The sequence below is a fragment of the Neomonachus schauinslandi genome, chromosome 8 (genome assembly GCF_002201575.2).
Source record: "Neomonachus schauinslandi chromosome 8, ASM220157v2, whole genome shotgun sequence".
Lineage (NCBI taxonomy): Eukaryota > Metazoa > Chordata > Mammalia > Carnivora > Phocidae > Neomonachus > Neomonachus schauinslandi.
Window position 1 is genome coordinate 98,228,653 of NC_058410.1, and position 72,089 is coordinate 98,300,741.

A 72,089-nucleotide genomic window follows, 5' to 3' on the forward strand; every position below is an offset into this window, starting at 1 on the left:
GGACAGGCATGGAACAGATTCTCCCTCACAGCCCTCAGGAGGAACCACCCTTGTTGACACCTTGATTTCAGACTTCTGGCCTCCAGAACTGTGAGAGAAATCAGTTTCTGTTGTGTGAGCCGCCCAGTTTGTGGTCATTCGTTGAAATGGCCACAGGAAACGAATACGGCTACTTCGTGGTAAACAAGAAGGAAAACACATAGCAACACAGATGAGTCTCAAAATAATGATGCTGAGTGGAAGAAACCAGACAAAACAGAGCACTTATTGTATGCTTCTATTTATATGAAATTCTAGAAAAAGCAAACTAATTTTGCATGACAAGCAGCAGACCGGGGTGGTATGGAGAGGGCCAGGCAGAGGGGATCACGAGGGGGCTTTGGACATACTGCGTTCACTCTACTGATTGTGGTGATGCTTTCACAGGGGAAAACATATGTCAAAACTTATCCAGTTGTACACTTAAATTATGTGTACTTTATTACAGATCAGTTTTGCCCCCAGATAATGGTAATAATACTAATGGAGGCAAATAAAGCCCCACAAATCTGTCCTGTAGAGAGTCATTCTGGCCAATTTGTCCGCTCGCCAAGCTGCCTCGCCTGCCTTCCTCGCCTCTGGAACGTTGCCCTCTGATTACAAACTGACTGAGGTCTCTCCTGTCCTAACCTCCTTAGCCACCTACATCTGTAACCCTAAGGAAAAAAGAATTCCAACAAACACTGCAGAACAAATCAAAACAGTCCTTCTTTACCCCTGGCTGGTTTTCCCGTTGGCTATTTTCTTCCCTCTTTCCTGTCACTTCCAAAGCTTCAGGGGTCTACATTCTGGCTACACTTCCTCTCACCAAAGGCTAAAGTCTTGAACTTTTGTTTCATAACTAGTGAAGTAACCACCATGTTAGACCTATTGATTCGAAATTCTCTTTGCAGTTCCATCTTCTTTGACCTCTTTACTGTAAACCCAAGCCCACCCTCCCTTTCTATCAGCAACTTTCTGCCAGAGCCACCCTGCCCTCCACTAAACTCTAGTGCTCACATAATCCTGGGGCTCACTTTGCTGAGTTGAGTGATCTATATGCCTTTCTTGCCAACATGCTGTCACACTCATTGCACCCAATCCTGCTTCATTTCCAAAGGACAGAATGTTCACAAAATGATTAACAAGTTATCAGTGACAGCTTTCCTTCCTCCAGAGCTCAGGCTTGTGAAGGATGCTACAAAAACATTCCAGAGTCTGACATTGGGCATTGATGGCAGCACTTGACAGGGCAAGTTGGACAAGCCTCACGAATGACATGACTACTGTCCCACACTCTCTAAGCTCCTTTCCTTCTTATCTTGGGATGTTCTCTCCACCGCCGCTGTCTGCCAGTCTATCAGCGCCTTTTCCATTATGACACGTTCACTGATGAACTCTACAAATACTGGGCATTCCCACAAGCGCTCCTGGATATGAATGTTTCTTTCCATTCTGTTCCCATGTCCTCAGGTTATAGTTGCCTCACCCTAGCACTGCTGAAGGTGTGCAAGGGGGTGGTAGTCAGTAGTGGAAAAACATCTCCTATTCAGTAGGAAGGTGGCTATTAGGCATTGTCGGTAAGGGCTGGGCCCCATGCATGGAGATGGGGAAGCATGGAAGCTGATTAAAATTCTGTCATTATACCTCCTGACCCTGTTGTTCTACTTCAAGACCTACCCATACTTTTTCTGAGGTTGCCCTCAATAATAGTTGTTCCAGTGTTATTGTGAAAAAACGAGGAAGGAAGAATCAAGTATCAAAACTTGGCAGCCATCTTACCCTCAAGACATCTAATCTCCCTACTTTAGATGAACAATGGCAGGCGTCCAGGGAGGACCCCTGGGGCTTGTCTAGGGTCACAGGGCTGGTCAATGGTAGGATCAGCCTAGAGGCCAGATCTCCTGACACAGGCCAAAGCCTCTCCCAGTTATTCATTGACTCAGGAAATATCTTTTGAATCCTAATATGAGATGTTGCAAGGGTGCAGAGACATGGGGATGAGCAAGATGGACAAAGGCCTCTGACCTCAAGGAATTTACATTTTAGTGAGAGAAGATAGACCACAAACAAACAAACAAATAAATATCACAATTATAGCCTGTGATAGGGATATGAAGAGAATTAAACAGGAACTACAACAGAGAGTAGCTGGGGGGCAGGTAAGGGGATAGCTATACTTTATATTTTTCCAGCATTATGGAGGTATAATTGACAAATAAAATTATAAGATATTTAAAGTATACAATGTGATGTTTGATATTCATAAACATTGGGAGAGGATTTCCCCCTTCGAGTTAATTGACGTATCCATCACCTCACATATTTACCTTTATTTGTTTGTTTGTTTGTTTTTTGTGAAAACATTTAAGTTCTACTTTCTTAGCAAGTTTCAACCATGCAATAATGTTATCAACTATGGTCACCATGTTATACATTGGAGCCTCATACCTTTACACTTATACGTAAAACTTGTACCCCTTTACCAACAAGGGCTCTACTTCAGATGGATGGTAAGGGAAGTCCCCTCTGGGGAAATGACCTTTAAGATGAGACATATAAAGTGAGAGGAAACCAGGCAGCAAGGAGATGGGCAAGAGGGTTGCAGACCAAGGGGCTCCTGATGGCTCAGCTGGTTAAGTATCTGACTCTTCATTACAGCTTAGGTCATGATCTCAGGGTCATGGGATCGAGCCCCAGGGTCTCTCCCTCTCTGCCTCCACCTCCCCACTTGCCCTCTCACTCTCTCTCTTTAAAAAAATTAAGGGTTCCAGGGGCGCCTGGGTGGCTCAGTTGGTTAAGCGACTGCCTTCGGCTCAGGTCATGATCCTGGAGTCCCTGGATCGAGTCCCGCATCGGGCTCCCTGCTCTGCAGGGAGTCTGCTTCTCCCTCTGACCCTCCCCCCTCTTGTGCTCTCTCTCATTCTCTCTCTCTCAAATAAATAAATAAATCTTTAAAAAAAAAATTAAGGGTTCCAGATTAAGGAACCAGCATCCTCAAAGCCTTCAAGTGGGAAAGTGCACAGTGTCTTGTGTACCCCAAGCCAGAGGAGGCTGAGCTCGAAAGTGGGGGATGGCAGTGTGGCCTGAGATGGGGTGGCAGATGGCAGATGACACACTCCTTCCAGTCCTGTCAAGGAATTTGGATTTTATCCTAGATGAAATGGGAATCCAATGTCTGGCTTTTTTCCATAAGATTTTCCCCAGACGATATAGTATTTGGGGAGGAATAACTTCACATTATAGATATTTGAAAACATGAACTATAGAAGAAAATCTCATCTGCTTTTGCACCCAAAAAAAGGATGACAAGAAAACTGAAAACCAGCCACAGTGTGTGGATTTGTCAAACTAAATCAAATCCGGAGTTTAGGGGATAAGTCTGTTCATATGATTTGTAAAACTTGTAAAAAATGCATTATGATGCAGTGACGTAAAAAGGACGGGGCCAGCCAATAACTTTCAATGAGACTACTGTTTGCTGGGTGTAACTCACTGAGGAGGGAAGAGTGAATCAAAACATTTTAACAGAATCATTTAAATATATCAGAGAGCTTCCTGCTTAAACCTACTAAATCATTTCAAAACCAAAAGGAGCCCTGTAAGAGTGGAAACATTTGCTTCTGATACTGTCTTATAAATTAGTATTTTTATGCTGAGTTTTCTCGAAACGAAGCTTCTGGTGCACGATTGTGTTTGTGTTTGCACACTCACACATACACTCCGCGCGCATACACATATGTGAAGAAAACACATATCGAATGCTGTTGGGCTGAATTGTCCCTAATTGCGAAGTTCCATGTTTTAAGGTTGTTGGACAATTTAAAAACATGAGATGAATATACGATAGGTATTGGGATTTCTTGAAGAAATCATTGATTTTGCTTAAATGGTTTCCAATACAGTTTAAACAAATTAACTTGTTTGCTTATCTGGCTATCATCTGATTAGTTTACAAAGCCCCCTTTTCCACCATTCCTAACAGTTTAGTTCCTACACAAGCAATCCTCTGGCCATGACGCTGAAACACAGACTTTTCCAGAGCAGACCAATGTGTGCCAGGACAGTGTCTTTATGAGAGCAAAAGAAACTTCACTTTGTGTCATCAGCAGGACAGAAAGATTTTCCAGAGACCAGAAAACATGCATTCAATACCCAAGGACACATGAAAATGTATTGTGCACTAGGCTTCTAGCTTGACTTTTATAGGGGAACATCCCTACTCTTTCTCTTAGATTATCCAGGAATCAGTGTTAGTGATAATCTGGTTTCCGTAGACAAAACAGAAGGGGGCATGATGCCAAGATAATTGAGATATAATTCCAGAATGCCAGGCTGAGGATCAGGGAAAAAGATGTGTAGTTACTGGTCTGTTTAATTCCTTTTATTCTTATACCCTTTAAAGAATGGATTATTACCTTTGATTTTTTTTTTTTTAAATCTCAGATGCCCACTTGAAAGTTGTGAAATTATCTACTTAGCAGGTGTACCTGCTTAATGGAGTTCTTTGAGCTAGAATGAAATAAATGCACAATAATTGCTTCTAATCCCTTTTTATTTTCTGCAAATAGGTGGGGGAGCATTGTGATCAGTGCTCTTAGAGTCTATTATTGAGCCTTCTTATGATTTCCCTTGCCCTCCATAAAAAGCAGATTTGGAAGTCTGAAAAAAGTTGGTGGAAGATGATATTTTGCTTAGAAATCTCTTTGGGGTCATTTGTAGGAGTAGGTTCAGTACTTTCTCTTAAGCAAACAAATTCAGTTGTTAAAACCCAGCAATTATGCTACAGTGTGTTCACTATATGTAGAAGTCACATCTGGCTCAGTTGGTTAAGCGACTGCCTTCAGCTCAGGTCATGATCCTGGAGTCCCTGGATCGAGTCCTGCATCGGGCTCCCTGCTCGGCAGGGAGCCTGCTTCTCCCTCTGACCCTCCCCCCTCTCATGTGCTCTCTGGCTCTCTCATTCTCTCTGTCTCAAATAAATAAATAAAATCTTTAAAAAAAAAAAAAAGAAGTCACAGATACTTACAATATATCCAATTTTTTTCTGTTTATAATAAAGTTATAGCTTTAATGAAAGCCCAAATTACAATTCGAATGGTTTAAAATGGATGAACCAGGTGATTTAGTTACATTTGCCAAATACTCTTGTTATTCTCTCACCTCAAATTAATATGTACATTTGGAACGAGTGGACTGGGGACTTACCATTATATGTTACATATCCGGGGGCTCTCGCAGCTGTCACCCTGGCCCTTCTCTGCTTTCTCTTTTTCTCTAAGGTATGGTTTTCTTTATTAAGGCTCAGATAAGCTGTCCCCAGGTCAAGTACTCATGAATGTCACAGTCCCCAACCGGGGGACAGGCAGGCAGGTGAGTTGGGGCAGAGGCCTTCCACATCCCCCAAAAGTGGGGTAGAGGAGGGAGCAGGATAATAGGGGAGCCCTGTGCTGGTCTAGTCAACTGCTGGGGAGTGGGGGTGACCCAAGAAACCCCAGGTCCAGAATGCTGGGGATGTCCCCACTTGAGGGAAACCAAGGCTCTGTCTGCCCAAGTAGGGTCCAGGCAGAGCAGAGGGATCAAGAGCTTGTGCCCCAGGCTGGTGGGTCTCCTGGGAACCACCCCCAAGAATGAATGCTTATGGTGGGGAGGGTCTGGACAGGGCCCCCATGGCAGTCTTGCTGGGAGTCGGGCACAGGCCCTGTGGATGACAAGTGAAGTTCTGGGTGGCTCAGGTCCTCCCCAGCTCCAGGCCCCACCTGTGCTTGTCAGAGCCTCCCTAGCACCTGACCCAAGGCCGCTCACTGGTCTCCACTCTGCGGGAACCAGCCCAAAGCTGATGGAACCAGAGACCAGCGACTACAATATCTAGCCCCAGGTCCTCACGGGGGCCTCCCCATGCTCCATGAACTCAGCCCCTCTCAGCCAGCTCCCCAAGACAGCATGAGAATCAGAAGCCCATTGTCCTGTGGGAGGCACCTGCTTTCTTCCACATCTGCCCCACATCTGCTATGGGCGAGACCAGATGGGAAGGTGGGTCAGCTCACAAGCACCCTGGGCCTCAGACTTTTCAGAGGGAACTTTTCAGAGTGGATACTATGGGGTGCGGATCCATGTGAGCCAGTTCACAAATTCAAGAGTACAAAATTTTTTTTTGTATTTCTGTAACAGTTCTATTTTGAACCCCATTCCACCAGGGGTGCAAACTAAATCTAGGCTGAGCATTCATCCCACACATTCATCCCTGAAGCTGGAATGAACACTGTTCCAAATCTCCTTGTGATTCAGAAGCCACCCCAGGGCCTTAAAAGCTTCAGTCCATTATGAATAACATCAGCTTTTGCTGAGCAATTAAAAATGTTTTTATGATGGGAAATTTCATACATTTATGAAAATGGACAAATAGTATAAGCAACCCATATACCCATCACCCAGTTGCAGCAGTTAGCAACAAAATGTCTCTTGTGTTAGACTGAGACTCCCACCCATTCCCCCTCACAACTGGATTAATTGGAAGCAAATCCCAATATCATACTATTTTATCCATAACTCCTTTGATATGAATCTCTGAAAGATAAGGATTTTTTTTTTTCCTGAGAATAACATCCATTTATTATTTCCTAGTTTCTGTAGGTCAGGAATCCGGCTTTAAGTTAATTGGACCCTCTGCTCAGGGTCTCTCAAGATAAGGATTCCTTCTGAAAAACATTCCATAATATCACCAAAATACCTAAAAAATTAACAATAATTCTCTTACATTAAATGGTCTTGGTTCAAAGTTTCTAATCGTATCATCTATTTTTAAAATAATTGCTCTGTTAAGATGAGAATCCAAAAAAAGTTTCTGTACGTTGCATTTGTTTAAAGAATCTCTTAAATCTCTCGAGCCTATAGATTTCCCCTGCCTCTCTGATTTGCATGCAATTTTTTTTAAAACTTCTTATCACCACAGTATAAGAGTAGAGAGTTCTTTGGGAATGTGTTAGTCACTTGGCCTGCAGAACAGTGCCTCTCAAATTTGAATGTGGTGGATGTAAATCCCTGGGGATCTTAAAATGTAGATTCTAGAGGGTCTGGGTAGAGCCTGAGAGGCCTGCATTTCGAACAACTTCCCAGGTGATCTATATGTTGCTAGCCTGGGGACCACTCTCTGAATGGCAAGACTGTTGATTTCCACATTATAGATTTTGCCGATTTTGCTAATTGCATCCCTGAAGTGTTCATCTGTTTCCTGCATTTCCCATAAATTGGGATCTTGAGGCTTGATTGAATTCCTGGTCAGTTGTTTTGGCAAGAATCCTTCAAGGCAGTGCTGTACACTTCTCCTGCATCACATTGGGAGGATTGTCATGTCTGGTTGTCCCACTTTTAGTGATGTTAGGTGTGTGGAGTGGTCAGCCTGACCTTTCCATTCTAGGGATCTCTATTAGTAGTTTTAGCAGCTATTGATATAACCATCGTCCAGATCAGTGGTTCTTAATGCTGACTGCATGTTGGAATCACCTAGAGAGATTCTAAAAAACACTCATGCCAGAGTCCTTTCCCAAATCAATGTGGGACCCAGGCAGGGGTCGGGAGAAGAGAGAGAGAGAGAGAGAGAGAGAACGTGCATGCGCACTTGTGCACCTGTGTGTGTTTTAAGCCCCTAATAGGGTGATTCTAATAGGTACCACATAGGGGGCTGAAAAACCATAGGTCTAGGTCACTTTTTTTTTTCATCCTGGTTTTCAAAATGATAATATCCTCAATCTAACCTTTTTTCTTCACTTATTCTCCTGAGCTCTTAATGTGTAGAATTGCTGTTTTAAAAAGTGAGCCAGGTGATATGCTGCAAAATAAATTAGGTCCCATTCATAGCATGAGGCCACTCCCACCTCTCCACATAGCGTCCCCTGCTTCCAGGGACCCACCTCTCCAGGGACCTCAAGCTACTTTTGAATGTCCAGAGCCTGTCACCCCACCAAGCCACCCCCTCATGCCCCATAAGCCTCAGAGGTTATCTTGGGGTGGTGTGGATGGGGTTTTAATTTCTCCACTACTTTAACTTCTTCAAGGTGAACAAGGGTTATGCTTCTAAAAAAGATGTTTTCATTTTCAGAGGAAAAAGAAAGCGTGAAAAGACCCACTGTGCCTAACTCCGCACTTTTGCTTTAAATCCTAATGAGTCATTGAAAATCTTCTTGAATCCTGTCTGCAGGCTTCAGAGGACACCTGAATTAAAGTACCGAGATTAATTTGGAAAGTGAAAAGCATCAGCCTCCCCTAATCTCACCCAGTTTTGCCAGTCTGGGCTGTGCTGGCAGGAGAGGGGAGGAGGATCTGTATAGATAGAAAGGAAAGAGATTGGAATGCTAGAAGCTCATCACCTGCTACAGGAGGAAAAGCTGGTCAGTGTCTTATTTTTTAATTCCTTCCATCTGTCTGGCTTCCTCACTTGTCCTCTATCTATTTTTAAAAATGTATCAGTTATTCAATTCAGTGTTGGGAACACCAATTTGTGATGATAAACTCCACTTGTGAGACAGAACACAGAACACAGAACCCAGGCAGCCTTGGGGCTGAAGAACAGCTTTGATTCTGGGCACAAGTCCAGAGCTTTCTGGTTAACTTTGCACTGCTCTGTACATTTGTATTTCTCTCCCTCTTGTTCTCTGTGCAGAAGAGTCTTCATCAGTCTCTTTCTGTTGATTTGCAGGAATCCTTAGGAATGGCGAGGAAGCCCAAGCTTCACTACTTCAATGGACGAGGCCGAATGGAGTCCATTCGGTGGTTCCTGGCCGCAGCAGGAGTAGAGGTAAGATGCTGGATTTATTTGTATTATTTTCATCATGGGGTCGTTGAGCACTTACTTAGGGAGCAGATGTGGGAAACTCCTATGATTCCTGAACAAAAAGCCGATTTTGCCACCTGCTCTTTAGATACTGGGATGTGAGTGAATTAGTTAGTTCTTTTAAATAAGCACTCAAGTATCATGGAAACTGGTTGTTGGTACTGAGCTGACCCAAGGTGAAGCAAATAATGACTAATGAAGAAAGGAAGGGAGGGAGGAAGGAGGCAAGGAAGGAAGGAAGGGACTCATTTTACCAAATAGCTTCTTTTCATTTCATCCTTGTCAGACAAGTGTTGGATTTGTTTAACTACATTTGTCTCATGAATATCGAGAAACAGGTAGTTTTCTTTAAATACACAGAAGGGTCTCAGATACTGATGTAAGAACATATTATTCATTACCAAAAATATAACTATCCTATACTTTAATGAATTAAAAAAATTCTATTCTCAACATACTTAAAAGCTGCTATTGAAGTTTATACTGACCTTTCAAAGATAAATATTTGTATCTGTATACAATTCACTGTGAATATAAAGCAATTCGCCTCTTCTGTAAGCCACACAGAATTTTTTTTTTCTAGTCACTCCTAAGTGGTCTCTTGGATCCAAAGATGAAAGAGCAGGGAGTTCTCTTCACATTTACATGGTTTAACATGCAAATAGCAAGTAACTCCATTCACTTGATACTTGTTAGGATGCTCTACATTCTGTTTGGGCCCTGTCAGAAGACTAACATTCATTTGTTCACTAGGAATGCAGATACCTTATATGAATGCAGCTTAGAACACGGTTTATTATTCAAATATTTTGTGAAACATACCATTTTATGGTATCTGGTGGTAGAGAGGCTTGAAGACATTTTAGGGGAAGAGAACAGATGTTTTAGACTAGAATCTGAAGAAACCTATGAAGCTGCTTCCCAGGAAAAAGCATATAATTATAGGGGATCCAAGAAGCCGCGAAGTACACAATTGTATCCTAGGACCCCAGGTTAAGAATTTCTGCTATAATAAAGCAACAAATCCTTGTGAAAAGTTCATCATCACTTTTTTTCAAAAATTCTTTTGTTATGAATTTTTTAAATTTTAAATTAAAATTTTGAAAATACGTAAAGTATAAAGAATGTAATAATAAACGAACATGATGCCACTATGGAATGAGCAATTATTATTATTTTGTCATATTTGCCTTCAGTCTTAAAAAAATATTTTTTTAAGTAATATATTAATATAATCGTCTTTTAAAAATAAAACCTTAACAGATACGGCTAAAATTTAGTTGGACCATCATCCCCATGTCCACTTAACTAACCCCTATCCAGTTAGTCCAGCCTTTATATTTTTGCATTTATGTGTGTGCTCACCAACCATTGACTTGTGCACCTTTTGAAATAATTTATATAAGTGGTTCCCTTTGTGAATCATTCTATATTTTCCTCCTTACACTCAATATTATGTCTTTGAGATCCATCCATATTGAGATGGATAAATGACAGATGAAGAAATGAAGGGGGTGGGGAATCAGGGTCATTCCTTTATAATTATTTTTTAAATCTCAATTTTTATGTATTGTTGCATTAGCATTAGATCTAGATAAAATATGGTAAAATACACAGGAGACAATGTGAACCCAAAGCCCACCTATCAAAAACATTCCAATTCCTTTGGATGGGGCACTATTTTTTAGTATGTGATTAAAAAAAAAATTTGAACTTGTTATTTCTTCTTCCAATGATCTAATTTTTTCAAAACAATAAATGGCCAATTCTACCCTCTGAGCCACATGAAACTCCTTCCCGGGTCTTCTGACTCATCACAGTTTTTATATTCAGGGTTGGTATCATTGTAGCTTGTCAGAGTTAGAAGAAAATTCTATAGCAATATTGACCTTCTGTGCCTGACTTTTCCTTTTGATGTGAGTCATAGCAAATTTTCAAAAGTTAAGTCCTCATGCTCTAGCATACATGACTTTGCTAAAATGGCCGTGCTTCGTGTATCCTTAGAGCCCAGGGCCCCTCGCACAGTAAGCCTTCAAGCAAAAGGTATCATTGAAGAAAACACACCATTAAAAACAAAAATGTTCAGGTGGAGACCCTTGCTGTGTGATCTGGTCAAACTCAGTCTAAACTTACCAGAAAATTCCTCAGACATTATGTAGTCTGAGGAATTTTGCTGTATCCCGTGCTGGTCTATGGCCACACCCAGACTATGAGCTCCTGCATGCTGCCCTCTGCCCAAGCTGCTCTCAGGGATTGACCTGGTAACACCCTGGTTGGAACTGGAGTTTGAGCTCCACACTCTGAGCTCTTAGAGCCCGGCCAAAGCAGATAGTAAAAGTTACCCTGGAGTACCTGACCTGAGAAATTTGAGAAGAAATTGAAATCATAAATATATACTTTTTTTTACCCCATCACACTACATGAATGTCATAAGTAATCTTCAAATTTAGGAAAAATGCTTTTTGGGAAGCGTTGTTTTATACCTTGGTTATCCCTATCTATATTCTCATATTTGATGTCAACTTTGGAATGACTTCTTCCTATAAAGATTATTGAAATACAAATTACATATTTAGCAAAATGATAGTATCTAAAATGTAGTGGATTTGGAGAAAAGGGATTCTAGCCCTGGTTCTTCCACCTTTTAGCTGAGGGACTTTAGGCAAGTCACTTAACCTCTCTGGGCTTCATAAGCATCACAGGAAGGCTTGGAGAAGAAGAGCACCAATAATTGTAGTTAATGCTGGTCTTCAAGGTTTAGGAATGAGGGTGATCTGACATCTCGGTTTAACATTAAATATTCAGGAACACCACCAGGGAACCATGTTATCAGTGTCTTTTCTTAATATTTTTTATCATTCCTAATTGTAAATGTAAAATTTAAAAATTATTTTTGTGACAATGGGATAGAATAGAATCTTTGGGGAAAATACTGTTTTCCAATTACATGTTGGGGTTTTCCATCTCTAATAATGATGGAAATAATACAGAAAACTCATTGTGTTTAAATTTTATATTAAAATTGTACTGTACAAAATGCACAAATACAAAATGTTCAAACTGTGGATGTATTTTAGAGACAAAGTATCCAGAAGCTAACTGGTAACAATCTAACAATAAAACAGAAATCTAAGACAAGCAAAAAAATTTTGAAAACCCCAAGAAATAAACTACACCTCGATTCATGTTTCCTTAATGCCCCAAATGTCTTTTGAGTTCATTCAGTGGTATTGTTCGATTGCTACCACGTAGTTCCTTAGATTTGCTGCGATTTAATTTTCCTGTGTCTAAGCCTCTTGGGTTTAAAAAGAGAATATATAATAGAATGATCAAACTAACATTTGCTTGTTGTTGAACACTGGAAATGAGGGACAGCCAACACCACCCGAGGGAAAGTTCTGAGGAAAACAGTAACAACGGGCAATATTGAGCCAAACATGAGAGTTAGTCTTCCTTTGATGGGATCTCTTTTAGCCATCATGACAACATCGTGAGTAGCTTTAGCTTCATTTTCATACATTAGGAAACTGAAATGAAAAGAGAGTAACTTGTCTGAGCCAATGAAGGGGAGTACTAGATTTCAGATTGTCATCTGGAAAGTCTACCTGGAAGGCTCCATCCACACAACAGGAGGTATCCATGTTACTCGGTCAACTGAATTCAGTTTTGGTTTTATATAAAAACGTCCCTAGGGGCGCCTGGGTGGCTCAGTCGTTAAGCGTCTGCCTTCAGCTCAGGTCATAGTCCCAGGGTCATGGGATCGAGCCCCTCATGGGGCTCCCTGCTCGGCGGGAAGCCTGCTTCTCCCTCTCCCACTCCCCCCTGCTTGTGTTCCCTCTCTCGCTGTCTCTCTCTCTCTGTCAAACAAATAAAATCTTTAAAAACAAACAAACAAAAAAAGAGTCCTTAGGTTCATTGAACCCAGAAAAGGCCAGCATGCGTTCAATAACTAGTTGAAATATTGGTTTCCTTGGTGGTTAGAACTTTTATTTCCATTTCACTCTTTTCCCACGATATCAAAAGAAATAACAACAGTAAAAATGATAACAACATATTCTTGTATTGTTTCATTCTTTAGTTTGAAGAAGAACTTTTTGAAACACGTGAGGAATTTGAGAAATTGATCCAAGGTGAGAAAAAAAGCCTTGCATCATGCTGCATTAGACCAAGGATGAGATAGATGGTCTCTCCATCTCTGAGAGCCACGCATGCGTGTGCACGCGTGCACACACAGACACACACATTCTAAGAGCCAAGAAGATTAGGTAGGCAGTATCTATCGAAATCTCTATGTCAGGAAGGCAGTACTTGGATCTTGCAACAAGCATATGAGTGTTCAAAGTGGGAGGAGCCCCCCCAGCTTCTAAATTGTAATAATTTCAGCACCATCTCCTTGTTTCCTCAGCCCTAGGGATGATACTTTCTGCATTTGTCACCTTCATGATACTGTACTGTCTTTTTGTTGCCTCTCAGTGCTCCAGGACCTAGTTATCTTCTTTGTAACTTGGTATGGTTAAAGAAACCAGTATGGTTCTGTCTCCCAGCTGGATCCTGAGAGATGCAATTAGGGAGCAGAAAATGTCCTGACAGTTAAACCTGGTGGCAAGTGCAGAAAAACCAGGATGTTCTTGCCATGGAATCAGTCCAGAGAACTGGCTTAACTTAAGGAAAAGTGGGAAAAGTGCCATCCTTACTGTTGCCCTTCTGAGGAAGAGTCAGACTGACTGATGGGGGGAGGGAGAGAAGGAGGGAAGATGAGGCAGAGAGAGTAGAATTCTTTTAAATTAAACCATTGCCCTCTCAAGTCTCTGTTGTGTAATGCAAAGACTTCCTGGAAGACTGAAAAAGTAAGCCCAAAACAAAGAGCTGTCTCTCTGATGGGAGGCCACTGGGACTCTGGTTCACATAGGAGAGTGGTGTGGAATAACGTCCCGAAAGTACATGGAGGCAAATGTCAAGGAGTGCTTCGAATTCCAGGTTGAGGTTAAATATTATTGTCTTGTAAGCAAAGAGGAGTAATGGAAAGGTTTAAGCCCAGTGACTGACTCCGGGAAAACAACCAGGCAGTGCATGTGGAGTAGATAAGAAGGGCCCGTCTGCTCAGCATCACTCGTCATCAGGGAAATGCAAATCAAAACCACGATGAGATACCACCTCACACCTGTCAGAATGGCTAAAATAAAAAACACAAGAAACAACAGGTGTTGGTGAGGATGTGGAGAAAAAGGAACCCTCGTGCACTGTGGGTGGGAATGCAAACTGGTGCAGCCACTGTGGAAAACAGTATGAAGTTTCCTCAGAAAGTTGAAAATAGAGCTACCCTATGATCCAGTAATCCCACTATTTGGGTAGTGGCCCAAAGATTATGAAAACGGTAATTTGAAGAGATATATGCACCCTGTGTTTATCGCAGCATTATTTACAATAGCCAAATGATGGAAGCAGCCCAGGTTTCCATCAATAAATGAATGGATAAAGAAGATGTGGTATATACATATCATGGAATATCACCCAGCCAAAAAAAGAAGAAAATCTTGTCATTTGCAATGACATGGACCGGCCTAGAGGGTATAATGCTAAGCAAAATAAGCCAGTCAGAGAAAGACAAATATCATATGATTTCACTCATATGTGGAATTCAAGAAACAAAACAAATGAACAAAGAAAACAAGACACAAGCCAAAAAGCAGACTCTTAACTCTATAGAGAACAAACTGGGAGGTGGGGGTGGGGGGGAGGTGGAAATGGCTGAAATAGGTGAAGGGGATTAAGATCACACTTAACAGTGATGAGCGCTGCGTAAGATACATAGAATTGTTGAATCACTATATTGTATGCCTGGAACTAATAGAACACTGTACGTTAACTGTCCTGGAATTAAAATTAAAAAGCTTAATTAAAAAAAAAAAGGAGGGCCCATCTGAGGGCTGAGTTAACAGCTAGGTCATTATCACGATGGTTCAGAGGGAAAGAGAGTCTAGCCAGCGGGGTGGCCACAGGAATGGAGAATAAGTGATGAGAAAGGGACATTCTTGGCCAGAAAGAAAGCTTCTGTGTCTGCACTTTGTCGTATCTCCCAGAGGACTCAGCCTCAAGTCTTGCACTCTGCACATCTTTCTGCGAATAAATGCATACATATTCCTGCTTTGGGATTAGTCTCTAAAATATTTTAATCATATTTAATTACGTAGTCCCATTTTATAGCACCTTAAGAGTTAAAGAAGACTCAGTTACTACCATCAGGGACAGTACAGAACCCAACTTTCCTTTGTATATTTAAAGGTGGAACCTGATGTATGAACAAGTGCCCATGGTTGAAATCAATGGGATGAATTTGGTAGAAACCAGAGCTATCCTAAGATACCTAGCTGCAAAATACGACTTGTATGGAAGGAACCTGCAGGAACAAGCCTGGTAACAGCAATTATTTCTTACTTAAACAAAATCTAACCTTTAGTCATGTTAGCAATCGTATGTAGTTCTTGATAGATTCACTGAAAATTCTTTTCTTGTTTTTTAACTTCTTATGGAAAAATCTAATGCACATCAAAGGAGAGAGAATGGTAAAATAAGCCCGGTGTACACATTTACTTTCAACAATTACCAATTCATGGCCAATTACAGTTTATTTCATTTTCTGCCTCTTTCTTGTGAAATCTGTGTTTCCCTCCACTAGGTGGGAGTAAAGCACAGGGTAAATCACAAGAACAAATTTGGGAGCATGACCCTGTGAAATTGATTCAGGAAGTAGCCTTTGGAAACCACCTCCTTAGGCTCTGGCACACCAGATAGTCCCCCGCCCCAGGGTCCCAGACATTCTTAATTCTCACATACACACTTGTCCTTTTGCAATGGGCAGACCTGTCTACAAACCAGCAAAACATTGTCTTGTCTTAGAATGTTAAAACAGCAACCCTCAATGGCAAATTATTGCACAGAGTTAGAAAACCCTTAGTCAGTAACCAACAAATAGTCCATTTTTACCAAAGGAGGTGTGTTTTAAATAAATTTCTCATTGTTTTAAAGAATACATTTATTTTCAGAAACTGAACTTTAAAATTTTTAATGCAGTAAAATTTTTGAAATAGATCTTGTATTTTTAAATCTTAACATAAGCTTTGTCTTGCTTTCTAACAGACTCTAATTGCCAAATTTCTGCTGATTGCATCCCTGCAGTGTAGCTTAACACATTCCTCTGTCTCTATTTCCTGTCAATTGGTTGTTAGATACAGAGGTTTTAACAGACTCAAATTCTAGTGGTTTTTGCAAGACTATCTCATAGATATTGGCGCATTCCAAAATCAGGAAGCAAAAAATGTCTGCTTGTCTATTCTTTATGATATTAACAGCCATTGGTGCTATCATTCCTTCTGCGTTTATTTTTTTATTATTATTATTTTTTTAAAGATTTTATTTATTTGAGACAGAATGAGAGAGAGAGAGAGCACATGAGAGGGGGGAGGGTCAGAGGGAGAAGCAGGCTCCCTGCCGAGCAGGGAGCCCGATGCGGGACTCTATCCAGGGACTCCAGGATCATGACCTGAGCCGAAGGCAGTCGCTCAACCGACTGAGCCACCCAGGCGCCCTATTCTTTTGTTTTTGTTTTTGTTTTATTTATTTTTTATTTTTATTTTTATTTTTATTTTTTTTAAGATTTATTTATTTATTTATTTGAGAGAGAGAATGAGAGAGAGCAAGCACATGAGAGGGGGGAGGGGCAGAGGGAGAAGCAGACTCCCCGCCGAGCAGGGAGCCCGATGCGGGACTCGATCCCGGGACTCCAGGATCATGACCCGAGCCGAAGGCAGTCGCCCAACCAACTGAGCCACCCAGGTGCCCCACCCCACCATGTTTTTTTGTTTTTTTGTTTTTAGAGAGAGAGAATGAGAGACAGAGAGCACGAGAGGGAAGAGGGTCAGAGGGAGAAGCAGACTCCCTGCTGAGCAGGGAGCCCGATGTGGGACTCGATCCAGGGACTCCAGGATCATGACCTGAGCCGAAGGCAGTCGCTTAACCAACTGAGCCACCGAGGCACCCCCAAAAAGAGGATTCTAGGAAGGAAAAATCCCACACTAATTAGAGAGGTAGAGTGAGGGGAAAGGATGGATATTACTTCTAAAATACACTGGATAGTACCAGGGCTCAGGGTACTTTATAAGGCTTATCAGAATTCTATACAATATTCAAAATGTTAAGAAAACAATTGTTCCAAAAATAGTACTATTTTTCATCTGTCTCTGCATTTTTAACAGCTGAAAATAATGTCTGAGAAACTTGAGCTTTAAGCAAATACTTAGTGCCAGCCCTAACACAGGGTTGGATGACTTCTTTGGTTATCAGTGCTCTTGACCTCAAGGTCAAGATGTGTTCATTATATCAGTCAATATATGAAAGGATCATGAAAAATGTTAAGGGTTTGGTAAAAATGAGATATCAGTTTTCCAAACCCACCAGCAATGCTGGTTTAATCCATCCTTTCTAGGTTGAGTAACAATGGTTCTAATTGAATGATTTAGTACATACATTTGAATATATTTATCATATCAACAATTTTATAGCCTAATCATATGGATTGATATTTATGTACTTATTTTTTATTTTTAAAAGATTCTATTTATTTATTTGACAGAGGGAGAGAGTGAGAGAGCACAAGCAGGGGGAGTGGGAGAGGGAGAAGCAGGCTTCCCACAGAGCAGGGAGCCCGATGTGGGGCTCAATCCCAGGACCCTGGGATCATGACCTGAGCCGAAGGCAGACGCTTAACGACTGAGCCACCCAGGCGCCCCTTATATTTATGTATTTAATGTAGGTTATAGATTCTCTAACTTCCTAGGTTATACTTTTCCACTAATTACATTTAGTGAGGTATCAGTCCCCTTGGTCCAAGATGGAAGGTGAATCAAAATATGAATATTCTATACCTCAGGCTTTCTTGGTATCATTCCTTCGAAATTAAAAGATAATCTATTCCATTATAATTAGCATATAATTTAAGCAATTTTTTTCTTATAGTTTTATTAATATAGACAATGGAATGAATGTTTAACATCACTATAAGTCACCCAGTGACTTAAGTTTTTGTTGTGAGATACTATGAAGAAGACTTTTCTTGTGGCTAAAAATAGTATCAACATCATCATCACCACCAAAACAGAGCTAATCATCTGATGGTTCATTTCTGCTAAGTGCTTACTATGTGCTAAGCACTGCCATGCATTTTGCATGCATGATCCCACATCATCTTCATAACTCCATGAAAGGTGTGCCATTGTTATCCCCATTTTGCAGACGAAGCAACCAGAGCTTAAAGAAGCAAGGTAACTTGCCTGATGTCATACAACTAATCACACTAGGGCCTACACTCTGGTCTAACTCCTGATCCCGTGTCCAAGCATCACAAAATCAGAGAGTTTGAGCGCTAGACAATACCGTAGTGACCTTCTTCTCCAACCTTTTATTTTCAGTTGATTTTGACTCAAAGTGACCTATAAGTCAGAGCCCTATTAGAAGAAAATCTGCTTGTAGAAGGTGTGGGTCCCTGTGAGAACGATGTTCTCCCACATAGAGCAGCATCCTAATAAGGATCCTGACCTGAGACGGTGTGAGGAGAGCATTATCATCCCAGCCCAGGAGGACCACCAATCCAGGCTATGGGGGTAAAATTATTCTATAAACGTTCATAGAATAGGTGCAGGGGATGTAATGAAAAGAAGACAAAGGTGTGTGAGATCAGGCTGTTTCCAGCGTTCAGGATACTCAGGAGGATCCAGGCTATCCCACCTCTTTTGATGAACAAACTGAAGCCCTCAGAGATGGGATTTATATGTGCTCACACAGCTGGCCAACGCCCAAGATTAGGAGCCAGGTCTCTAAACTTCTAGAAGACTTTCTGCTAAATCACCCTGACTTTATCTGCTGGGTATGCCCCTGAATCCTCTACCTTCTTCTCAACTGTCATGCAGGCTCTAAGAGACCACGGGCAAGATTTCCTTGTGGGCGATCAGCTGAGCTGGGCCGATATACAGCTCCTTGAAGTCATCTTAATGGCTGAAGAGTGCAAACCCAGTGTCCTCGCAGGTTTCCCTCTGCTACAGGTAATGCTATCCATATTAACTCCCAGGAACTGCAGAAGGACGAATTTGTATCATTCACTTATTCTTTCAACCAGTCATTCATTATTATTGAAGACCCTCCTAGCTTCTTTATGCCAAGACCTGTGCTAAAGATACAAAGATGCCCTCAAGGAACATACCTAGTGGGCGAGATAAGCACATCGACAGATAACCTCAATATAAGGTAGTAAATTTAAAAATAAGGGGGCATAGGAAAGCAGACGAGGCTTCATCTGGACCAGCATGGGGATCCGAGGCTGACTTCTGGCAGGCCTTCAGTCTCAAAGGTTTTGCCCTGAATGTAGCAGAACCTCAGTAAAATGACGGGAAAAGATTTAAGGTATCACCCTCACAGAGCCATTATTTAACAATAACCATAGCCATCAACTATACTCCTATTAGGTGCCAAGCATTGTACCAAGCACTGAAGGCACATTACTGCATTGATGTTATTCCATCCTCAAAGTGAAAAGGTAAAGACTCCAAGAGGTTAAATGACTTTCCCTCAAGTCACACGTCGGCAGGTGATGGGACCGGGACGAAATCCTCGGCCTGACTGATTCTGTGGCCTGAGTTCTAAAACACTTTGCTATGTTGGTGGATTCCTTGCTAACCTTTTATTTTTTTAAAATTTTTTTTAAGATTTTATTTATTTATTTGTCAGAGAGAGGGGGAGAGAGAGAGAACAAGCAGGGGGAGAAGCAGGCTCCCTGCTGAGCAGGGAGCCCGATGTGGGGCTCGATCCCAGGACCCTGGCATCATGATCTGAGCCGAAGGCAGACGCTTAACCGACTGAGCCACCCAGGCGCCCCCCTTCCTAACCTTTTAAAAATATGCTTATGTTATAAGCATATTTAGGTATTTTTATGTAGTCCGCCTCATTTGGATACAACAGTCTTCTATTTTTGAAAATTTTCATGATTATATAATATTCCATGGGCTGTGCTCAGAATAACCTTATTTTAAATGCTGAAAATCATAAACAACTTAAATATTCAATACCTGAGAAGGGTCTACATAAATGAAGGCACATCCATTGGGTAGAATTTTATGCAGCCACCTAAAGGTGTACTTTCCAAGATTATATAACGACATGGAAAAATCCTTATGACATAAGGACTTCTATTTATTAGTTATATATCAGAATACTCTGGAATTTTTGCTTTTATGAATAATGTTGCAACAGCATCTTTATGGGTATACATTTTTCCACATTTAAGATCGTATCATTAGGATGCAATCTGAAAAATGGGGTCACTTGGTTACAGCCTATGAACATTTTTGTGGTTCTTGAGAAATATTGCTAACTTGCTTTGTACAAGGGTAGCATCGCTACATGTAGCAATGCCACATGATGTATGAAAATTCCACTTTATCCCCCGTTTCTACCAACCACAAGGAATATAATCTTTACACACTTTGTCACATGCAAAAATATGCATCATTTATATTTTATCTATTTTGCCATATTCTCTTCCCATGGATAGTATACTTCTGCATTTTAGGAATTCAAGGCCAGAATCAGCTACATTCCCACAATTCACAAATTTCTGCAGCCTGGAAGCCAAAGGAAGCCTCCACTAGATGAAGGCTCCATTGAGACTGTGAAGAACATATTCCAATTTGAACGTGGCATGTTTCTCAAAAACATGGGCACTATAGTGGCCAAGTATTAACAAGTGAAGAGTTCTCAAATGTTTCACCTTGCATTCATAGCAGTGCCCAGAAAGATATCATAAGGCCACTTTAATAAGGTAATAACAAACAAAAGGAAATAAACTACCAAATACTTTGTAAATCGGACAACCCTTTTCCATAAATCAATAAAACACCAATGAATCAGAATCATCCAAATATTCTTCTGCATTCTACTTATTGCAAAAGAGTAAAATCATAAGCAAGTCAATGGATATCAAGGACTTCTTTAAAAAACAAAACACTCCACATATACAAATACGGATTGTCACCCACTCCACACCCGTTTGAGAAAAGTCCTGGACATGGCATAGCTTCAAGCTAGTTTCTTAAACTTTCTTTTTTTTTTAGATTTTATTATTATTTTTTGAAGATTTTATTTATTTGCAAGAGAGAGAGAAAACATGAGTGGGGGGAGGGGCAGAGGCAGAGGGAGAAGCAGACTCCCCGCTGAGCAGGGAGCCCCACGTGGGACTCGATCCCAGGACCCTGAGATCATGACCTGAGCCAAAGGCAGATGCTTAGCCCGACTGAGCCACCCTGGTGCCCCTAGTTTCTTAAACTTTCAATCACTAGAGTATTTTACAGATATGGCATATATTTTTATGATCAACTTCACATTTAGTTTCTACTTTTTTATCATAATCATATGAGTATAAATTGTCAATCCAAATCCGAAGGGTCTTCTCAATCATCTCTGATAGTAAGTACACACAGCACCCCAATGACAACCACTTTTTCCAACTTTGCTTGTGCTAACAACCTCTTTAGCACCATTAGGATAAGTGGGATTTTTTAAAGTAAAATGTTTTTAAAGTGTATCAAAGGATTTTGTCTGGGTTTTCTATTTTGTTAAACTGGTAGGTTTTCTTTCTTTCTTTCTTTGTCTCTCTCTTTCCTTTCCTTCCTTCCTTCCTTTTGGTTAAACTGGTAGGTTTTCTTTCTTTTTTCCTTTCCTTTTCTCTTTCCCTTCCTTTCCTTCCTTCCCTTAATTGAATTACTTATCACTGGAAGTCTAATAACTTCCTTGAAAGTCAGCTAGGAAAGAGAAGTGAACACAACAGTTATCAATTCTGCTCTTACCAATTGGGGCTCTACCCACCATTTCATATAAAGAATGGGTTTATAATCTGACACCATGGAGTAGAGGCAACAGGATCAAAATTGCAGATTTTTAGAGCTTTAAGGGATCTCATCGACCATTTAGTCCAAATTCCTCCTTATGGATGAGAAACTGAGACCCAGAGAGAGGAAATGACCTTCCAAAGAACCTATAACCAGTCAGTGGGAGAACCAGGCTAGAACTCAGGTCTCTTGATGTTTAGTCTGGGGCCTAAAAGTAAGTGCTATGGACATTGTCATAATTCTGCCTAAAAATGAAGTGATTTGGGACAAAATGGACAAAATCATTTTTGTTTCAGAATTATTACAATATTATCTCCATTGTTCCAGCAAGGGAGAACATCTGCTCCTGAGGAAGAGTTCCCAATCTCTTTCATTAATAATTGAACATTTAAATGTTGAAAATGATTTGAGTATAGAGAGAGGACACTAAAATGAGAGAAACAGGTTTAAAACACAATGCATTTTATTTGAATACCGAATACACTCTGTTAGTACACAGAGAGTGCTGAGAATAGAGTTTTTTTAAAGGGAAAAATAACACTGGCAGCAATAAAATTAAAATGGAAGAACTATAATTTCTAATATCACACAAATGACAAGCAGCTACATCAGCATTTTGTAAAGTTCACTTCTGGCATTCCATTATCTGGGATCTTATAGTTTAATTTAAACATCAGACATGAGTATTTGCAATTGTCAAAAAAAACCCAACTTCACATATATAAAAGTAGACACAGTAAAAGAAAGCGTGTATAATGATTTATTAAGTATCTTTAACAAAATCATTATTTGACAAGTAGAAAACAGTCGAGTTTTTGGTTTAAAAAAAAAATCCCTCAAACTAGTGTTTATTTTGGAGCATTTCTGTTGTTTCTAACATAAAATAAGACACTTAACATTCCACGTTGAAGCTTATCTTTTAAATACAAAGTGTATGCTCTGCCCGTAGAATCACATGACTTTAGTCTTCAGTTCCTTTGGATTCTCAGAGCAACAATAAGACAAGTCTCAGAATCATCATGAGGCTGGATTAAAATAAAAGAAAGGCAAAGAGCAGGTCACATTTATGTGGCATAAAACAGAGGTTCGTATATATTCACCTAACCTGTACTGTTACTAAACTTTGGCTTCCAAAATGCTCTCTTCTCCTCGGAACAGGGATGATCTCCATAATTATCTCTGTATTGGAACTTCCCAGACATAGCTGAATTAGCCACTTAAAAATGCTGATTGACTGAACGAGCAAAATCAGAGCTCACGATTCTGAAAATCTGGGGCGAACCTTTGTAAGAGAAAGGTCTGGAAAGGAACACAAACCTTTCATAAGCTAGTAAAGGCAAGTGGCTTGAAAAAAGAAGCAGGGAATAATTCTGGGGTGTTATTATTACAATCTCAGCTACTTTCCACTGACTGCGGTCTTGTTCTTCTTGACCCATAAACCCTACTGCCGATTTCTTCTATTACCAAGGATCATTTTTAGAACACAGCCATACTGGAAAACAGTCCTTTGTAATCACATTCCTCCCTGACACCACCGCCCACCCACCAAGTCATAAACATGATACACAGCCACATGAGAAAATTCTAAAGAAAAGTAGGAAGGAGAAACTTACTCATTGCATTATCACCCAGTGATAAACACTATTAAAGTTTGAAGCATATCTTTCCTATCTTGGTTTTTTATACACAAACTTTTGAGATCATACTATATTTGATTATTTATTCTGCTTTTATCTCCCACAGCATCATTAAGATGTTCTAATGCCACTAAATCGTTTTTGAAAATATGTCATTAATTGCTGCTCAATATTTCATTAAGCAGACAAAACACTTATTGAAACATTTCCTTACTGGTGAGTTTTTAGGTTGTTTCTAATTCTTCAGTTCGTCATGTGTCCCATTAGAAATAAAGGTGCAATAAACATCAGTCTTTGTATACATTTCATTATTTCTTTATTCCAAAAAGTAAAAATGTGTAACAAAGGAAGTAAACACGTTTAAGGCTTTCAACATACAAAAAAAAGGCTGCCTCCAGGACGAATTAAAAATGTTACCTATAAATTTGTATGTGGTAATACGCTTAATCTCATGGATAGAATTACTGGGATCAAATTATACTCCACAAAAATGTTCATGGGTACATCAATACCAAAGACTGATTGCAGACCTGATATTTTAAGGGTTTACAGTCATGCTTACTATAACAAAAATTACTTTGACCTTTTCAAGTTAAAACTGACTCTTGCCAAAAAGTCGACACTAAATGATGGTAGAAGAAAGTACAGAAAAATAGTTTTTCTTACCTTAAGCCTGCAACCAGCCCAGCTGGCATGATTTTCTTTGATCTCTTATACCTCACACCCATTATGGTGGCCAGGAAGAAAGCTGTAACTAAAAACCAAAGCAATGCATGAACCAGGGTTTCAAACACATTATCAATGCCTGCCTGTGCAAAAAAAAAAAGGACATTGTTTCAGCTTTTTAATATAACGACTATTATGTATAAGTATTAAGTTGCCATCTTCTTGAAAAGATAAAGTGCTCTCTTAAAAGACTTTATAAACTAGCTTATTGAAAAGGTCTCTGAGTAAACAAACACGTTAAAAATCCATTCCTGAAATATCTTCAAAAGTCTTTGTCTAACTTAAATTTCTGGTGGTAGAACCTCCTAGAAGGCTAGGACTGTGTCTCATTCAACTTTCCTCAGGAACACTAGGCAGTATGTCTGGATCCACAGGAGACACCCAATAAATGCTCTTTTAAGTGAAAGTAAAGAAAATAATCAGGATCTTTTAAGTAAGACCTGATGAATAAAGAAATACTAGGAAAAAAGGCTGTTTTTAATGTGCAGCACTGCATTTTGGGAAATGGATGTCTGGAGGCTAAATAATAACAGTCTGGGCAATAACATTAAACTCAGAAGCGTCACACCAGCCTTTTAGGAGCTGAATCAATATGGAGAGAGAGAGACCATTTTATGTAAGAGATGAGGGTGCTGACGTCACAATTTCAGAATAGCTTTCAAGGAAAAATCACTTGCTGATATAAAGAACAAAATGACTGACAATAAATATATGTGAACTACTTAACTGCATGTGAATAAAAAGCCCAAAATAGTCACATCTTGCTAATACGTTTCTTCTTTTGACACAGTTTCATTATTAAAAATTATCCCTAGGGGCGCCTGGGTGGCTCAGTTGGTTAAGTGACTGCCTTCGGCTCAGGTCATGATCCTGGGGTCCCAGAATCGAGTCCCGCATCGGGCTCCCTGCTCAGCAGGGAGTCTGCTTCTTCCTCTGACCCTCCCCCCTCTCATGCTCTCTCTCTCTCTCTCATTCTCTCTCTCTCAAATAAATAAATCTAAAAAAAAAAAAAAAAAAACCAATTATCCCTAGCTTCTATTTCAAACAAGTCAAGGAAAAAAAAACAAAGAAAACAAAAAGAACAACACTAAGACTCCTTCCCTCCCTCAAAGACCGAACTGATAAAATGTGTCTTCATTTGTAGTTTCTTCCATACCCACCAGGGCACTTTGAATAATAATCAAATTAAATAGAAACAATTTCCAAACCTTCACTGGCTCTCAAGCTAGACTAAAGAGAGCCAAGCATCCAGGGCCTATAAACACATACAGGTTTCCATTTTTACTGTGGACATTCCCCTACCAAGCCTGACACGGGAAGAAGCTAAAAAAAGGTCAGCTTTGGCTTTCTAGAGTAAGTCTTAAGGCAAACAGGATCTAAAAGCTGCTTGTGAATTAAATAATGGGAGGCCGTCTCTTGTTAGGTATTTTATTTATTTTTTAAAAGATTTTATTTAATTATTTGACAGAGAGAGACACAGCGAGAGAGGGAACACAAGCAGGGGGAGTGGGAGAGGGAGAAGCAGGCTTCCCGCCGAGCAGGGAGCCCGATGCGGGGCTCGATCCCAGGACCCTGGGATCCTGACCTGAGCCGAAGGCAGACGCTTAACGGCTGAGCCACCCAGGCGCCCCTCTTGTTAGGTATTTTAATAGCAACACAAAAACTAGGCTAATAGGCCTTAGGGGCATTAGCAGAAAGTCTGGGCATAATTCCTTGATTTTTCTAATTTTATTTTATTTTTCTAGTAATAAGTTTCCTAGAAATGTTCTTCTGTGTTTGAAGGCCTGAGAGCAACACCCTTGTGTGCGATTTTGCGTTCAGTCTCGACACATGCATACCCACTTGCCACGTGGCTGCACGTTTTCCAGTATGCCTAGTGTAGGGTATCAAAAAAGCCACTCCCAAGGTTCGGCCCTTCTCCATAACTGGACAAAATGTCTTACTTACACAGTGACAGTTTGACATCTCGCTTGTCATTGGAGACACGGTAGGCTCCATAGCCAGCCAAAAATCCAATAAAAAGACCAGCGATCAAAGATGGAACACTGCCTGGAAAAAAAAAAAAAATGCACTCAGAAACAGAATCCCCAAATGAAAGGAATTCCTTCCATTCCCTCAAGTATGATACATGCACCTTCAAATGTACATCTACATGGGCACTGTAACTAGATAAAGCCAAATCACATACCAGCCTCTTCATGGACAGTTTCTAAGATATGACTGATCCCTGCTGAACCCGAAATGCCAGGCAGAGGAACCCTGAATACACAGCAATGCCAGGGTTAGATATGGCTTGAGTGAGTAAGAAAGCCTGTCTGGTGGTAGTGGTTTGGACCTTGATTGCATGACCTTGGACAACCAGTTGACTTCTTTACACCTCTCTCTCTCTCTCTCTTTTTTTTTCCTTCTCCTTGCCTCCGTCTTTTTACTCTGAGGTTGTGATAATAAAAATAGGATGCACTGGTATTTAAGCTCACAGAGGTAGAAAGAGAAGTCCTGTGCAAAGCAAGTGATGGCTCTGTCCTGAGTAATTAACAAAGCTTCCAGCTTCCAGATAACAGGACTCAGGGATGAATGGTGACTGTACTGAGAAATGGGAAGAGCCAGGGCACTGATGCAGCCAGCCAGCCAGCCAGCCAGCGCACTCCCGGCCCCCAGCCCATTCATTCACTGCCCCAGGGCACGGTGACGAACACCAAGCACTTCTTGTGCACCGGCAGTGGGCTGCATGCCAGGGACACGGTGCAAAAGACACACACACACAGTCAGTGCTTCGTGGAGCTCACTCTATTTAGAATCTATCAGCTTGGAATCCCTTGGCTAGGGTCAAGGCATCTCTGTTTTAAATATCTATAGGAAATTCAGATTGTAGCCAGGGTTAAAAACCATTGCAGCAACTCGTGCACACGCACAGATAGACACACACACACACACACACACACAGCAGCAGCAGCAGCATCCTGAATGAGAGGCCACACGCAGTGGATTCTAGTCCATTCTTCCATTTGTTGCCTGCAGGACTTTGGCTAGGGCACTTAGTCTCTCTGAGTTTTGTCGTTTGCAAAACAGAGTTAGTAATACCATCCATGTCGAATATATAAAGGCTGAGAATGTTACAATTGGAGATAATGTTAAATTCTTCATTGTTCCTCCCTCCCCCCAAATCTATTCTGCAAACATGGCAACATGGTCTTTTTAAAAGCATACATCTAGACAGGTCACTCCTCTAATTAAAAACCTTCAGTGCTTCCTACTGCACTTAGGGAAAAACCCAAGTCTGCTCGATTATTGGAACCTTGGCCTTCTTTCAGTTCCGTGAATACGTCAAACTCTTTATTATTCATGGTTTCTAGACATGCTGTTCCCGGCTTGGACTGATCTTCCCTGCACTGTTCACCTGGCCAACTGCAGCTCACCTCCAGATCTCTCTGTAAGGGTCAGCTCCTCAGAGATGTCTTCTCTGACCCACCATTCTGAAACAGGGCCCCCATCAGAGCCTCCCACGATTCGCCATCATATATTTGTACACCTGTCTGTATATTTACGGTCAGCCCCCTGACTTGCTTTTGAGCACCGTCTCTTTTTGCTCACTGCTGTTTTCCAGGACCTGCCAGGGTGCTGGGTACTTGGCAGCACTCGATAAACATTGACAAAATGCATGCCCGGGCACTCCCTGTTATGGATCATGTTTAAGCAGAAGACAGCAGATTAAGAAAATAGTTAAGGGGATTTAAGCATTTTCTGGAATGCATGACTTAATTAAGGTGTCTTCTCACTTAGAGATCTCTGACTCTTTTCTGTACACCCTGATGATTTCTGCACTGCTAGGATCCTCCCCACCTTAAGTATATGGAGGGAGGGACAGCATCTGCACCTGAGTCTTGGCGAGATCAGACAGCAAACAGTGGGGACGGGCAGGCACACCAGCAGCCCACATGAATGAGAGGTGGGAAGGCTCCCTGGGAGAGCCCATCCTGCGTGAGGAAGGACCTGGGACCGTGGGCTCTACCTTGTAAGAAAGCCATGGCTAGTGGAAGGGAGCCAGATCCTGCAAACAAGCTCAGTCTATGGTGGGGCTACAAAAAAAAAAAAGAAGCTCCAAGCTCTGACCCCCCCCCCCTTCCTCCAAGTGCCAACGTGGCTGGGGCAGTCTCAAGGAGTTTTCAAAGGAGTTGAAAGGTGCACATGGGGGTGCACCCCTTCCTCAGAGCATGACACCTGCCTGACAAACTCTCCTGCTCCCCTCCTCTCCCGAGGGGCTGCTATGCCCTGACCTTGAACTGGAGTAGGAAGGTACGAGGTCAGGTTCAGCCCCAGTGCAGGAGAAGGCCAAGTGAGCTTTCTGCCCATCTTTGGCTTTGGGCACTGGCTACCTGGCTCAGAAAAAGCCTCAAAATCATAGTGTCTTCTTGGTTATGCACTTTTCTGGGGACCTATGTGGGAGAGGGGTGACCTCAGAATTTGGTGCTCAGCACCCTGCCGCTGTGCTGTCACTCTCCTCTTTCTCTGCCCCTCACTCTGACCCAACCCAAGCCCAGCGCCTGGTCTAGTGTAGGATTCCAATATACTTGTCCTCTTACGAAACACCATTCTGACGTCACATCTTTAACCTACCCAGCACTGTTCTCAGTAACTCTCCCGTGGAAGGGTCTCCTGGCCGAACTATACGGGATTCATGTCTAGGGAAGCTTTAAGTAAAAACAGAAAGAGTTGATTCACTTTACACAACAGCTCTAAGATGCTGGGGCCACAAGCAGCTTAAAACATAATACAGAATACAAAACTAGAAAAAAAGTATTTTGCCCCACTGGCCCACACACTCTCCCACTGGCAGGGAGTAGCAGTAGAAACAAGAATATTAAACCCTTCTTCTGGCCAGGCACTATGTGAAATGTGTTACGTGCACTATTCTTATTTAATCCTAACTGATAAATATACAAATGAGGACGTGAAGCCCAGAAGTTAAACAACTCACATGAGTATCCGAGCTAGTAAGGAGAGTGTCATGAGCAGAATTTAGGAAAGCCTGATTCTGTGGCCTGTGCTCTTACCTACATTATACAAGAGGGGGCTTTTTTGGGAACACATGCCCCAGGGGCTTCCAGGATCACTTAGTTGAGGGCTCCTGTTGGAGGCCAAGGAACCATATTGCGCAGCTGAGCCACATGCACCTGATATCAGGGACCTTACAGAGAATGTGATTGCATTTGTTCCTGAAGAGATCTGGGTTAGAATTGTAAAGTAATCCTTGCCTCTCCTCCCCTCCCCCACCCCCAGCCGCCCCAACACACACACACACACGCACACACGCACGCCCGCACGCACGCACCCATGAGCACGCTTCCTTCTTCCCACCCCTCTAACACGCAGGCAAAAAGGTCCAGAGGTGCTTTTTCTGTTCTGTCACAAAAGTTATTTAGACACATCTTTGACAATGAAAAAGTGTTTCAATAACAATCCTATCAGAATTTTAAACTAAGCCCTCTTCAAAGTAGGTTATAAAACATCAGTAGTGGTTTATAGGTCTTTGGTGCCATCATTTTTCCACTGAATACATATCGAGGATGCTACACACATTGAGAGAGAACATACGAGCAACAAACAAAAGTCTAAGTAAATTAGAGGTTCCCAGGAATCTTAGAAAATACTCTATTTTTTTTTTAAGATTTTATTCATTTGACAGAGAGATATAGCGAGAGAGGGAACACATGCAGGGGGAGTGGGAGAGGGAGAAGCAGGCTTCCCACTGAGCAGGGAGCCCGATGTGGGGCTAGATCCTGGGACGCTGGGATCATGACCTGAGCTGAAGGCAGACGCTTAACGACGGAGCCACCCAAGTGCCCCAGAAAATACTCTATTTTAACCTGCCACCCCTCAATCCCTACACAGACCTGTGCTTCTGGCCTTGGACTTCTTAGCAACTGTTTAATAATAACTCTAATAACTATGTAGACCTGGCTTTTTCACTCAAGGTGAAGCCCACCAATGTCACAAATAGAACCTCTCATTTTTTTCCATGAAAACTTATCAGCTGGGTTTTTTTTTTTTTCTTTCCTCTTTTGGATACAGATGAAGAGACAACCTCAGATAGGATATCTAAGTATTTAACAAATTTTCCTTTGCAAAACACAGTATCAACATAATTCAACTTTTGATACTAAGAGTATGTAAACAAACAAAATCCTCACTTGATAATAAGCGAGTAGCCCTGAGGAGGTTAAGTCAATTAATTATGCAATTGATAATGACCCGTGAAGAGAGACCCAGACAGCTAGGTTGGAATGCTCTGCCACACCCAGCCCCCCTGCCCTCTTCGACTCCCTTCCACGCACGACATGCTGGTCCTCAGCCACCTCTAGGACATCTTCAACTCCTTGTCTTATTTACAAACCCTCAGATAATCTTAGCACAACCAATCCCCCACCAAGTCCCTTGGATGAAAAATACGGTTAAGGCTTACCTCTCCGCTTATATCCCAAGATGCTTCCAAACGTCACAAGGGCCGCATAACTGAAACCAATCAGGTCCATTGGCAAGGTTGCAATTCTACTGCTGGGGGAAGGGACAAGTTTTACAAAATTAAAAAAACTGGGGGGAGCATAGGTAATATAAAAATGATACGCATTCCGGGACGCCTGGGTGGCTCAGTCATTAAGCGTCTGCCTTTGGCTCAGGTCATGATCCCAGGGTCCTGGGATCGAGCCCCACATCGGGCTCCCTGCTCTGCGGGAAGCCTGCTTCTCCCTCTCCCACTCCCCCTGCTTGTGTTCCCTCTCTCGCTGTGTCTCTCTCTGTCAAATAAATAAATAAAATCTTAAAAAAAAAAATTATACGCATTCCACAGAATTACAGAGATTAATTTCTCTAGTCTACAAAAAAAAAGGAAAGCTCAGCCAGAGATATCCATGCTTCATCAATGGTAAATCACTGAAGAATATAATGAAGCCCCTTGCACAAAACTATGTGAGTGATGAGAGCATCCTACGGTGCCTCATAGCAGCAGTTGAGACATAGACCTAGGGCTGAGAAGTTTCATTATCATCTTACCCGGGAATCTAGAAGATGTAGGAGAAAGTGTGCTGGCTACAAGCTGGAGACATGGGCACAGGTCACTAGTAGCAGCAGTTGAGACATAGACCTAGGGCTGAGAAGTTTCATTATAATCTTACCCGGGAATCTAGAAGATGTAGGAGAAAGTGTGCTGGCTACAAGCTGGAGACATGGGCACAGGTCACTAGCTGGCTGTTGGGCTTTGGACCACGCCCCATCCCTGCCGTTGATGCCCCCCAAAATGAGGAGAGTAGATGAAATGAGCCCTTAGGTTCCTTGCAGCTTTTTAATTCTTTTAATTTCTGATTCCCAGTGGCGCTTTTATATCTTACCTCTTTTACTCTATTTCCTCCATGGGGAAAATATCTTTGTATATACAAGGAATAGTATATAAGGTTTTGTTGTTGTTGTTGTTTTTATAGATTGCATTTATTTATTTGAGAGAGAGCACAAGCAGGGGGAGAGGCAGAGGCAGAGGGAGAAGCAGGCTCCCCACTGAGCAGGGAGCCCGACGAGGGACTCGATCCCAGGACTCTGGGATCAGGACCTGAGCCGAAGGCAGACGCTGAACCGAGTGAGCCACCCAGGCGCACCTCACATGAGGTTTCTTTGTAGTTTTACAGTGTTCTCGCTGCTCATCTTTTAGGTTAACCTAGTCTTTGATCCTCTGCACAAACTGGTAACAACCTGACCCAGAAGAACAGAAAAGGAGTGTTGAGCTGATCTCAGAGAGGAAGCCAAAAGTTACTGTGGGGGGGGTGGAGGGGGGGCGGGGGGAGGGAATCCGAGGCCCAAGAGATGACAGCACTGCTTGGGAGGCACTAGTGAAAAATCCTCAACCTCCAAGGGAAGAAGAATTAAAAGAGGAGAACTCGTCAGTGTCCACAGAGCGGTGCTGCAGGACGGAACCCACAGGAAGGACGTGTGCTCAAAAACCACTGCGGACTGCCAGGTGGATAAACACACAATAATAACGGGGATGAGGATGTCTGCGAGCAATTACCATGTGCTAGGCACTCTTCTAAAGCCTTACATTGGCTCGTTTAATTATTACCACAACCTTCTGAGGTAAGCCCTATCGTTATTACCCCCCTCTTTCCAGATGAAACGACTGAGGCACAGAAAGGGCCAGCAATACCCCCGAGGCCATGCAACAGGACCAAGTTTCAGACTGAGAGAAGTCTCATTCCTAACCACTAGCAATCATACCTCTGATAACTGAGTCAGCGGTCCGAAAAAAATGAATATGCAGATAAAACTAACGCCCTTCAGATTTGTAAAGTTCTGGCTCAGTCCCTTCTGTTGGTCTCACAGCTTCAAGTTGTGACCACGCTGCATCTGGTGACTTTCCATCTTCAGCCCTGTCAGCTTCTCGTGGTCCGTCCTACCTACTGCCTTTCCCTAAGAGTTAATCGAATTCCACAATGTAGGCTTGGCTCCAAACCTGATACCACTACTTACTAGCTATGTGACATTGCGCATGTTCCTTAATCTCTCTGCAACCCCGTCTCTCCATCTGTATATGTGCTGCCGAAGCGAGCACCCCGTCTCTCCATCTGTAAAATACGGATAACAGGGGCGCCTGGGTGGCTCAGTTAGTTGAGCGATGGCCTTCGGCTCAGGTCATGATCCTGGAGTCCCGGGATCGAGTCCCGCATCGGGCTCCCTGCTCAGCAGGGAGTCTGCTTCTCCCTCTGACCCTCCTCCCTCTCATGCTCTCTGTCTCTCATTCTCTCTCTCACAAATAAATAAAATCTTTAAAAAAAAAATACAGATAACAAAATTACCTCGCAGAGCTGTGATGATTAAATGAGGTAATACTGAGAAGTGCTTACAACAGTGCCTGCACATACTGAGCACCCGACAAATACTAGCTGCTTTAATAATGGCTGTTCTTCTCTTGCACCCTTACACCCATTTTTAAGCTTGACATGTGTGAGGCCATAACTATACCAGCTCACTGAGAAAACAATGGAGATGGGGTGACTTTATGACTCAGGCATTTGATGAATCAAACCATAATGTTACAGCTTATGCTCAACTCCACTTAACAACTATTTATTGAACGTCTTCTTTGTGCAAGGCAGTAGGAAGCCACGGAAAGCCCTTGGACTTGGCTCTGGCCTTCCAGCACAGCAGAGCACAGCAGAGGAGGCAGATGTGTGGTGAGCCCTACGAGGAGATGCATGGGTCCCATATCAAGAGGAGGTGCCTCAGGGGACTTGGGAGCCTAAGGAAGGATTCCTACAGCAAACGGAGTCCCGGCTGGGATCTTGGGGAGAGGAGGAGTAAGCCGAGTGAAGAGGGTGGCAAGGAAGGATGTGCTCTAGGCAGCAGAGAGAATGTGTGCAAAAGCCTAGTGGCATGAGAAAGCATGGCATGTTTTCAAAATGAACAGGAGTGCAGGGGGGCTGGGAAGAGAGGGGGCTGGGGAAAAAGACAGGGCCAGGACGCTTGTGAGTGCTGTAGAGGGAGGCTGGGTTCTGTCTCAAGGGCAGTAGGGATGAACGAAGGGAGTCTCACAACCAGATTTAATTCTAGCAAGTGCTTCCTCGAAGCGGTAGTGGGACATGGGACGAAGTGAAGAGGAGGCTGAGCTAAGCAAGAGATGGTGGTGGCCTGGCCTGGAGCAATGGCAAGGAGGGTGGGTCAGCTCTCAGAGAGGTTTGTGAAGTAGAATCAATAGCCTGGATGTGGGGAGTGCGGGGGAGGGATGAGTCGGAGATGACTCACCTCTAGGTCTCTGGCTTGGACCACTAGGAAGGAGAGGTGGGAGGAAGGGAGGCCTTGATGCTAGTCCCCGAGACAGGGAGCACTGCACCAGCAGTAGGCATGCGGTGGCAGGAGGAGGGAGGAATCCAGGAATGGTGGGATCTATCTGAGACATAGTCTAAGATGCTGACACAGTGAGGAAGACACCTTTACACACACATCTGAAGCTTATGAGAGATCACTCATCATCAGGTAATAATTTGGGAATCTAATTTTCTCCTCATGCCGACCACCTGATGTAAAAGGCCGATTCTTTTCCCTCCTCTGAGCTCCCAGTCTTCTTCTGACCCTCTCTTGGGGCTGCACCTCCTTCTACCTGGTATAGAGTTACTTAGGTTGAGCTCCCCTCCCTATTTCCCCTCCCAGCCAAGCTCCTCCAGGGCTAAGCTCAAGTTCAGTTCATCTTTATCCTCCCCACATCACCAAGCTCACGGCCACGCACAAGGCAGAGTGTGTAGAAAATACTTGCTGAATGAACCAAAGGAACAACTTCTGCCCAAGGAAGACATTTTGTAACTGACCAACCCGAGTCTAGCTCTATTGCCAGGAAACAGCCTGTTCCCTTAATCTCCTTACTGAACGGAGTATTCTAAGAAGGCAAAACACATCTATTCCCAATCCTTGCAAGAAGTTTCTGAGCTCACAGAAAAAATGCAGACAAAAAGCAATCACCCCTCTTGCTCCATTTCCATGGCAGGACCATATGACCAGAACCACAAAGGAAAGCGATGGAAGTGGGAGCCGATGCGCGCCTTGCATCACATGCTCTCATAGCAAACACTACCTCAGTACTTGGGAGAGGCCAGAAAGCATCTTGGGTGCAATGCAGCAAAATGATTTACTGCACCGCGTACGAAACCAGGTGACAGGGCCCTGCCTTGCCCCTAGCCCTCCAAAATTTGGGGAACCCACTAAGAGATCTTCCGTAAGCTACTACATAAAAAGCTACCTACCTTTGCACCCCTTGGGTCTCGAAAGACCATTTTCGAGCGAAGTCTGGGTGGTACTAGGAAGGTTAAAACTGCCAAGCGTTTTTGCCATGGTCCGAGAACCCCATCCCTTTCCCGCCTCTCCCTAGCTCCAGGAAGGTAGGAAGGAGAACAGGTGGGAGATTCAGGGCCGCGGAAGGAGGACATTCGGGGAATTCCCAGGAGGTGGAGAGAAGCGACGCTTGGGAGAAGCAGCCCCCATCCCCTGCAAAATCCTCCCCAGGTCCTCAGCATCTTTGCTCGTATCTGTGCCTTCACAAGAAAATTCAGGAGAGGAAATTCTCGACTGCGAGGTGTACAGCTCACCTGCAGCCCCGAGCCCTCCCCGCGGCTCAAAGGAGACAAATCGGGAGCCAGCCTCGGGCCAACTTCCTACCTGGTATCGGGAAGCGGTCCCGGCGGCCAGCGCCTCCCGATTCTGCGCGGTACCTCGCGGCGCTGGGCAGGGCCTGCCGGTTCCGGGCGGTGCCTTCCCCGCGGCGCGTATGCGCCACGGCCCGCCCTCCCGCCTCTGCTGGGCGTGTCCGGCACAGGCTCCAGACCCGGAGGCTCCAAACCGCTGGCTCCTTCTGCCGGGCTTTCGGCGCCGGCTCTGCACCCGGACTGCGGTACGCTGCCTCCTGCCGGTCGGGCCGGGACTGAGAAGCATCCGCCGAGAGTGGGTCTGGATGTAGCCGGGATCCCAGAAGGCGGAGTTTTAACCGTGAGGTTGGTTCATTCTTCACTCAAGGGACATTTGTGCGACCTCAACAGCAACCCGGGCCTTTTAGATTCTCGCCAGCAGATTACCCCCATTTTCAGTGGGGGGAGCTAAGGTTCAGACAGGTGAACTGATTTACTCGTCCACGGTCTCAGCTCCTAAGTGGGGTACAAAGGATAGAGCCCAAGTTTGTCTGGTTTCAAAGTCGGAGCTCCCTTCATTATATCACACTGGCTAGCAGGTCCTGGAGATGTGGAGGGGAGATCAGGATCCCGGTTTTATACTTCACGCTCAGGATTTGCTGGGCTTAAGTATGTGAGGGGAAAGGTATAGACTGACAGACTTGAAACGCACTTTAAGTCATGTCTAGTCCCGGGATAATCCGATCCCAGGAATGAACCTTAAGTGGATTTGGAATTGTGCCTCCTGGCAACAACTTATCTCAGGCCAGTTTTGCCTTCTAAACCGCATACTGTTAGCGCCAACCAGACCCTCTTCCTTCTAGGACAAGTCCTTCAGAGATTTGAAGAAGGCGGTCATGTAGGAGTCATCAAGCAGCTCTAGGAGTGTTGCTGGGCTATGAATAATAGCAGAGTTTCTTAATATTAAAGAAAAAAACCCTAAGAATATACAGTAAATCTTGTGAAGATTTGTTTGCTGAACCTATTCCTTGTGCATGAAAGTGCTTCAGGGAAGTAACGTGACTATCTCACTTATGTGAAGTCTAAGTTGGTCCCAGGGAGTTGATAGGATTGCTGAAGGTTCCCAGGAGAGTTGATGGCAGGCACTGGAATGTGGAGTGGGGGAAGTTTGGCTCCAAGCCCCAGCTCTCCTTTCATTTCTTTTTTTCCTAAATTTAAATTCAATTTAATTACCATATAGTGTATTACTAGTTTCAGAGGTAGAATTTAGTGATTCATCAGTTGCATATAACACCTAGGGCTCATTCCATCAAGTGCCCTCCTTAATGCCCATCACCCTGTTACCCCATCCCCCCATCAACCTCCCCTCCAGCAACCCTCAGTTTGTTTCCTAGAGTTAAGAGTTCTCTTATGGTTTGCCTCCTTCTCTGTTTTCGTCTTATTTTATTTTTCCTTCCCTTCCCCTATGTTCATCTGTTTTGTTTCTTAAATTCTACGTAGGAGTGAAATCATATGATATTTGTCTTTCTCTGACTGATTTTGCTTAGCATAATACCATCTGGTTTCATCCACGTGGTTGCAAATGGCAAGATTTTGTTCTTTTTGATGACTAATATTCCACTGTGTGTGTGTGTATACACACAATTGTATATACAATATATACAATATTGTATATAATGTATATAACATATATATACATACACTTATATATGTCTCACATCTTCTTTATCCATTCATCTGTCAATGGACACCTAGGCTCTGTCCATATTTTGGCTATTGTGGACATTGCTGCTATAAACATTGGGGGTGCATGTGCCCCTTTGAGTCAGTATGTTTGTATCCTTATACAATAATAGGCAGCTCTCCTTTCCATCCCCTTCTATGCCCATCCTTACCCTATCCTCCCCCCACCCTCTCTCTCCAGACTCCCAGGACTTTCCCTATCCGGAATAAAACTAAAAACCCTCTTGGAATGCCTCGTATCTTTACCTGGTATGACCTCCAGTAAATAACTTGCCCCTGACCTCAGACTTCAGTGCCCGGATTTATAAGGTGCTGCTCAGACTAGGTGCTCTGAGAGATCCCTTCCACCCTGTCATTGAGGTATTAGAAGCTGGAAACAGTCCCAAGATATTCCTACTTGAGGCATTTTCACCTAAACCTAAAAGAACAACTCTCTATGATGGGAAATTCCATATTCTTGGACATGTGGGTTCACAAAGGTTCTTAGGCAAAGGGGCCACTGTCCTCTCAACTCATATGTCAGCTAATGATAAAGTTAGAGCACAAGGCGAGGGTGCCACAAAGCATATTCATCTCTACCTATTTGTCAAGCTGTCTATTCATGATCCACGGCAGAGACAGATGGCCCTCTGATGTGCCATCAATCCCCTTTGGCAGTCTGGAAAAACACGCAATAAAAAATATAGGATTGTCAAGGAAGCCAATTTTACTGAAATACAGTTATCAAATTATTAAAAATTTAAATCTGTGGTCTAATAGATGTGCTTCCTTATTACATTACAAGATCTCAGAGTGGGAATAATAATGACCATAATTCCCAAGTAGTGCTGCACCTAAACAGTATTTTGAGGTATCTGGAACATGCAAGCATCTGTGACTCCTAGTGATGACAGTCACAGGTACTAATACTGCGGTGGTTTGTTGCCTATGAAAGAAATGCTAGACTATAGTTAGAGGTTCATGAAGATAGAAATTTCTTTTCTCCATCCATGTTCTCAGATTTCCTGATTTCCATCCTCAAGCCCCTTTGGATTTGCAGAACTCCCAATGTATAGTAATACAGGCTTTCGTAAGTTGTGTATGGGTGGACCTGGAGAAGAGGAGAGCACAGTTGAGAGGCTGACTGGCTGCTCAGGCAGGACCTCACAGGATGTTTACCCCTCAGTGAGTGCTCTGTGGATCCTGAGCCTAATCCTCGTTTTCAAACAATGTTCTAAAACTCAGTCCGTATCAGCTCTTCCACTGGCATGGAAGTCAATTTCAAATCCCATTTTTCAAGTCAAAGGACCTAAGAACTAGAGGAAACTTTATTTTTTTTAAGATTTATTTATTTATTTATTTGACAGAGAGAGACACAGCGAGAGAGGGAACACAAGCAGGGGGAGTGGGAGAGGGAGAAGCAGGCTTCCTGCCGAGCAGAGAGCCCGATGCGGGGCTCAATCCCAGGACCCTGGGATCATGACCTGAGCCGAAGGCAGACGCTTAACGACTGAGCCACCCAGGCACCCCAAGAGGAAACATTTTTTTGTTGCCATGGTTCAGTGCATAGATTGTAGAAAGCATGATGGTTGGTGAGAAAGGACAAAATCAGCTCTACACTGTAAGGGGCCAACACCTCTGCTATCAATGTTTCTCCTTTGCTCGCCCACAGGATATTTTAGTTGCAACCCCTAAGTCAGGAAAAGTAACTTACTCAGTTTCATAGAGCAATCAAGGGAGCCATAGGATGATGCATGTTGGTTTGTGTAGTATCCCCAAGCTAATTCAACAGCTGCTATTTTTGACTGAACTGATATCTTCTTGGGGAATAAAAACACTTTTGATGGGTTTAGAGTCACTTGCCTGTCTCATTCTGGACTGGTGAGATTCAGTCTCCGTATGTGTTTGCACATGCCCTTCTCCACCATGCCCGATCCCAAATTCTTTTCTGCACATTGTGCAGTATGCTCTGTTTTGGTTATTTACCTCCCTGATCCAGTTCCAGGTCTCCTTCCATTTGTCACTAAAATAATATGGTCCACTTAGTCTTTTTTTGGTGACGGGATCATGCTTGTGTTGGTATTATAATTGTTCTCATTTTCATTAACTTCTTAGAAAACAATATTCACAAGTTTAAAAATTTAAACTAGCCTATCCTTATACACATCACAACAGTTCATCCTCAGGGAAAGTCAAGGACAGACTGATTACGACACACCGAAATCACTCTCCGTCATGCAACCGTGGATGGGTCAACCATTAGTGTCAACTGCAAACTGTGGTTGACAACATCAGTGGTTGGGGGGAAAGTGGGCAACAGCAACTACAGAAGGTGCATCATCTCTGCCATATCCATTTGACACTTAAGATAGTGTTGCTCTCAGCCCCTCTTTCTGGGTCACTGTATGGGCTTTGGATTTTTCTTCCAGTCTTCCACACTCATTGCCCAAACCAGGACCTTTCATACTCCAGGAAAGGTTTCCCAGAACATGATACTTTCAATGTTAAATCGGGATGATTGGTTACCTTACTGGGTTCTCAGTAATCCAAAGGCTAGCTCTCCAGAGGCAGGAAGGCAGGCACATGGAGCCAGAGACTCCTCACCTTGCTTCCACTGATGGTGTAGAACTTCTCTAGAATATTTCTCACAGGTTTCTCTTCTTTAAAGGTGATGAAAACAGAACGTTGTCTTTTGTTAGTCTGGATCCAATGAAAACTGATGGCCTAGGGGCGCTTGGATGGCTCAGTTGGTTAAGCATCCAACTCTTAGTTTCGGCTCAGGTTGTGATCTTGTGGGTCCTTAGATGGAATCCCGCATTGGGCCCTGTGCTCTGTGGGGAGTCTGCTTGAGGATTCTCTCCCTTTGCCTGCCCCTCCTCTCTAAATAAATAAGTATATTTTTAAAAATCCCTAAAAAAAACAACCACACACACACAAAACTCATTGGCCTTGATCTGGAAACACAGGCAAAGCTCAGGGCTGGTACCTCCTCTGACTCAGGACCGAAAGGGAACTCACAGGAGAGAAGACACCCAAATGCCAGGGGAGGAGAAAAAAGCCCTGCTGAGGAGAACTCCAGCCAGCCAAGGAAGGAAAGAAGGAAGGAAGGAAAAAAGCAGCCACAGGTGGTTGGTGGGGAGCATAAACCACATTTTGGGGAGATACTCATTTCCTGAAACTCATCAAAGTACTCCCTATCCTCTTCCCTGTAGCTTCAGGGTTCAGACTCCCCACAAAGATTTTCTTCATAAGATCCTTCTTCACAACCATGGCACTTTTGGAGTTCATGCGATGGCCATCCATTCATTGTCTGGGTCTGGGACCTATTCCCACACAGGAGTCGGTTGACCAACCGTCCACGTTTGCCCAGGACTAAGGGATTGGGGGACTTTCAGTGCTAAAACCAGAAGTGAGAGATTTCCCAGGTTGAGGGACTTACTAAGACTGGAGACTCTGGGGTTTCCTGGGATGTGGGACTTTCAGTGCTAAAACTGGGACAATGCCTTCTGAGAAGGGGATCAGACGGACCCTGGTTCTAATTCTCACTGGCATTTCCTAGCAGTATTACCCTGGGCTAGTTCCTTTTCTCTGAGCCATAAGACTCCAAACACACCACACACTACTTGAGCCTAACTTCCCAGTTTTCTCTAAACCTGAAATCCAGCTGGTTTACCGAAACCCACGTAAATCTGACCTCAGTCCAGTGGAGTCTCTGTCCATGCTGCATGCCCTCTTCAGGTCCCAATCTAAGACTTGTTTCCTCCAGAGGTAAAACAGCACAAGCTGTAGCTGGGCCGCTGGGTACAGAATCCTCACTGTGCCAACCCCCTATTCACTGTGCAATCTCTTAGTTACCAAATCTTCTGTGGGCCTTAATCTCGTCCTTTGTGAAGTGGCACTGAAATCATGCCTGTTTTATAGCACACGTGGATGCTTTTCTATACATGAGAGGTATTTAGCACAGTGTCCCAAACAGGAAGTTAAACAGATAATAAATGTCCACTAGCCTCTTCCTGGACCACTTCCACCCATATACCTCTTATTCCCCCTGAAACCTGTACAGAAACAAGTCCCTAAATTCTGCTTCCCTCAGAGCCTTGGCTATAGATAGCTCAGACACACTGATCATGATCCAGGAATGCTATTCTCTCAGAAATCAAATCCTGTGCACAAGGGCCCTTGAAGGACTACATAGCTTACTTTCCCCACGCTGACTGCATCTTTAAAGAGGATCAGCCCAACCCTCTTGATCTTTCAATGCTGGGGTCCTTTATAGTATGGATAACAACCTCTCCACATTTGGCAAAGAGTCCTTTGAGTACTTTTTGCTGGTGTCCCAGTTCAGGCCATTAACGAACAATGTTCTGAAATGGTAGGGCAAGACACATGGCAACAAGAAGTCTTACAAGGAAGACATGAGCTCGAATGTCTTCAAGAAATCCATGAGTTGGGGCGCCTGGGTGGCTCAGTCGGCTAAGTGACTGCCTTCGGCTCAGGTCATGATCCCGGGGTCCTGGGATGGAGCCCCACATAGGGCTCCCTGCTCAGCGGGAAGCCTGCTCCCTCTCCCTCTGCCTGTCTGCCGCTCCCCCTGCTTATGCTCTCTCTCTCACGATCTCTGTCTCTGTGTCAAATAAAAATAAATAAAATCTTAAAAAAAAGAAAAGAAAAAAGAAATCCATGAGTTAAGGAAGAACTGGACCTCCCAAAGCTTTCATTGGAAGGATTACAAATAAATCCACTACCCACAGCAAAGTTCTCACCTACCCATCCTGTCTGTAAAGATTCTACCTTTAACAGATGTTAACAAATCTACACTACCTCGTTACTGAGATCTCAACTCCACACTGACACCAATGAAACTTAAGACCACGGCACCCCGGGACTGGGAGGGGGAAAGAAAGGGCAACCTGGCCAGGGTGTAGGCCCTGGGAACTCAACACAGCTGTAAGTTAGTTTGGTTTTTAAAAACCCTCTTAACAAAGTGCAGTCATCTATCTCTGTCTTCCCTCTGTGCCTAGATGGGGCTCTCAAGGAACGTGGCCTTCCTGGGAAAGAGACTTCGGTCGTACAGCGACTCCATTCCCACCTGGAGGGGAGGATGGAGACAGGAAGGACGGAGGCCCTGGCCTGGCACGTGGAGGGATGCCACGGCACCTAACCTCGCATCCTCCTGGTTCTTGCCCCAGCTCATCCCGGGACCATCATCTGGTCGGGCTTGGCGCGGGCCCGGCTCCCCGTGGAGGCCCCCGGGTCCGGGCTGGAGACGCACTTCCCGGGGTGGCCTCTTGTCGGTCCTCCGCCCGGCCGGTGGTTCCCCTGGGCTGCGCGCCCTCACTTGCTTCCGACATCCTAGACAGAGCCCTCGCTGCCGTGGACGCAGCGCAGCCCGCTCGCTTGCCCTCGCTTCAGCCACAACCAAGGCGGCTTGGCGGGAGCCTCCACCTGACTTTATAATCTCAAATCGGGGGGCCGGGGGCGGGGCGGGGGGGGCGGGCCCACGTCTGTTACGGCGCATGCTCATTGGCTGAACCCGCCTGACCCTCAGCCGTGCGCCGGCGTCCCATTGGCCTCAACCGCGCGCGCTCCGAATCCGAGGGAAATTGTGGTCTCAGAAGGCCGCTGAGCCAGGGCCGGGCAGAGGACTGGAATCCGAGGGTGGGAATTCAAGAAAAGATAAAACGTGAGTCTAATTTCAAACTTAGGATATTTGTACCGATTTCTGTTTAGACCTCCATAAGCAAAATTCACGGTCAACGAATCAAGCTTTTCTTATTTAATTGCCTTTCCTATGAAGAGGCAGCAGGGGGCACTAGATGCCCTAGTTTCATTCGGGTAGGCAGGAAATTGTGGCCTTGTCAGAGTTACTCTCAAACATCAAATAGTTTGCTCTTAGAAAACAGGGATAGTTATAAAACTGAACGGTAAATGGGGAGAACAGGGCGATGAGCTACGTGGAAAGACGTACGAAAAAGGTACGCGACTTCTGCGTTACAGCCTGTTGGCTAAGGAGTGCAGTTTCCTTATGGGGAGGGGAGGTCAATTACAGGACCGGGGGAGGTTTAGGTGGGCTCTGAAAGAGAGGCAGGCAGTGGAGAGTGACCACAGGGCACCGGCCAACTTCCTGTCCTAAGGCTGACATTTGGACCCATTTTGAACCTTTGCCAAGGACACGGGACTTCCCGTGCAAAAAACGGGACTGAGGGCTTTCCCGAGACTGGGGACTTTCCTATAAACAATAATAATAACAACTAACATTTAATGAGTACCTGCTGGGTGCCAGCCACCTTCCACTTTACGATATCAACTTCCTTTAATCTTCACAACGACCCTCTGAGGTAATGCTATGTCATTCCCATTTTACAGAGGAGGAAACTGAGGCAACTTGCCAAAGTTCATGTAAACAGCTGAGCAGTGTCAGATCCAGGTTTCAGAAAAGAAGGTGCATGCAGGCTCTGCGGTCTTTCTGCAGGGGTTTGAATCACGACTCCCACTGTGTATATTATTAATACACGAAAGCACATAATATTATGACTAGCACCTAGGAAATACTCAAGTGTTTGCTATTATTATTAAAAGAGTGGTCCTTGCTTTCCAAGAGCTTAAAATACACTTTAAGAGGTTGGTAAGAGTCATAAAGCAGAAGCACCTATTGAATGGATGAACGGGACAGATAATAGATGCACATTAAGCGTTCAGAGGACGGAAGAGTTGTGAAACAGCAGTCAGGTCTGGGTCACAGGTTGCTGGGGATTGTACCTGCTTAAAGTTCCATCCAAGCAACCGGCATTAGCCTCTGATCCTTAACCGCTTGAGCTAATCATTACATTCTTTGTGTTTGATTATCATATGGGGGTGTGTGTGTATGTTTAAAAATATTATCAGTTTTTACTAGTCACTAAAATTCTCTTAAGGAATGCTGTCATATCTACTTTTTCAGCTGGAGGAAGCGTTTATTAATTTTGCAAAACATCTGTTAGATGTCAAGCTGTGGAGTAGGACTCAAAAATAAACAGGTGCTGAGTCAGAGACTGACTCTGGAATGAGGAAGGGATGAGAAAGGATATTATTTTAATTGAAACATGAAGTCTGACGGGGAGCCAGTGGTCAAGGAGTCAGGAGAACCACCCTGGGGGCAGCAGGAATGGTCTGAGCAAAGACCCTGGGGGTGGGAGGGAAGGGCTCTGTGCCTTGTGAGAACCAAGGGAGGGGAGGGTACTTGGTTGGGGCTGGAGAATTGTGAATTAGAAGCAGAGTGAATGGATGCCAACAAGCCCTGTTCACAAAGAGCCAGGGCTGAGTATGGTTTCCTGCCTCTGAGGCTTCCAGTTAAATCATCTGGACTGTGCAGCCTGCAGATGTTTCTGGGTGGAGACTTCATGGGGTGAGAGAGGTCATCTTTGTGCGCAGCTTGTTTTTCATTGGTTGTCCTTAATTGAGTTTAATGCTCTGTGTCTGTGTACACTTAAATCCGGAATTTGTCTTGAATGAAATGACTCCTCACTCTTGTGCTTTGCTGAACTGTAAAAGAATTATGTTTGTGTCTATGGTAAAATGGATTTACATACATTCACTAGCATACATGCTTAACTCGATCTTACCCAAAAGAGATTTCTTGGAAATAAAACAAGGTAAAAATTAAAGATAGCTCCATTTTTCTTTTTTTTAAAGATTTTATTTATTTATTTGACACAGAGAGAGAGAGCACAGGCAGGGGGAGTGGCAGGCAGAGGGAGAGGGAGAAGCAGGCTCCCGGCAGAGCAGGGGGAGCCTGATGTGGCACTCGATCTCAGGACACCGACACCATGACCCAAGCCGAAGGCAGTTGCTTAACCTACTGAGCCACCCAGGCGCCCAAGATAGCTCCATTTTTCCTATTCTGTGAGCTCCCACGGAGCTACTTGTGATACTTGGAGTGGAAAAATCAAAGAGAAAATTGGGTTCTTGAGGAAGAGGACTTGATGTACAGGGTTAATCCATTTGCTTCTGATCTTTTTGAGCAAACAGTGCTTAATGCAATAAAAAATGGCATATTTGAGGAAAAGCAGTTTATCTTGTTTGATAAGGTTGCTTTTTCTCATTACATTAATGTTGCTTTGATAACACATTTTAAACAGTGTTTTTAATTTAAAAGGAAAAGTCCCAAGAGAAGGTGTAGGCTGAAAAATAGGGTATGATAATATTTGAAAACCTACAATTGAAGAACATTCTAAGAGTCCTCTCAGCAGGGCAGTGTGGCTGACTGTAAAGGTGAAATTGGGTCCAAATTTAATGAGAGGAAAGATTCTGTCCCTTTCTCTCTCCTTACAGTTGGGTCTAAGAGGTTAATTGCTATAGTAAGTTTAGGTGGTATCTCCAACAAATTTCTTGGAAAGAAGGACAACGACTATTAAAAGAGCTGAAATTCAAATCAGGTGTGGATAGAGTGTTAATTTTAAAACAACAACACCCCTGTAATACCGTGGGCAGGCTCTGGAACACTTAGTAGCATTTGTATATCTCACCTGCTCAGGTGAGATTTAATGAAGAGTATCGGGATGAAGGTGGAAAGGAAGAAATTCCTTTGTTTATGAAATGACTTTTTAAAAATTTTGGTAAATTATTCCAATTAGCAAAGTGGTTAATAATGTTGGCTTTTAGTCTTAAGTTCAGTTAGTGAAGTTTCAAGGTCAGGAGCCTGCTAGATGAGTAAGAAATGGCCAAGGCCTCTCCCACACATTGACTGGGCCGATGGCCAAAATGTTATAGGGTGTTTCTGTGTCCGTTCCCTTTTGCAAAGATGTATCTACAGACAGAACTTTAAGAAAACTCACCCCGCCCCTTTCCCTTAAATATCTCCTTGGAGGCTTCTGAGATGTTTAATTTAGTGGTTCCCAAACCTGCTGCCCACCTGGGCATCTTTAAAAACTACCAATGCCTGGCTCCCACCTCCAGCTATTGTGATTTACCTGGGATGAGCTGCGACCCAGAAATGGGGAATGTTTTTAAAAATCTTTTTTAAAATCTAATCTTTTTATAACTGTAGATTTATATGCATTTGTAAAGAAATAATACAGAGAGATTCCTTTTATTCTTTACCCAGTTTCCCCTTATGGTACCATCTTCCAGAACTGTAATAGAATATCACAACCAGGTCTTGACATTGATATAGTCAAGATGCAGAACATGTTCATCACCACAAGGATCCCTCCCTCCTGCTGGCCTTTATAATCACACCCATTCCCTGCCCACTCCAACCCCTTGTAACTTCTGGCAACCACTGATCTGTATGCCATTTCCATAATTTTGTCATTTCAAGAATATTATATAAATGGAATCATACGGTGTGTAACCTTTGGGGATTAGTATTTTTCACTCAGTATAATTATCTGGAGATTGCTCCTGGTTGTTGCATGTATCAATAGTTAGTTCCTTTTTATTCCTGAAGTAATAGTACCTGGTATGGATGTGCCAAAGTTTTTTTTTAACCATCTGGATGGCTTTCAGGTTTTGGCTATTAGGAATAAGCTAATCTAAGAATTCATGTACATATTATTGTGTGAGCATATATTGCCATTTCTCTGGGATAAACATCCAGGAATAGAATAGTTGGGGTGTATGGTAGGTGCATGTTTAGCTTTTAAAAAAACGATTTTTTGGAGTGGCTGTACCATTTCACATTCCTACCATCAGCATATGAGCGATCCAGTTTCTCTGCATCCTTGTTAGCATTTGGCAGTTTCTCTTTTATATTTTAGCCCTTCTGAGAGATGTGCAGTGATACCACATTGTGGTTTTAATTTGCATTGCCCTACAGGCGAATGATGTTAGACATCTTTCCATGTGCTTATTTGTCACCATTTGGCAAAATGTCTCTTCGTGTCTTTTATCCATTTTCTACTTGGGTTACTTCTTAGTTTTTTACTGTTGCATTTTGAGAATTCCTTATATGTTCTAGATACTAGTTCTTTGTCACATATGTGGTTTGCAAATGTTTTCTCCCACTCTGTAAAGAACTTGTCTTTTTATGCCTCCAGTAAAGTCACAGAGCAAAAGTTTTAAATTTTGATGCAGTCCAATTTATCATTTTTTCCTTGTATGGATTGTGCTTCACATTAATCAAGGACTATCCAACATTATGAACAGAGCAGACATTGCATCCAAGAAAATAGAGTGCTTCACTACAGAAATCTTTCATGTTAAAACTTTCCAGCCAGGGGCACCTGGGTGGCTCAGTCATTTAAGCTTCTGCCTTCAGCTCAGGTCATGATCTCAGGGTCCTGGGATCGAGCCCCGCATTGGGCTCCCCGCTCAGCGGGGAGTCTGCTTCTCCCTCTGCCTCTTCCCGCCTCCACTCGTGCTTGCTCTCTTTCAGATAAATAAATAAAAATCTTAAAAAAAAAACCCAAAACTTTACAGCCAGATGAGGATGTTCATTTCTGTTTTCTTGTTTAGTTGTATTGACTCTTTTAGGGATGTTCATGGTTTCAGAGATACTGCATGGACATATAGGTAGACTTACAGCGTCCAAAGATTTGAACTGCAAAACTGCTAATGTTACAAACAAGATCCTCTCAAAGAAAGAGCTCTCTACTCATGGGCACATGGAATTGATGAATATAAGGATAATTTCTGGACTGTCACGAACAGGCCATACAATTTCACCAAATAAGTAGTTCATTGTGTAGGGAAAAAAAGATTCATTGCCATGGTGGGAAGAGGTCAGGAAAAGCTCACATGTCCCAGCTGGAATTACAACTCATTCATTTGAATAGAGTTACTACTCATTCATTTGAAAAATAAAGTGAGGAGATTAAGCACAGTCCATGGGGATTATGAATTAAGGGCAGTATATTTCTTATTCAGAATGTAGGGGGAGGAAGAATATTTGTATAGTCAGAGCAGTGAATTTCCAGTTACTGGAAGTTTTTGACCAGACCGTGGACCACCATGTAGCAGGACTGTTGGAAAGGTGCATCAGGTACTAGGAAGTAAGGTACAATAGTGAGCTTTGAGAGCCTATCCACTAAGTATCTCTGGCATCATGACCCTTCTCCAAGGTAAGATACAGAAGTGTCCTGGAGATGAAGAACATAGGCAGAACTGATCCCAAGAAATTTGGGCAAAGATGATTGGAGGAGGACCCTCTCTAGATAAAGTTAGATTTATGGAGCTGGGAAAGACTTTGGAGGGAGGTTTATCATGCTCTTGATAAAGAGATGGAGAAATTGTATTAGGCTGAACTGTGAAGTCCCAGTGGCTTCACACAAGAAAAGCTTATTGTTCTCTTGTGCAAAGTCCTTCATGAATGTTCTTGAAGTGACTTTCCTCCAAGTGATGACCCAGTGACCCAAGTTCCTTCTATCTTGTTGCATGGCCCTCGAGCACATGGCCTCTAATATCTAAGTGAAAGGGGGAGAGAGTTCAGGAAAGGCACCTGGGTACTTAAGATATCTGAGCCCTGAGTGTTTCATGCCTCACTTTCACTCACATCCATTAGGCAGAATCGGTCACATGGCCAACCTAATTTCAAGGGAGGCTGGGAAACGGAAGACCAGGCAGGTCATCGGTGCACACCAATAGTTTCGGCCATAAGAAGTGAAGACACAGAAGGGTGCCATGATCTCCATGATTTCATTATGACCACTGTGTTAGTGTGTTAATATAGCCAGAACTGAGATTAGGTAGGATGACCGATAAGGTTGAATATGATATATGATGGTATTTGAACCCTTCCATGGCCTGGTCCTGGGCATTCCACCATCCTTTTCTGCTACTCCCTGCCTGGCAGCTAGTGCCCCATCAGAACAGAACTGTTTGTAGTCCCCCATGCCCACCTGGCCTGCTTTTCTCTTGCTGCCCCTTTCATAGATGTGAATACTTTCTTTCTTTCCTTCTTTTTTTTTTTAGAGAGGGGGCGGGGCAGAGAGAGGGGGAGAGAGAGAATCCCAAGCAGACTCCACACCCAGAGAGGAGCCTGATGACCCTGAGATCATGACCTGAGCTGAAATCAAGAGTCTAACCCACTGAGCCACCCAGGCACCCTGTGAATACTTTCTACTTCTTCACCTAACTCCTCCTCGTTTACTTATTCTTTCAGACTTAACAGTAACATCTGTTCTTCCAGGAAGCCGATCCTAATTTCCTGATTCCCCAACTCCCCAGACTGGGTTAGGTATACTTCTATGCTTCCACATTGTCCTATCCATATCTCTCACAGCATCAGTACTAAAGGTTATGTCATTATCCATTTATGATTCTGTCTCCTGCACTACACTGTGTACTTCTTGTAAGCAACTCTACTTATTAGAGTTGAGATTTTCCTAGTTCTTGGCATGCTGAATAATTTTGGGTTGTATCTTGGACAGTTTTAAGATTATGTTATGAGACTCTGGGTCTTGTTTAAATCCGATGAAATACTGACATTTTTTTGTTTTAGTAGGCAATCAACCCAGTTGGTTTTAGGCTGCAAGTTCTGACCAGCCTTCTGTGGATTGTGGTTTCAAAGTCGGTTGTTTTCAAAGCCTTTGCAATGCTACTGGGATCAATCTGATGTGTACGCCACCTAGTGGCCGGTCTGACCCCTTGGCCGTGATCTCTCCCGTGGTTCATTTCTCTGTCTAGGATACGCTCTTTATGGTCAGATTCACGCATGCACACCCTGGGAATAAACCTAGGTTCTTAAACAATTTTACCAGTGCCCCCCAGCTGCTTCCTCTCTGAGATTTCCCTGGAGCTTTTTGGTTCCCTGAAGAGTCCCTTTTTGGTCCTCATCTGCTGTTCATTTCCTATGAACTGTGCCCATACCTGGGGTCGTTGTTTTCATTCAGCAAAAATGGGATGGACCTCTCCCACTGCACTGTGCCAATTTTTGTTTGTTTGTTTGTTTGGATAGTAAGCTCAATGAGCCATACATCCACAAGGAAGTATGGAAAGGTTTATTACTTACATCATCGAACTTTCTGGAGAGAGCAAAGAGGGCTCCCAAGCTGGTCTGAAAATGGCTTGAAAGAGCCAGGAATGGGGGGGTGCCTGGGTGGCTCAGTTGGTTAAGCGACTGCCTTCCGCTCAGGTCATGATCCCAGGGTCCTGGGATCGAGCCCTGCATCTGGCTCCCTGCTCGGCGGGAAGCCTGCTTCTCCCTCTCCCACTCCCCCTGCTTGTGTTACCTCTCTCTGTCAATTAAATAAATAAAATCTTAAAAAAAAAAAAAAAAAAAGAGCCAGGAATGGGGACTGGCTTGGTGTTTCTGACGGCCAGGGGGTGTGGCTGTGGCGAATGTCCCTGCACGCAGGCTGGATCCCCATGGTTTGAACTTCCCACTGGTGACAAAGGAGCAACTGAGCCTTCTTACCAGCTTCGTCCAGATGTGGGACAGAAAGTGAAGGGGGAGTGGTGAGTCTGGGAAGCTGTCTGCAACCAAACATCAAAAAATAGAGTCAGACTCTTCATTACAGTGGCCAAGAGGCGGGAAGACGGAGGGGGGGGGAAAAAAGCAGTAGGCATTTGTGCCCCTCTCTTGGGCCACTGTTCTTGCAGTCAGAGAGGAAGTTTCCTTCCATCCCTCAGAGTTTTAAGGACCTGCGGGCTATCATGGGCTGGGTGGTTTGAGACATTAAGGAAAAGAAAATGGAAAATGAGAAATTTTCTCCATTCTCTCTGAATGTTGGGAGATCCTTTCACCACTGCTCATGTCAAAACAAAGGGCCTTTCCTGGAGCTCTCTCTGTCCTTGCCAGTTCTCCCTTCCAGGTTTTAGGCTGCCTTGAATCCAGGGCATGGGATACCGGGGCGGGGGGCGGGGAGAAAAGTGGTAAGCTCACCACGTGTTGAGCGGTCCTTTGAATTTTCATCTTTTCCCCAAGCTACCTACCTGCTATTCACTTTTCATAGTCAATAACTGCTCCTTGTGTTCTGTCCAGGTTTTATAGCTGCATTCAGTGGGAGGGACAAGGTTAGTTAGTCCAACTTAGTCCATTTTACATAGAACCCTGGAATCTATCTTACGCCATTTTGTTCACCCCGCGCCTAGCACAGCACCTTGTACGTGGAAGGGACTTAACAGATGTTCATTGAATGAACAAAGTGAATGGCTGAATGAATGAGTGAACAAATCAAAGTCATATGATTTACTTACAAATAACACAGAAATTCTCACGTTTTCAAAGACAAATTTCTGATTACCGCCATGGCCAATGTTCCTCAATGCTCTTGCTGGGAGAGTGTGGGATCCTGTACAGAGAGGATCTAGCCTCAGTTAATAAAAAATTAATTTTTCTTTTCTTTTTAAAAAGATTTTATTTATTTGAGAGACAGCGAGAGAGAGAGAGCACAAGCGGGGAGGAGGGGCAGAGGGAGAGGGAGAAGCAGACTCCCCACTGAGCAGGGAGTCCGACATGGGCTGGATACCAGGACCCTGAGATCATGACCTGAGCTGATCGCAGACACTTAATTGACGGAGCCACCCAGGTGCCCCCCAAAATAATTTTTCTTTTGAATCTTTAAATCAGTGAAGTATTTGAAAAGCCCAAAGTTGCTATGTCTCTGGAAAGGCTTTTGGTTGTACAGGTTTGAGAATGTACTTTCTTAAACGCTGTTCTTCCCTTGCCTGTTCCAGGATTAAAATAAAATAAAGCAAAACTGGCCAAGCACTTCCTTCAGAGGCACATGCTTAAGGTCCAGTTACCATGCAAACAGGCTGCACTGTATGTTTAAAAAGAGCTCTGCAGAGCTCTGCTGTTCATTCATCTCCTTCTAAATAGTCTGCATGTGAATTATGGGATCCATTTACACTCAGAATGCTAGAAAACCCCAAGTATTTGAATGGCAGGCTCTTTAATCTTAAGCTGCTGTGACCCCTGCCTGTGACAGGACTCAGCCGATGCGTCCAACATGAAATCAACTCCAGCTCATCTTTTCCATTCTTGAATTCCCCTTTGACAGGGACCCCAGGAGTCAATGGGACCTCTGTGTGTGGATGGGATTCCCAGGAGAGTCAGGAAGGGCCTGATGATTCATGATATAAAACATCCCAAAGGGACTCTGCTTCCCTTTTAATTTTGTGTCATTGGGGGGAGTTTTGGAAACTGATGCTGATGAGGACAGAATTCTCATCGGGAGCTAAACAGGATCCCTAACAGAGAAGAAACACAAGCTTCTCAGAACCAGGATCCAGTTCTCTTGACACGGAGGCCACACCAGTGAAGGGCAGCCAGCCAAGGAGGGTGTGCACTCCTTTAAATGTGCTGGGGACTTGACCCCCTTCTGCAGAACCTTTTTTCACCGATTCCATAGGAACAAATCAGTTATCTGCTCTGAGTCATTGAATGCCATTTCTCTCTGTGTCTGCTTTTCTCTGCTCCATTTTTGTTCTCTCTGGGTGCTTTAGCTTTTTCTGTCCTGGTTTATCACAGGTATGAATTGCATCCATATCAGGAGTTCTCTCTTATGGCAGATTTGGCACCAAATGGACAAGTTAAAACCTTCCAAATAGAATCTTAAAAAAATAAATAAAGGGGGCGCCTGGCTGGCTCAGTCAGTGGAGCGCGCGACTCTTAATCCTGGGGTTGTGAGTTTGAGCACCACATTGGGTGTAGAGATTACTTAAAAATAAAATCTTTTTTTTTTAAAGATTTTATTTATTTATTTGACAGAGAGAGAAAGAGAGAGCACAAGCAGGGGGAGCTACAGGCAGAGGGAGAGGGAGAAGCAGGCTTCCCGCGGATCAAGGAGCCCAGCGCAGGGCTCGATCCCAGGACCCTGGGGTCGTGACCCGAGCCGGAGGCAGTTGCTTAATTAACTGAGCCACCCAGGCGTCCCAAAATAAAATCTTTTAACCACCCCCGCCCCCCTCCCCCACAAAACCTTCTATAAGTTAAATCCAGTTCCGAGGGGCTCCGGGGAACTATTCTTTGTACTTTTGACACAATGGTTTCGGTTTTATCTGAGCTTTGTATTATTTACTACAACCTGGAACATCTTTGGTTATAGAGGAATTTTTGTTGACGTGGGACTAGGTTGGCCACAGAATCCATTCCCTGGCCCCACCAGCACAATCCCAGAGGCCCAGTAACCTGCTGGGCACATCGTCCAGGTCAATGATGATTTGGTCTGAGATATCTCCTGGAGGAGTACTCCTGGGGGTGCGCTTGGGTCCTCTAAAGACCTGGCCCCCTGTGGGGGACCTCCCTGCCTTTCTGGTTGTTCCCTGGGAGTGTTTTTTCCTTCATTTATGTCTGGATTAGGCTAATAGGAAAGAGAATGAAACTATCTACTTGGGTTTTTTTTTTTCTCCCTTTATTCCTCCTCTCCTCCCAAACACAGAGAAAGGCAGATGAGAATCATAAATGCATCTTCACTACAAGTATTATGAATCTCCACATTTTCTTTCATTTTAGGGGACTCCCCCTTGTAAAAACTGCACAGGTAAAGGATGTGTGTCGTAGAAGAACTAGAAGACAGGGATTTTTAAAAAGAGAGGAAAGAAACCTCCAAAAATGCCTTCCCAATTAAAAAAAAAAAAAATCAGGCTTCTTAATTACTTCACTCTTTCCAGTCTTTCTGGGACTCAGTTCCTGCTATTTTTCATCAAGTATTGTTCTTCCCCTGTATCTGGATGGTGCCCCTAGCAACCAGCATTTTTCCCCCACCACATTAGCTAAGTTGCTTTGAAGAAAGTGTTCTCCCAAATAAAGTACACAAGGCACACGTATCCATAATAGAACAAAATATTCTCATGGACAATTTAAACAACTCTCTTATAAGGAAGTGATGCTTTGGTACTGCTTCTTAGGTCGGCTTCCCCTGACCAGCCTCAGTCCTTATGCTTCTTAACCCTGGGCAATTTGGCCTTTGTGGGTGACTTTCAGAGTTTCCTTCTTAGATCCTCTGAACGGTGGTCGTTCCTTGCCAGGCCTGACCAGTCTCCCAGCTCTCAGCCTTGTAAGCAGTTTCTTTCCTTGCATGTTCTTAACTCCATGCCTCTACAAACTCCTTTTCCCATTTTGGGGGCAAGTGTGGCATATATAAACATCAATCTGCATATTCAGGAATGCAAGAGATTTAATCTTTTTTTTTTTTTTCCTGTAAGCCACTTGTTTTCTTTTTTTTTTTTAAAGATTTTATTCATTTATTTGAGACAGAGAGAATGAGATACAGAGAGCACGAGAGGGAGGAGGGTCAGAGGGAGAAGCAGACTCCCCGCCGAGCAGGGAGCCCGATGCGGGACTCGATCCCGGGACTCCAGGATCATGACCTGAGCCGAAGGCAGTCGCTTAACCAACTGAGCCACCCAGGCGCCCAAGCCACTTGTTTTCTACTTCAAACCTCCATTTCATCCGATGGAAGGAGTTTAATCTGTCAGTGTGGGATTTACACACACACACACACACACACACGTATGCACACATCCAGTCTAGGTCACTGTCTATCCTTGCTGGCATCCCCTGAACTTTGCCTGCTCCTGCCTGGCCTTTGGACTATGTGGGTCCCTGCTAAGTCATCCTTGCCCTAAGTTCTCCTCCAGCTCCAGCTTGCTCTCAGTTCAATTCTTCACTACTTTGAGGTGCAGAGGATGGGTCTTCTCTTTCCACACAATGCTGGGAAAAGTGAAAACCTCCACGGGGCTATCAGTGGCCTTCATCCCATTTCAGGTATTCCGGGGTGTAAAGGTGTCTGGGGCCTGTTTCAAAGCCTGCGTGCTGACTGGCTACATCATTTGCTGGACCCCATACAAGATGAAAACATAAAGTTGGGGATGGGGTGGGGAAAGTCAACCATCCCCCCTCACGGGCCCCCAGCAGACAGATGATCCCGAGGGGATCGCAGCCTTCATGCCATACACACGTGCCATCCACATATACATACGTGAGGCCCCATGTCTGGATTGGGGCTGGACCAGAGACCCCACTGCATTGCCCACCCAATGGCTGTGGCACCCAGCACCCGAGGTGCAAAGGCACCTGCCTTGTTCTCACCTCCAGATGCCTTAAGGCCTGTGCGCCAGGGCCTGACCCCCTCTCCTCCTCTCTGCACCTGCGCCAGGTATGCCAGGAAGCCAAGCAGGGCCACGACGCCAGGGCACCAGGGAGCGAGTGGTGGGGCACCCCTGGAGACAGCTGGGGGCAGGGATTCCCTGGGAGCCAAGTCTCCAAGCCCCAGGGGCATGCTCCATTGCCCTGTCTCACTCTACTTTACAAATCATACATTCCAAGGTAAAACTGTTAAGAATTTCAAGACAGCCACTGCAGAGCATTAAACCCCAGTGCCAGGCCCTTCTGAGCACCTTGTCCTGTGTCCCCGCACTGGCCGCGTTAACCTGGTTTGCTTCTGCACCTAGATACATGAAAGCCAGGAAGTAGGCTTCCTTCTTGTATGACATCATCCCTTGGGGCAATGAGAATAAAACAGTTCTGCCTGGAACTGTTTTATATGCAAGGAAAAAGCTGGGAGAAAGTCACCCACTGTTTTATATGAGAATAAAACAGTATTGCCTAGAACAGGGGGTGGGGTGAGAAGAGTAGGGAAGGGAAGTTCCTGGGAGTAATAGGAATTTTCAGAAAGAGAAAAAGAACACCCAAATTCATATTTCAAAAACTGTTTTCCCACCACATAAGCATCTGCCAATCCCAGCACTCATAGACTTCCGGCTGTCGTCCTTCATCTGTGCACCTCAAACAGTAGCCTGCATCTCTGCTGAGGTGGGAGGGAGCCTTAATTTCTAGGACTCGGGCAGAGCTCTGCTGAGGTTTTATGCCACCTGGCCAAGCTCTCTCAGAGTTGTATTTTAAAATCTGAACATGTTCTTCAAAGTATGGCGCCCTCGACCTGCAGCATCAGCATCACTTGGGAACCGTTAGAAATGCAAATCCTCGGGGATCCTGGGTGGCTCAGTCATTAAGCGGCTGCCTTTGGCTCAGGTCATGTTCCCAGGGCCCTGGGATCGAGCCCCGCATGGAGCCCCGCGTGGAGCCCCACGTGGAACCCTGCATCGGGCTCCCTGCTCAGCGTGAAGCCTACTTCTCCCTCTCCCATTCCCCTTGCTTGTGTTCCCACTCTCGCTGTGTCTCTCTCTGTCAAATAAATAAATAAAATCTTTAAAAAAAAAAAAATGCAAATCCTCAGGCCTGCCCCATACCCTCTAAAGCTGAAAGTCGGCCGGGGGGTGGGCGGTGCTCAGAGAGGGTTTCAACAATTCTCTAGTTATTTAATGCATGATAAAGTTTGAGAACCACTGCTCTAAATATATATTACATGGGAGATGTTTTTCAGAGGTCTTCAGTACATTTTCATTTACAGTCTTATAAAAAAATATTGGACCTAGTGCTCATTGTTTACAGTTCAGAAGATTGTAAGAAGGTTCAGCAATTCTAAAGTATGTCCTCTAACCACATGCTATGATATTTGGAATTCCTCCATTAGAAATGTGTTCCTTCGGAGGGGTACATGCACCCCGATGTTTATAGCAGCAATGTCCACAATAGCCAAACTGTGGAAAGAGCCAAGATGTCCATCGACAGATGAATGGATAAAGAAGATGTGGTATATATATATACAATGGAATATTATGCAGCCATCAAAAGGAATGAGATCTTCCCATTTGCAACAACATGGATGGAACTGGAGGGTGTTATGCTGAGCGAAATAAGTCGATCAGAGAAAGACATGTATCATATGACCTCACTGATACGAGGAATTCTTAATCTCAGGAAACAAACTGAGGGTTGCTGGAGTGGTGGGGGGTGGGAAGGATAGGGTGGCTGGGTGATAGACACTGGGGAGGGTATGTGCTATGGTGAGTGCTGTGAATTGTGCAAGACTGTTGAATCACAGATCTGTACCTCTGAAACAAATAATACATTATATGTTAAGAAAAAAAAAAAGAAGATAGCAGGAGGGGAAGAATGAAGGGGGGGATATCAGAGGGGGAGACGAACCATGAGAGACGATGGACTCTGAAAAACAAACTGAGGGTTCTAGAGGGGAGGGGTGTGGGAGAATGGGTTAGCCTGGTGATGGGTATTAAAGAGGGCATGTTCTGCATGGAGCACTGGGTGTTATGCACAAACAATGAATCATGGAACAGTACATCAAAAACTAATGATGTAATGTATGGTGATTAACATAACAATTAAAAAAAAGAAATGTGTTCCTTCGGGTTTGTTTTACTGTTCTCTTTTAAAAGGTAAAGTTTCTGTTTGGTAAGTTCACATAAAAGTGTCCGTGATATCTGTTGTATTCTGCTTACCATGACTAGGAAGGGAGAGAAACCTGGGAAGGGGAGTGAGCTGAACAAAGGGAAGCATTACTTAGGGGTGGCATATTGCTTAGGGCTGGTGTTTCTAGATCTTGTGAAATCACATGAGTAAAGACATTTATTGGAAATGGTCCCTATAGCTTAATTTTAAAATAAAATAAGGGGGAGAGAATGAAAGAGTGAGTTCATTGGGGTACATGGTGGATGAAACCTTGCTTCATATGCTGCCACTGACTAGCTAAAATCATAGATAAGCTAAACTCAGTTTTTGTAGAATGTAGTGATATTGATCTCAGACATTATATCACTAGGATGTGGTTGCAAGTGACAGAAAATCTAATTCAAACTGTTTTAAACTTTTAAAGAAAAAGGTAATCTATTAGCTTTTGTAAACAAAAAAAAAAGGTCTAGAGATAGTTCTGACTTCAGAACAGCTTGATCAGTGTTCAAAAGAGGCCACAGAACCGAGTTGTTCTTCATTTTACTCTTTGCTGCTGTGTGTGTTGGCTTCATTTTCAGACTATATAAGTTGGCAAGATGGCAGCCCCAGCTCCAGCCAACATGGCTCCATGGTTCAAGTCTGGATCTGAGGGCAAACCCAGGAGCCCAGAAAGAAAACCCAAAGGAGACTGACTGGCTCTGATTTGCCTCCCTTGAGTTATGTGCCTGTCCTTGAGCCAATTACTGAAACCACAGGAGAAACTGATGCTCTGGATCACATGCCAAGCCTGGGTCATACGCTATCCCTGGAATAGGAGATGGTGAGGAGGTATGGTCAACACCACAAAACCCACAAGGACTGAAGGTGGGAAAGGGCGGTGCCCCCATAAATATTGGAGGCTTTTACTGGAAACGGGGTAAATGGATAGGGGCTGGCGAGGAAACCACACACGTCTACCACAAGGATCTCGGTTCCAACATTCTGTAATTCTGTGAGGTCCTTCGTGGCCCAGAGTGCTGGCACAGAAACCACATTCACCACACTGCCCTCCAGATGCAACAGAATTAGGCTTGGGAGGAAGGCATCCTGTTTCTATTTAGCATGACTAAACTCATACCCTCCAACAGCCCTGACTGGGAAGGCTGTCCCTCCTGGCAAACCAGTCGGCTTCTCATTTCTTCACAAGAATGTGGACAAAACGGTCCACACTCCTGCCTGGCTCTCCCACTCTGCTCACCTCCGTCTTCCTGTTCACCTCCGTCTGTCTTCTGTGCTCCTCTCAGCATGTCTGTCGCTTTCTTCCTTTCTTTCTTCATCTTTGTCTCCTGCTGGTTTTCTCTGTTGCCTCTCTCTGTTTCTCTCTCTTTCCATTACTGACTGGCCATCTCTCTCTCTCTGCCTAGTTGTCTCTGAGTTTCCATCTTGGTTTCTCTCTGTTCTCTCATTCTGGGTTTTCCCTGTCTCTGTCTCATTCATTCTCTGTCCTATTCTGTCTATTCTCCTCTCTCTCTGTCTATTTAAGTACCTGTCTCTCATGTCCTCTACCTGCCAGTTTATTTATTTATTTGAGAGAGAGAGAGCGAGCACATGAGCAGGGGGAGGGGCAGAGGGAGAGGGAGAGACTCTCAAGCAGACTCCTCACTGAGAGTGGAGCTTGACACAGGGCTCCATCTCATGACCCTGATCATGACCTGAGCCAAAATCAAGAGTCGGATGCTTAACCGACGGAACCACCCAGACACCGCGACCTGCCAATTTCATTCTTGGTGTCTACTTTTCCTTTCCCCTGTGCCTTTGTCTCTATTTTTCTTTCTTTCTGAAATAGACAGTTTTCACTGCTCCAGACAGGACTCTAAAATGTTCACACAATCCTGCTTTTTCCCTATGTTTCTCAGCAAGTGGACAAACAGTTCATAAAGATGGAAGGGAGATTGTGAGGGAGAGAAATTTAGAGAGAATAAGGGGGCATTGATGGGACCCCTGAGGTATATCACTGTGAGTAAGGGTTTGTTTAAGCCAAAAGAGCACAGTGTGCACACACATGCACACATAGTAAAGTCACAAACCACCTTCAAGCAGGCGCTCAGCTTCTCCATCACAATTACAGTTGGGTTTGGTTGAAGTTTCGTTTTTCTTTAATTTTTCCTGACTGAATATCTGCTCCCTGAATTCCTAAGCAGTTGGGATATCTGTAACGGAGACACAATCTCAGCACTGCGGCCGGCTACTTTACAACGGGGACAGTAAAGGAACTGACGTAGCCACAGTGTACCTTTGTGAGTCCTCCTCTGTGCATAGCGCAGCCCCTGTTTTCTTACTGGGGGTCACCCACGTCCTGCTTCTCATGGACTGAACAGTCTTTAATGCCCAAATCAGGAAGGCCTGACATCAGGCCCTTCACCGCCAGTCTGCAATTTCCAACTCAATAGGAGACATCGCTGGGTTTTGAACAAAAGAATGTGGCATTAGTAGGAAATATTGATCCAACAGGTTTTGCACCCAGAGTTTATTTCTATGTGGATTCATTTTCAAAGGCCAATACATTGGCTTCTGCAGACACTAGCATAGTCTTTACTGCAATGTAAATGGCAAGAAGAGTATGGGGTCATAGGACTTTTTTTTCTTTCCAACTTTAACACTTCACTGCTCTATGATGCTAAGCAGATAACCTCTCTGAGTCCTCATTTCCATATCCGTAAAATAAAAGATAACAGGTGCCTAATACCAGGCCTGGTACTTAGTTGGTGCTGATTAAATGTGTTCATTCATTTAGGACACTGATGCTCAGCTTTGGCTGTCTATTAGAATCTCTTAGGAAGCTTTTAAAAACTCTGAAGCCTAGACTCTAGATTACCAGTTACATTTTGGAGTCTGGCAGCAGTATTTTGAAAAAATCCTACCACACTTTCCACCCCACCTGTCTCCAGTATGCAGCCAAGCCTGATATCATCTATTTCAAAGGAGGTTTACATTAGCTATGTGCTTGTTTTATACTTAATAAAGTGTCAAAGGCCCTGTTTTTAAAAGTGTGCTCGAGGACCCAGAATTTAAACTTGGACCACAGTCCTCGTGAATTAATTTCCCCAACTTCCGAAGATTACGTACTCTGTAACCTCATCTAAAATGAAAAGTGCCCCATAAAATATTCTTCATTTGGTTAAGGGGAAGTACATGTTAAATATTCAGTTCAATAGCATGTACTAAATAGTTTCCAGGTACTGAGAACTAAGATAAACCAAAAATCTCTATCTTCAAAAAATAATCCGTAACTTCAGAAGGCACACCACAAGTAAAAAGCAATGCTTTAGAAAACAAAACAAAAACTTCCTCCCCTTGGAAGTTGATATCTTTAAGCACACACCCTGCCAAATTAATTTTCTGCTGAACATCAGCCCTCCTGCTGCTTGTCATGATGGCCCTACGAAGAGGAACAGCAGTTGGGAACAGGAAGTTTGCAATGATGTGTGGGAGGTTTACTGGAAAATTCTCTTCTAAGAAAATAATTTCAGTGGTCAACATTGCTAACAAAAATACATGGGTTGACCAAAAAAAAAAAGTCAAACAAGCTTTGTACTTGATGGGATACAGTGTTCTTAATCTAAAAAAATTATGTGGTATTCTGTGTGTACATTCATGCATTTCTTTCTCATTTGGATGATACTCGACACACTATGGAAATGCTATGTGTTTCTATTTTCCTTTGTTCTTCCCTCTGCATTGGTTGTTCCCAATCTGGAACAGAGATGCAATCTCAGAAAGGAGATGTGTGAAAGGGGGTCCCACTCAAGAGAGTCTATGAGGGGCACCTCTTGACTCAGTCCTGCAAGTGATTACTGTGATGTTCGTGTGTCGTATCTCATGTGTGCCTCCTACATCTCCACTTTCCCTCTTGTTCTCTGGATCCCCATGATCACAGTCTCTGCTTCAGGGAACACTGCCCCAAAGCTTGTTTCTGCTGGCCACATCAACTAGGACTACTCTCAGAGGAATTGAAACTGCTATCCAGCCTTGAGGGCCCCTCTAGTGGGAAAGATTTGGAACCAAGAGGCCAGGATTCAGGACCTAATCTTATTCCTTACTGTTTATATGCTTTTGTCAAGCAAGCATATCTTTGATCAAGCATTGATCATATCTTTTTTTTTTAAAGATTTTATTTATTCATTTGAGAGAGAGAGAATGAGAGAGAGCACATGAGAGTGGGGAGGGTCAGAGGGAGAATCAGACTCCCTGCCGAGCAGGGAGCCCGATGCGGGACTCGATCCCGGGACTCCAGGATCATGACCTGAGCTGAAGGCAGTCGCTTAACCAACTGAGCCACCCAGGCGCCCTATTGATCATATCTTTGATCAAGCATTGATTGAGCCTTTCTTTCCTCATTTATAAAATGAAGGATACTAATATTACCTGCCTGATAAAGATTTTGTCAACTTCTAGGCACACCTCAGAGATAACACGGGTTCAATTCCAGACCACTGAAATAAAGCAAATATTGCAATAGAATCAAATGACTTTTTTGGTTTCCTAGTACACATAAAAGTTGTGTTTACACGATACTGTAGCCTATTAAGTGTGTGGTAGTATTATGTCTAAAAAAAACCAATGTTAAATGAAAAATACTTTAGGGGCGCCTGGGTGCCTCAGTCCGTTAAGCATTTGAGTCCTGATTTTGGCTCAGGTCATGATGTCAGGGTTCTGAGATCTAGCCCCAAGTCGTGCTCTGTGCTGGGCGTGGAGCCTGCTTGGGATTCTCCCTCTCCCTCTGCCCCTACCCCCATCAGTCCATCAATCAATCAATCAAACTTTATTGCTAAAAAATGCTAACCATCCTCTGAGCTTTCAGCGAGTCGTAACCTTTTTGCTGGTGGAGGGTCTTGCCTCCGTGTTGATGGCTGCTGACTGATCAGGGTGGTGGCTGCTGAGGGCTGGGGTTTCTTAAAGGCAGTTTCTTAAAATGAGACAACAATGAAGTTTGCCTCATCGACTGACTCTTCCTTTCATGATTTCTCTGTAGCGTGAGATGCTGTCTGATGGCATTTTACCCACAGTAGAAGTTCTTTCACAATTAGAATCTGTCCTCTCAAACGCTGCTGCTGTTTATCAACTCGGTTGATGTAACATTCTAAAGCCTTTGTTGTCATTTCAGCAGTCTGCACAGCATCTCCACCAGGAGTCGAGTCCATCTCAAGAAACCACTTTCTTTGCTCGCCATAGGAAGCAGCTCCTCATCTATTCAAGTTGAATCATGAGATCGCAGCAACTCAGGCTCGTCTTGAGGCTCCACTTCTAGTTCTAGTTCTCCTGCTGTTTCCACCCCACGTGCACTTAACTTCCTCCATGGAAGTCTTGAACCCCTCAAAGTCCTCCATGAGGGTTGGAATCCACTTCTTCCAAACTCCTGTTAATGTTGGGATTTTGACCTCTTCCCGTGAATGTTCTTTTTTTTTTTTTTTAAGATTTTATTTATTTATTTGACAGAGAGAGACACAGCAAGAGAGGGAACACAAGCAGGGGGAGTGGGAGAGGGAGAAGCAGGCTCCCCGTGGAGCATGGAGCCGGATGTGGGGCTGGATCCCAGGACCCTGGGGTCATGACCTGAGCCGAAGGCAGACGCTTAACCGACTGAGCCACCCAGGCGCCCTGAGAAACGGGTCTTTTTTTTTTTTTTAATTTATTTGACAGAGAGACACAGCGAGAGAGGGAACACAAACAAGGGGAGTGTGAGAGGGAGAAGCAGGCTTCCCGCTGAGCAGGGAGCCCGATGTGGGGCTCGATCCCAGGACCCTGGGATCATGACCTGTGCCGAAGGCAGACGCTTAACCATCTGAGCCACCCAGGCGCCCCTCCAGTTCTTTATTTTATTTTATTTTTTTAAAGATTTTATTTATTTATTTGACAGAGAGAGACACAGTGAGAGAGGGAACACAAGCGGGGGGAGTGGGAGAGGGAGAAGCAGGCTTCCCGTTGAGCAGGGAGCCCGATGCGGGACTCGATCCCAGGACCCTGGGATCATGACCTGTGCCGAAGGCAGATGCTTAACGACTGAGCCACCCAGGTGCCCCTCCCATGAATGTTCTTAATGACTTCTAGAATCACGAATCCTTTCCAGGAGGCTTTCAGTTTACTTTGCCCAGAGCCATCAGAGGAATCACTATCTATGGCGGCAATAGCCTTATGAAATGTGAATTAAATAACATCTAATTTAATTTATATTATGAATTTTATAACTTAATTTATAAATTATGGAATTTAATTACAAATTAAATAATAAGACTTGAGAGTTGAAATTACTCCTCGATGCAGAGCAGAACAGATGCTGTGTTAGCCGGCGTGAGAACATTAACCTTGCTGTCCATCTCCATCAGAGCTCTTGGGTGACCAGGTGCATTGTCAATGAACCATTGTATTTTGAAAGGAATCTTTTTTCCTGAACAGCAGTCTCAACAGTGGGCTTAAAATATTTAGTAAATCATGTTATAAACAGATGTGCTGTCATCTAGGCTTTGTATATACAGAGCACAGGGAAAGTAGATTGAGTGTAATTCTTAAGGGCCCCAGGATTTTTGGAATGGTCAATGAGCACTAGCTTCAATTTAAGTCACCAGCTGCATTAGCCCCTAACAAGAGAATGAGACTATCCTTGAAAGCTTTGAGGCCAGGCACTGACTTCTCTGTAGCTACGAAAGTCCTAGATGGCATCTCCTTCCAATAGAAGGCTGTGTCATCTACATTGAAAATCTGTGGTTGAAAGAAAGAGAGAGAGAGAGAGAGGGAAAGAGAAAGAAAGAAAGAAAGAAAGAAAAAGGAAGAAAGAAAGAAAAAAAGAAAAAGGAAGAAAGAGCATCTGTTGTTTAGTGTAGCCACCTTCATTAATTGCTAGATCTTCTGGATAACTTGCTGCAGCTTCTACATCAGCACTTTTATATTATGGAGATGGCTTCTTTCCTTAAACTTCATGAACCAACCTCTGTTAGCTTAGGACTTTTCTTCTGCAGCTTCCTCACCGCTCTCAGCCTTCAGAGAATTGAGGAGAGTTAGGGCCGTGCTCTGGTTAAGCTTTGTCTTAAGGGAATGTTGTGGCTGGTTTGATCTTCTATCCAGACTGCTGAAACTTTCTCTACATTGGCAATAAGGCTGTTTCACTTTCTTTTCATTTGTGTGGTCTACTGGAGTAGCACTTTTGATTTCCTTCAAGAACTTCTCCTTTGCATCCACAATTCGGCTAATTGCTGCAAGAGGCCTAGATCTGGGCCTGTCTGGGCTTTTGTCATGCCTTCCTCACTAAACTTAGTAATTTCTAGTTTTTTATTTAAAGTGAGAGATGTTTTGCATCCCAATGTTTATAGCAGCAATGTCCACAATAGCCAAACCATGGAAAGAGCCTAGATGTCCATCGATGGATGAATAGATAAAGAAGATGTGGTGTGTTTATATACAATGGAATATTACTCAGCCATCAAAAAGAATGAAATCTTGACATTTGCAACGACATGGACGGGGCTGGAGGGTATTAGGCTAAGTGAAATAAGTCAGTCAGAGAAAGACAAATACCATATAATTTCACTCCTATGTGGAATTTAAGAAACAAAACAGATGAACATAAGGGAAGGGAAGGAAAAATAAGACAAAAACAAAGAGGGAGACAAACCATAAAAGACTCTTAAACTGAGGGTTGCTGGAGGGGCGGGGGTGGGGGGATGAGGTAACAGGGTGATGGGCATTAAGGAGGGCACATGATGTAATGAGCACTGGGTGTGCAACTGATGAATCTCTAAATCCTACCTCTGAAACTAATTATACACTACGTTAATTAAATTGAATTTAAATAAAATAAATTTAAAAAATAAAGTGAGGGGTTTGTGACTCATCCTTTCACTTGAACACCTAGAGACCATTGCAGGATTATTAATTGGCCTAATTTCAATATTGTGTCTGAGGGAATAGGGAGGCCTAAGGAGAAGGAGAGAGATGGGGGAAACTGGTCAGTGGAGCAATCAGACACCTACAACATTTATCTGTTAAGCTTACTGTCTTATATGGGCATGGTTCATTGTTCCCCAGAACAATTTCAGTAGTGACATCAAAGATCACTGATCACAGGTCATCATAACAAATATAATCAGAATGAAACAGTTGAAAATATTGCAAGAATTAACAAAAAAATGTGACACAAGTGAGCAAATGTTGGGAAAATGTACCTATAGACTTGGTGGATGCAGGGTCACCACAAACCTTCAATTTGTAAAAAATGCATTATCTGCAAAGTGCAATGAAGTGAAATGCAATAAAGCAAGGCATGTTTGTATAGGCTTACATCATTTCATACAACTACACGTGCTCTTTTGTAATACTTTGAACCTATTTTCTTTATCTTTTTTTTTTTTTAAGTTTGGACACATTTCACCTTAATATGAAAAACTTGTAATGAATTAAATGAACTGACCAAACTTTTTCTACTAACTTTAGCCTGCAAACCTCCTAGCACAAACCTTAGTTCAACCTTGCCTATTACCTTTGAATAGGTAATCCTGAATGCTCCAGGAAGAAAGTCAGATTTTAAAACACTTCGCCTTGTTCTTTTCTCTTTTTTTCAGCCTTGGCTTCCCAGGTAATTTATTACAGAAATCTGGCTGGGCTTCACAGTGGAGTCTGGAGGCCTTGAGGGGATGACAAAGGAGGAAACGGATCTTGTCTTTAAACAAAGCTGAAGGAAAGGCAGAGAGCCAGTATTTGGCTATATGAGAGGCCTCCATATGCTGGCCCTCCCTGCCCAAACACTGGGAACCATTGTTCAGAGTTTGAGAATCATCATTGCAGCCTGTACTGATGAGTGTAGGAAAAAAAACCCAAAAAAACCCCACAACAAAAACCCAACAAAACACCACCACCACAAGAAATTGCCTTCCAAATACTCTTTCATAGAGAGAAATAGAAACTGCAAACAGTAAGCAATGTTTCATCATTTGTTATTATAAAATGTTCGTGATGTTCTTAGGAGATAAAAGGTGAGGATCTCTCAGGCTTCCCACCCCTGCCTACCTTGATCCACCCATCCCCACCTCTCCTGAAAAATAGTTCAAATCAGACTTGTGTACATTACCCAAAGAACGTCCAGATATTCAAGTGTATCTACTTGTGAATTATGAAGGGAAATGTGTTCTTCCTCCTTGTCTTCTGTTAAGGTGTTCAGGGAAGACAGTGATATTTACTGAGCTCCTGGCATACGTCAAGGCATTTTCATGGACAGTATTTAATTTCCATTATGAAACTTTGAGATAGGGATTCTCATGCCTATTGATGTGGAAACTGAGGGTCAGAATGATGAAGAGATGTATTCAAGATCACATAGCAAATAATTGGTAAGAACAGCATCTTAATCTACCTCAATCTACCTTCTTCCTTCCTTCCATTGATTCCTCTTCTAAAACATGAGTAGAGAGTAGTATATAGCACAACTATCACTGGAGTTCCTTAGCTGGTGAAATGGAAAAAAATATTGAGCTTATTTTTTTTTTTTTCTAAAGATTTCTTTATTTTAGAGAGAGAGCACACAGCTGGAGGGGCAGAGGGAGAGGGAGAGGGAGAGAGCATCTAAGCAGACCCCACACTGAGAGAGGAGCCCGACACGGGGCTTGATCTCAAGATCCTGAGATCACGACCTGAGCCGAAACCAAGAGTCGGAGGCTTAACTGACTGCACCACCCAGGCGCCCCTGAGCTTATTTTAAAATCAATTAATCAGGTCTGGTTCTTTCCTCCTAAGAGACAGCACAGACTGGTAAAAAGCCCTAAAAAATGAAGCCTTGCTGGTATTTGAAAATGACCACATTTTTTCAAGGTGTCAGTGGATCAAATTTTGCCTTTCCATTGAAATCCCTGGGAAAGTAGAAAATACCACCTTTCCTCAAACCATGAGACCTGTCAAAAAAAAAAAAAAAAAAAAACCAAACAAATTAAAACTCCCTGCCTTTCTTTAGAAAGTAAACACAATCATTCTTGACTCACGAATATGTGGGGATCAGTTGAATTACATCTTAAGGAAATTTTTTTTAAAAAGATTTTATTTATTTGACAGAGAGAGACACAGCAAGAGAGGGAACACAAGCAGGGGGAGTGGGGGAGGGAGAAGCAGGCTTCCTGCCGAGCAGGGAGCCCGATGCGGGGCTCATCCCAGGACCCTGGGATCATGACCTGAGCTGAAGGCAGACGCTCAACGACTGAGCCACCCAGGCGCCTCATGTCTTAAGCAATTTTTTGCCAGTAAGTGAAGTTAGCAAATGATTACCTAAGTATGATAGACTGCTCTTTATAGTGTACTTTCTACTTCTCTTGTCTGTTTGAAAATTTACATTAACAAAAAGATTTGTTTTAATTTTTCCCCATTTGTATTGAAGTCTATATAAAATGAAATGACGCTCTTAAGTATACAGTGTGATAAGCTTCAGCAGTTGCATATATGTATGTCAACCGCACCCTACAACAATACAGAATACTACCTGACCTTCAAAATATCCCTTAAGCCCCATCCCAATCAATCCTTGCCTGCCCCCACCTCCACAGACAACCACTGTCTTGATTGCTCTTGCCATAGATTGACTTTGCCTATTTCAGAAATTCATACGAATGGAATCATACAGTATGTACCATTTTGTCTCTGTCTTCTTTTACTCAGTATAATGATACTCAGGCCCAACCAGGTATCCAAAGTTTTTTAGGTTTTGTTTTTCATTGCTGAGTAGTATTCCATTGTTTGGACATACTGATTTTATTTATTCATTCTGCTGCTGATGGACATTTGGGTTGCTTCTAGTTTGTTCCTCTTCTAGTTGTCTAGGCTGAGGCTGGGAAAAGAGAAAACAAGGTAAATTATTTGGAAATCTGATTTTCTTCCTGGAGTATTCAGGGTCAAGAGTAAAACTACCATGAACATCCGGGCACAAGTCTGTTCTGTGTCCAGTGTTTCTGTTTCTTCTAGAAGTGTATTTGCTGAGTCATTGGGTAGATGTATGTTGGACTTACGAGAAACTGCCACACTGATTTTCAAAGTGGCTGTACAATTTTACGTTCCCATTAGTAATATATGAGAGTTCTGTTGCTCCACATTCTTGCCAACATTTGGTGCTTTCAGTAGTGGTATCTCGTCATAGCTTTCATTTGCATTTCCTCGAAGATTAAGGATGTTGAGCAATTTTTTCATGTGTTTATTGGCATCTCTTCCTTTGTGAAGTGCCTGTTCTAGTCTTTTGCCCACTTTACTTAATTTTTATCTTAAAAATCGTGTAATCTCAACCCCCAGATATAACCATTATTAACATTTTGGATTTTTTCCCATGCATTTACTTATTTCCACAAATATATTCTTTACAAAAAATGGATTCATATTTATAAAGTGTTCTGTAACCTGTTTTTTTTCATTTAGCAATTGGTCATGAACATTTTTCCTATCAATAAATATGCTTCTATGCCATCATTTTTTTTTCAATGAATGTTCATTGCAGCTTTATGCACAATAGCCCAAACAGGAAACAACCTTTCGCTTGGTGAGTGTATAAACAAAATATGGTGTCTATCTATGCAACAGAATACTACTCAGCAATAAAAAGGGATGGGCTACAGATAAATGCAACCTACAGACAAAACAATTATGCTGAATGAAAGAAGCAAGGCATAAAAGTGTAAATATAAACTGTAGCGAGAATGCAAAGATAGTGACTAAAAAAACTTGGAGCTGAGGGATGGACTGCCAAGAGGCAAGATGAAACTTTGGAGAGTGGTGAAAATATTCTCTATATTGATTGTATATGTAGTTTCACTGGTATATGGATACATCAGAACTCACCAAATTGTACATTTTAAATGGAAGCCTATTGCAGGCAAATTATAGTTTAGTAAAAAGATTTCAACAGAAAGCATTGTTGAGGAGATGCATTATAGGATACAGGCTAGGCACTGAAGGAAGTGGGGCAAGCATGGCCAACACAATTAGAGAAGAATTAAGTAGTAAGAAGTCTGAAAGGATTGGAAGTTGAGATAAGAAAGTATATAGCAGAGTTTAGATGGCAGAAAAAATAGTTTTAAGTTGAATTAAGCCTCATTAAATTAAGCTGAAAGGGCAATTCATTGTCTCATAGCGTACAAAAAAAAAAAAAAAAATGAGCAACAGGATTCAGAGACTCAGTTAAAGCCAGGACTCAATCTTTAGTTCCATGATCTCTGATAGCACCTTCCTGGGAGGGTAGGAGAGAGGTTTGGGGTACTTCATTATAACTTCATGAGGATGGGGATTTAGGCTCCCTAGTTGGCCTTGCTGTTGAGGATGGGGGTGGGGTTGCAGTTTTATCTGGAATATTTGGCTGGAATAGAGTTATTGTCCAACAGTTTTCTGTCTTCCTAGGCTGTCCCCTTTTGGTCCTTTGACTAGAGCCAGCAGGTTTTTCTGGGGGGTGGAGGGTGCACACGTGCACACTCATTGGCATTTTCAGGTTGCTGACTTCACCATCTAGTCTGGGATATATGAGACAAAAAGAAAACCCAGGAAGTCACCACCTTGTTCCTCAGTTCCTGAGGTCTACCGCTGGTCTGCTTCTCTCCATCTTTCGGCGCCTTTATCTTTGTTTTATGTAGGATGTCCAGAGTTTTTAGCTGTACTTATTAGCAGGAGGAGTAAGGAAAAAAATGTGTCTACTCCATCTTTCTGGAAGCAGAAGTCTTTTTGACTACTTTTTAAAAATTGAGTTGTTCATTGAGTCATAGGAGTTGTTCATGTATTCTAGGTAAAGGTCCTTTGTCAGATACATGTGTTGTGAATATTTTCTCCCATATATAGCTTGCTTATTCGATGTCTTATACAAAGACTTTTGGTGAACAGAAGTTTAAAATTTTGATTAAGTCCATTTTATCAATTTGTTTTTGTGGGTCCTTGACAAAGAAATATTTACCAATGTAAGTTGCAAAAATAACTCCGATGTGTTTTTCTAGAAGCTTTATGATTTCAGCTTTTACATTAAGAGCTATGAATCCATCTCAACTTAATTTTGGTGTTTGGTGTGAATATGAGTTGCAATTGATTTTTTTTCAGTACCATTTGATGAAAGTATTTACTTTCCGCATTTAGTTTCTTTGGTATGTTGGTGAAAAATCAATATATGTGAGTCTACTTTTGTACTATATTCTAATCCAGTGATCTATTTGTCTGTCTTTATGCCAATACCACATTGTCTTCATTACCATAGCATTATAGCAATCTTGAAATCAGATAGTATACGTCCTCCAAGTTTTTTTTTTTTTTGGAATTACTTTATCTCTGTTAGGCTCTTCATATTTCTATAAAAATTTCATAGTCCATTTGTCATTTTTACAAAAAAGTCTTCTGGGATTCTGAATGGGTTTGTGTTGAATCTTTGGATCAATTCTTGAGGAATTGATATCTTGACAAGAAATAGTATGTCTTTCTGTTTGTCTCTTTTTTTTTTAAATAACTATTTTAAGATTTTATTTATTTGTGAGAATGAGAGACAGAGAGCACGAGAGGGAGGAGGGTCAGAGGGAGAAGCAGACTCCCTGCTGAGCAGGGAGCCCGATGTGGGACTCGATCCTGGGACTCTAGGATCATGACCTGAGCTGAAGGCAGTCGCTTAACCAACTGAGCCACCCAGGCGCCCTGTTTGTCTCCTTTGATTCGCTTAGCAATATTTTAAAGTTTTCAGGGTATCTTCCATATATTTTATTATGTGCATACCTAAACTTTTGGGTTTTTAATGTTATTCTAAATGGTATTATTCTAAGTTTACTTTTTCAAATGTTCATTTGCTAATATATAGAAATACAACTGAGTTTTGTATTTTGGCCTTGTATCCTGAAATCATCCTAAATTCACTTAGTACCTATAGTAGCTTTTGTTAAGTTGCTTAAGGTTTTCTATATACATGATCATATCATCTGCAAATAAGGACAGTTTTATTCATTTACAGTTTGTCTTTTATTTCTTTTTCTTATCGTATTGCACTGTTGAGGACCTCTGGTAAAGGTATTTCAGACCTCTACCAGGAGTGGTGAGAGTGGACATACTTGCCCTGATCTTCATGTTAGGGGGAAAATGTTTTAATTTTCCCCCATTAAGTATGTTGCTAGCTATAGATTTTTTAATAGAAATCCTTTATCAGGTTGAGGAAGTTTCCTTTTATTTTGTGTTGAATTTTGTTGAATGCTTTTCCTGCAGCTATAGAGATGATTGTATGATTTTCCTTTTTTAGTCTTTACATTGCATCAATTTGTATTCAAATATTAGACTAACATTGCATTCCTGGAATAAATCCCATTCAATCATGATGATTACTCTTTTTCTATGTTGCTGGGCTTAATTTGCTAAAATTTTGTTAAGGACTTTTACATCCATGACAGTATTGGTCAGTGGTTTTCCTTTTTGTAATGTCTTTTTCTTAGCTTTGATATCAGAATAACTCTGGTCTCATAAAACAGGTGTAAGTGTTCCCTCTCCTCTATTTTCTAAAAGGAATTGTATAGAATTAGTACTATTTCTTCCTTAAATATTTGAGATAATTCATCAGTAAAGTCTTTTTTGGGTGTATGTAACTTGTCTTATTTTATTTCTTTCAGGAATTAAAGTCCTCCATGACTATTGTCCAGTATCTGAAAACAGCTATTTTATATATTTTATCTAGTTCTGTGGGGGTTTATAGTGGGAGGGCTTTGTGGTACCAGTTACTTCATCATGGCTAGAACAGAATATCTAGTAAGAAGTTTGTTTTAATTGATGCTACTATTAAAATAATTCTAAATTCAATAGATTCAATATTACCCTAATATTGAACCTACCTCAGTAGGTTGTATTAATAACATTTCTGTTGAATTTACCCCCAAATTAAGTATTAATATAATTTGT

At 43.0% G+C, this 72,089-nt stretch overlaps 2 protein-coding genes across 2 annotated transcripts; one reads left to right on the plus strand and one right to left on the minus strand.

Moving 5' to 3' along the window:
* Positions 1-8,725: 8,725 nt before the first annotated feature.
* Positions 8,726-20,636, plus strand: LOC110582011 (glutathione S-transferase A4-like). The gene is made up of 7 exons (XM_044917217.1): positions 8,726-8,812; positions 12,927-12,978; positions 14,414-14,421; positions 15,138-15,262; positions 18,686-18,767; positions 18,811-18,942; positions 20,466-20,636. The coding sequence occupies exons 1-7, from the start codon at positions 8,726-8,728 to the stop codon at positions 20,634-20,636; spliced, it is 657 nt and encodes a 218-aa protein (XP_044773152.1).
* Positions 20,637-22,259: 1,623 nt separating this feature from the next.
* TMEM14A (transmembrane protein 14A) lies at positions 22,260-35,389 on the minus strand. Its single transcript, XM_021691989.1, has 5 exons — positions 35,331-35,389; positions 30,604-30,695; positions 26,091-26,192; positions 24,084-24,171; positions 22,260-22,805 (listed from the first exon to the last, which is right to left on the minus strand). Exons 2-5 carry the CDS (start codon positions 30,671-30,673, stop codon positions 22,766-22,768), a joined length of 300 nt encoding a protein of 99 aa, XP_021547664.1. The 5' UTR covers positions 30,674-30,695; positions 35,331-35,389; the 3' UTR covers positions 22,260-22,765.
* Positions 35,390-72,089: the final 36,700 nt, after the last annotated feature.

Bases quoted from the DNA above. Each gene is read 5' to 3' on its own strand.
- TMEM14A (XM_021691989.1), bottom strand. From the start codon at position 30,673: ATGGACCTGATTGGTTTCAGTTATGCGGCCCTTGTGACGTTTGGAAGC. The intron at 26,193-30,603 runs GTAAGCCTTAAC...TTTTTTTTCCAG, and splicing joins CTTGGGATATAAGCGGAGAG to GCAGTGTTCCATCTTTGATC. The intron at 22,806-24,083 runs GTAAGAAAAACT...ATTTTAATCCAG, and splicing joins GGGCTGGTTGCAGGCTTAAG to CCTCATGATGATTCTGAGAC.
- LOC110582011 (XM_044917217.1), top strand. From the start codon at position 8,726: ATGGCGAGGAAGCCCAAGCTTCACTACTTCAATGGACGAGGCCGAATG. The intron at 18,768-18,810 runs GTATGCCCCTGA...ACTGTCATGCAG, and splicing joins ACCCTGACTTTATCTGCTGG to GCTCTAAGAGACCACGGGCA. The intron at 18,943-20,465 runs GTAATGCTATCC...TCTGCATTTTAG, and splicing joins CAGGTTTCCCTCTGCTACAG to GAATTCAAGGCCAGAATCAG.